The sequence below is a fragment of the Chroicocephalus ridibundus genome, chromosome 11, assembly GCF_963924245.1.
Source record: "Chroicocephalus ridibundus chromosome 11, bChrRid1.1, whole genome shotgun sequence".
NCBI lineage: Eukaryota > Metazoa > Chordata > Aves > Charadriiformes > Laridae > Chroicocephalus > Chroicocephalus ridibundus.
Window position 1 is genome coordinate 15,444,705 of NC_086294.1, and position 72,089 is coordinate 15,516,793.

A 72,089-nucleotide genomic window follows, 5' to 3' on the forward strand; every position below is an offset into this window, starting at 1 on the left:
GCGGCTAGACTGAGCAAACATTTAGTGTGGACAGGAGGAGGGAAAACATCTATTTTCTTGTGCCACTACAAAGGATGACTAATTACCCCAGGAGCAGCTGCAGCGCACTTGAAACTATAGAAGACCAGCTGATTCCTACCAGCTTCCCCAGCCAACTGGCAGCATCCGAGACCTGCCAGGTAAAAACCAGGCTCTGCTTTGTCCAACTCATTAGAGCTCCACTTGGAGAGAAGTGAGCAAGGAACGAGCTTTGCTTCACTGCTTAAAGAGCTACTCAAAAAGAAAAAAGAAAAATACCTGGAAGAAATATTTCAGTCCAAAGTAATATTTACTTGGGTGCTTAAAACTTTGTAAAATGCCCCGAAGGTCACAAGCCATTCATCCTGCTGTGTATTTCTCTTTAAGAAGGTGCTTGTAAGTACTACTGGAACACATGTGTGATGAAGGGTTGCCATGGCAAACAGGTTTTGGCACTATTTAAGACAGAGTTTTATTGCGCAGCAGAATAAATAAGCATGTTAAAGCCACATACAGTAACTTGTTGGCACATACATTAATGCTCCCAAGGGCTGCAATAACTTAAGCACCCTCCCTTTAAACATTTTTCAGCATTTTTTCTTTTTTATTGACTACATGCATTTAGTATTAGGGCTAGGAATGTCCCATTTCCACCCCCTTTTGAAGTGAGTAATTGAGGCAAAAAAGGAGGACTGTCTAATAAATCATAAAGGGGCATTGTGCGCAGACAAGAGGGGCAATTTTCCCTTCCCTGACATACGTGAGGATAAGCCAGCATGAGTCCTGGCTGCGTACTAAATCCCCACTCGCTCCCTCCAGACATAGGAGTAGATCGGCATGTTTATATTTCTGATGGAGCCGGAATAATCAGGAATAGTTTCACACCATTTTCTGCAGTTTCTCTTTCGCTCTTTTGTGCCAAGCCAGTCTTCTACCACTCCGTAGCAGTGAGTAGTTACTTCAGCTTTGGTCGTTTTATGAACCACCTGTTCTTTTCCCAGTTTGGCTCCCAGTTCACACCAGTGAGTCCCGTCAGGTCTGGAAACACTGCCAGCTTCGAGGAAGTGCTGCTGCAGGGAGGCAAGAGGCAAATCTGTGCCTGTGAGAGGGCTCAGGTTTGTGGTGCTCTTAAAGGTGAACATAAATTACACTTTATAATGAAAGCTCTGGTTTAAGAAGAGTTATTAGTGTATTAGGCTGGGCTTTATGAGCTCCGAGGTTTCTGAGCCGTGTGGGAGGTGTGACGCTGGCTCCCTCTTCTGTGGGAAGCAGTAACTTTTCTGATTTGGAGAATTTTGAAGCTGCCAAAAGCCACAAAACCTCCCCCATCCCCTCCCACCTGGGAGACATAATAACACAATTAGTGCAGACGTGACCAGATAACACCCAGCTGCAAGGCGTTATCTCCTCCCCCGGGGAGCGAAGGGTGGCCGAGACATTCAGCTGGAGCTGGCAGGAATTTTGTTAAAAACTGGGCAATTGGCGAGTGCGATGGACCTAATTCTCTTTGTTTATCGGTCAGTAAGGAAATTACTGGGGAAGAGCGACAGAAAGTGCATCTTGCCCTAAAAGATGACTGCAGTCAGTGCTGGCTCCCATTATACTCAGAAGAAAAATCCGTTTCACATATTCCCTGTGGTTTTAGGATGCAAGCTGTAAGGTATTTTACTCTTCGGGCCTCTTTTGCCTTTTACCCCATTGCCAAGACGACCCCACGGCCTCCAGCAAGGCTTGGGGAGATCATCGGAGCCACTTCTCGCTCCTAAACTTTGCTGTACGCTCAGCTATTGCTGAAGTGTGCCCAAGCCTCACGAAACGGCGGGGGGGGGGGGGAAGAGTTGATTATTTTATGAAACATACATTGTAATATCGCATACTGATAGGTTCATTATGAATTACAATTTGCTGAATAAGAGAATTCACGAGGGAGGGATCGTGCACGGAGAGAAAAGAAAGAAAAAAGGAGGGAGGCGGTTTTTATGCCTATAAAGGTGTCTCCTGGGCATAACCGGAGTTGAAGACCTACATTTCGTTCTAGCTGTTTGGATTTGCTTGCAATTAAAGCCTAGTGGAGCTGTCAGGGGCTGTTGACAAATATATTATAACCAACTTAGGTTAAGCGAAAGTTACTTAAAATTAATCCATCCCTGCACAATGCTCCCATTTCACTTCAGAAGAATGTGCCAGGAGGAATAAGTACAATCCTGACCGTGTTCCGAGAACCTCCTCAAGGTGGAAATTTGCAAATAGGGCTACTGTAGTATGTAATGAGAAGCTGCAGGGCTCTCAATTATCCCACATAGTCTGTCTCTTTGCAACTTGACTGACAGCTAATTATGCCGGTGCCATTTTTTTGGCAGTGGAATTTAATCTCCCAGATGGAAAGCAAATCAATCTGCCCATCGCCGCAGCTGAGGCATACTTTGCCTCAACTTTAATTTATTCTCCTAAGCCTAAGAAGGCTAGTCATTTCAAGGTACAAAAATATCAAGTTTCTTCCGTTAACCAGGCTGGTGAAAAAAAGTGTGGAAGAGTTGGGATTTCGTAGGCTACGCTGTGAAATGTTGTCACTCCTCCTTTTGTATTAGGAAACAGCAGCATCATCTCCCCTTGATTCCTGGTGGTGGAATCTGACAAGGAAGAAGCATTTATGAGCGGGTTGCTAGTGATAATGGTTAAACATGAGTTGTGGAGGCATTAAGTAGGATTCTATGGAGGAATGAACTAAATCTCTGAAGAACTCGACACAAAAAGGAATCGGTGGCAATTTTCAAGCGCTTTAGCCAGCGAGCAATAGCCCCGTTCCCATCGGGTTTCACACCAGGGATAGAAATACAATCCTCCTACTTACCTGCACTCTTCAGGCCTATCAATTATGCTGCTCCCTCTGAGTTGCTGTTACGAATTTAGGCATTCCTGTCCTCTGTAAAAGCATCGGAGAGCGGAGTGTGAGTAGTTACCACAGGCTGCAGCCCTTATCGTCAAGTACCCGGGCACCTGCAGCGCCTCTCAATGCTATCTTTCAGGCTGGAAACCCCAATTTTAGCTAGGATCGAAGGGAAGGGAGCCCACAAAAACTTGGTGTTAATGAATGCTGGAAAATCAGAGCCTTATTTTTCTGCAAACTTTTGCCTGTTTGGCTAACGCCGTTTCAGCCTGTGTGTGGTACCTATGTCTTGTGTGTGGTGTTACTTTCCCTTTTGGGGTACTCTCTCTGAATTCTCAACCTCTCAGTTATTGGATGTATGTACTCTGTTTTTTAGACAGTTTACAAATAGAAAGGTTCCTGATTCCCCTTTTTACCAAAAAAAGCATTTCTAAAAGTGCTTTGCTGACACCTAATGAGTCTGATTCCTGCCTTTCTCACACTTCTACGAAACCACAGCCGTTTTACTGACTCTTCCTTCGTACATTTGCAGGCTGAAGGATTACAAGCTCTCCTATCTAGCTATTAGTACCTATCTTTTTATATTTTCATATTATGCTTATAAGGATGTTGATGCTGCTCCTAATGAGCCCTTGGGTGACATTTTATAGTTATGATGAAATCCCGTACATGGAAGCATTTGTTCCTGACAAGTCTCTGGGAGAACCGATGTTCTGAGGTGTCCCACCAGTGCGTTCATTCCCACACTGCGTGTCGTATTTCTGCAGTGGGACAGTTGAGAGGGAGCCTATGCGATGCCCTCTCGATTTGTGGAGAGGAGAGAGAGCATTCAGTGGATGATCAGAGTGCTAATTAATCTAGTCTGTGGGAAGAATGATCAATACCTGGGGAAAAACAGCGCAAGGAGCAACCGAACATGGGCTTGGCAAGTAACATCCTGGGTGTCTCGTCGCTGAGTTTTGAGGTTATGATGCCACTTAAAGGTGCTAGCTGCAGGCAGTTCTTTGAAAATGTACATGTAGCAAATGGAAATCCAACATAATCTGGAAATAACTTGCTAAATGGAGCATTATGAGGCACCCCACCATTCTCACCACGTGTCAGACCTCTCCTTGTAAAGCTCTGTAAACGTTGGCGTGTCCTGATGGCCAGAAAATGGGACCTCTTCCAGTGCAACCTCGCCGGCAGGGCTGCCTCCCCCAGGGGCTGAGTTTCGGAGCACAGTTGTACCAGTGCGGTGTGGGGATGGACACCACCTTCAGGCAGGGACGTGGGGCAGCCAGGGAGGGTCTCGGACTCTTTAGGTGGAGGCGATGGTTTGAACTCAGAACCCGCCGGCAATTAGCACTGTGCGTAAGGTAATGAATTCCGCTAACGGGGAGGGACCAGCTTCAGTACACAGGCAGCTGCATTACTGGTCAGTTTCCAGATGGTTTGAGATTTATTACCCTAAAATTACATTATTATTTAAAATAAACTACTTTTTTTAAATAGGCTCAAGAAATTAGAATAATTATTTGTTCTTAATTATCCTAGAAGTTTAAATGCTGATGATGAAATGTACAGTGGAAGAGCTAAGACCTCTGTGCCAAACGCGAGGACTGCAGTGCCATCCTGCCTATCGCTTGTCTGAAAGCGGGGGACAACAGTGTCCCCAGGCTGCACACGGGGATCAGAATGGGGAAAAGCTGCACCATATTTCTGTATTTCCCTCCTGGGTTGGTCCTTGCTCAGCCACCTTACTTTGACTGATGCCCCAATCTCTGCTGCAGGGTGATGAACCTCTGCCTTTGCCAAAATGCTAAATCCAAACTTCCAAAAAGTTGCTATCCATACAGGAGCTGAAGAAATGCAGCAGGATTTGTGCTTGAATCTTAAATTCCTTGTGGAGCACGGAGGGCTGATTTCAGCGGAATGTAACGTGAGACTGAAAGTCTAACCTGTCCGTCAGCGCATCCACCATCCAGAAGACGCATCCACATTGCTGTGAGCACGTAATCTGCGCTTCTCAAATTGTCTTAGAAAAGTAAAGGTTGTACAAATGTTGTTCATTGCTTCCATTATTCAGGATTTAAAAAAATGGATTTCAGGAAACAAGGATTCAAAAAGGCAGACGAGCTACAGTGTGGTTATGAACTCTTCTTGTTTGGCGGGGGGGGGAATGAGCCTAAACTTGCATTTTTGCCTCCTTCCTCTCCGGGGCACAGTAACGCTTCTGTCACCAGCTAATTGCAGCGACAGCCCAGCCTGGCAATGCCACCAGGAATGTGGCAGGATGATTGTACCCGCTCAACAGATCGAACGGGCTGACAACTCAGATGAGGAAAGCTTTGGGTGATCGGCTGGAAACATCTGAGGGAACTTCTAAAGCTCCAGAATTTGGTGCACCCCAAGGACAGTGTTATAATGAATTTCCTACTGTGGAAAAAGTCAGTTGACTAGAAGGAGAAAAGGAGTGGAGAGCAGGACTTGAAACAGTGAAATGCTTGAAAATGCTGTTGGCCACAAAACGCTTTTAACCCTTGAAAGTATTGAGAGAGTTGAAGAGAGAATGTCTATTTTAACCAGTGTTTGCAGATAAGACGGATGTACCAATAAGAGAACCAGCTGTAAAGGCACTTTCACTGAGATTTTTCCATACGTGGCCTTCCTCAAAATGTGATTAATATTTTATTTTTTGCAAATGGAGCTTGCGCATTTAGCTATAAATCCTAGGGAGAATCCCAAAGTAACATTGTCCTGACCACAGCGCACATACTAGCAGGGATTTCATCTCCTTTTTTTTTCTTGTTATGTGTGTAACCTGATATGGTACTTTTTAGGTTCCTGAATATCTGCCATAATCTCCTCACGCTGTCCCATGTGGCCGAGTTCAAGCTTGTTCTGGGATCTCTGGCTTTCCCGACAGAGCCTGCTGGATTGTGGGACCTTGGCGCGGTGTTCGTCAGGCTGCGGGAGAGGAGGGTGAGCACAGCTGAGCACCGGGGCCATGGCACTCCTCCTCCTGGCAGAGCCACCTGGCTACCGGTGCGGCGGGGACCAGCCGGGTGGTGGCTCAAGGCCACTTGCGGAACAGGCTGGGTCAACGCAACAGACTCAGGGTATTTTCTGAACACACAGAGGGCTTAGGGGCTCTTGAATGAATGCCAGGAAGGAAGAAGATGTTCTGGCGTTTGTACAGGAGAATACAGTGACGCCTCCACGACACCAGCTTCAAAGCTGCAAATGCGTTAACACAGGAGCAAAACACAGTCTGTGGTTGTGAGTTAGAATGAGAAGAGACTTTCTGAAAGCTCTCGGGCTGCGGCCCTGCCTGCCAGGGGAAGCACAGCACAGCCCTTGTTCCAGGCAATGTAAAAAGTCCCTGATAACTGGTTTTGGTGACACTGGGACATGGTGCTGAGAGGTCAGCAGGTGGGAGCTGATCATGGCCCTGTTTTTTGCAAAAGGATCTGAAGCCGAACAAAGCAAAGGGCACATGGAATAAGGGGAGCTGCTCACGGAGCCAGTGGCTGAACATGCAGATGGGACTTGAGGCCAGAAGCAGCAAGTCCATGGGATCGATTTATTAAACGCCCTTGGAGGCTGTACTTTTAACTACTTTGAAAATACCTGCGGGGACACACTTTGGTTCTGTTGCTGACATTAAAACTTTGAGGCTTTAACAAAGTGAGATTTTTGTACAGTATAGTAAATTGCACAGTGCAAGGAGATCCAGAAGCTGTAACTGCACACTCATTTTGATGTGGATGTTCCTTCTGTGTGTAAAAATCCCCTTCTGTGCTGAAAAAATTAGGGCCCTTCTCACAGCAAGTGTCTCCTCAGGTACCTGCTCAGCCCTGCTTCTTCTTATTTCTCAATCCTTTTAGTGACACCTAGTGAAACTTGTGGAAAGCGCAGTTTTGGTTTATAACAATCAATGCAACTGCAGTAACACACACTTCACAATTAAATGCTAAAAAGTACTGCACCTTATTTCATTTATTGCCACCTGAACTGCTGCCTTTGAAGAATGATACCAGATGCATTTTGGACAGTTAAAAATTTTAAGTTTGAGCCCATCGTATGGCCAAACACCTTAAAATTTATTTACTCTTTCCTCCTTTTGTGTATGTGTTTAGAATAAGAGTTATTTAAAATTTTGTCTTCTGCTGTTGTTCCTCTACATAGTCCACTGGAAAGCTGTAAGTACCTGGATGTCTACACAAAAAAAAACCCCGCTCTTGCAGGAGCTTAAACTACACATTTTTAACATTTGCTATTCCTGAGCTTACTGAAAAGTCAGTCAGATTTGGTCCCCTCGCTGCCCTGGATCAATCCAGAGCGGATGTGAAGTGCTCTTTCATTGGCAAATGAAGTTTTCAACAGAGATGGAAAACGTATGCCTGCTATCTAGAAAGTAGGCGAAAGACTTCAAAGGAAGAGCTTCCTCTTTTCGGAGCGAGCATTCACATGCGATCGCTTTTGAACGTGTAACCTCTTCTTTCTCAAAGTACAAAAAAACAAGTGGCTTCCGTAAAGGTTTATGTTGCTATGGATTTCAGCTGTGCAAACGATATGGCAACCAATACAAACCGGGCTCATAAATATTTGGAAAAAAACCCACAAAATGGCTTCAAACAGGCCAATATTAAATGACTGGAACTAGTTCAAAAACTCCTGGGCCTTGCTTGATCTAAAAGGCTTCAACCTCCCAAACTAAACAGCCAATTAAGTCAGATTCTGAACAGGAGGATCTGAAGCACCAACTGGAAAGTCTGAACGCTCACCAGAAAACGCTCTGACGGCGAGTGTCGCCAGGCACGCGCCCAGCCAGCCAGCGCAGGTCCGAGGCCCAGCATCTCCAAAGGCGTTTCCAGGCCACTGGTTCAGATCTGGTGTTTTATCACCCCTCTCATAGCTACCTTTTCCGGATTTAGAAAACAAAGGCTTAAAGGAAAAATTAATTCAAGTACACCAACAGCAACAGTTCAAACATTTTACTAAATCAATTCACACGATTTCAAAATTGTAAATATAATTAAGGACAACAGGGTTTCTGTATTTTTTCTTCCAGATTTATCATTAAGACAATAAACAAACACAAATTAGGTTTATAGCATCTGTTCTTTTAAAAAATGAAAGGAACGCCACTCGATGTATTGATAAAGCACCACAACACAGTTACAAAATAGGGTTGGCCTGTTTCTTTCACAAGTAAAAGACTACGTACTCCTAACGGCTTTCTGCTTCGATCCATACTTCATTAAAATAAAACTATAAAATCTCCTAGATTACACTAAGTTCAGACGATGCCTGGTATACAGTGCATTAACAGCAGTAATGCCAACTATCAGTGCCAACATAAAACATCGTAGAAAGTAAAAACGAAACAAACAAAAAACCCCAAAACAAGAAAAAAAAACAACAAAACCCCCACCTTTATTCCCCTAGATGAGCAAAATTTAAAATAAGGGATGCTCTGCTTCACAAGGAGTTAAGGATTTGGGGAGGACGATGGGCAGAAGAAGGGGCTGGTACTGTCGCTTTCTAGGCTTAGTTGGCATCTAGTTTGGCCATTTCCTGCACGTATATCCCTATACTCTCGCTGTCGAAGAGCACGAAGTACACCGTCTTGATTGAAGAGGACATTGTTGACACAAAATAGCTGGAGATGGCTTTCAGGATCAGCTGAGCGGCCGTTTGCTTTGGGAAGCCATTTCTAGAAGGAGAGACAAAAAACAAGAAAGAAACTCCAGACTCGCTGAACAAGGTTTTGACAGTGTGACCTCGCAGGAAACGCTCAGCCCTCTCTCTACCGCAGCATGGTAAATAAATAAAGCTACAAAGCCAGTGTTTACAGTCGGGATTAGAAGCTACAAACTTGTTTGTTTAGGCAAGACTTAAAAATGTTCAAACAGAGGAAAAACATTCCTAAAATATGAATACGGAGTCCACACACATTAATGGGTTGAACCTTACAATATCTGATGGGTCAATTATTCTCGTTTAACGGTGTTCCCGAAGCGTCTGGGAAAGCATCATATACATTACAGTTGCAGAGCCAAACCTGACCTGAAAGCAAACCAACCGTTAAAGAAAAATAAAAAGGGATAGAGAAGTCCATACAGAAAATGAAGCGTGAAAAGACACAAAGTACAAAATGGTTTTATCACTATTAATGGTTAATAATACAGCACAAAATTAAGGAAGTTACTTGTACAGCCTTGCTGCAGACTGAAGAGAATGAGTTCTAGTAGTTTGGTAGTGAGAAACAGCTCTGGCCATGCCCTCACCGTTTCAGACGTGGTAGCAAAAGTGAAGCAGGGTGAGTGGAGGTGAGCAAGTCCGCTCTCCTGGGTCACGGAGGGTCTTGCCCAGGTGGGGTCAGTCTAACCTTCCCCGGCTTGGGAAGCCACAGCGGCTGTGGCGGGGCCGAGACAGACTTCAGGGACTTGCTGGCTTTTCTAAACCACCTCAGCACTGCTTCCGACACTCCTTACATCCTTTTTAATCACAGGGTGAGTCAATCTAAGTACGGTCCTAAAATAAAATATGTTGAAGGACATCTGCTTGGTATCAACCAGAGAGATCTAAAAACGAGAAGCCTTTCTACTCCTCTAGTAATGCCTAAAGAAGAGACTCCTGGTCCCCTCTTCTGGAGAAGCCACAAACAACAAACCTTGCTGCTTTCTCAGGTGACAAAACTGCATGACTGAATTTCAAAGCTCATTGTCTAGCCCGGGAACCCTTCTTACAAGTTTTTTCACATTTTTATCTAGCAGCCCTTGTCTGAAAATTTTATCCAATCTTAAAACAGGTCAAGCACAAGTAGAATGGTCTGAACCAAGCCATGACCTGAACTGTGAGTTTTATAGGTCATGGCAAACTCCTGAAATTACACGTGGTAACTACTTTGACTGTGGCCAAAGCTCTGCTGGGGCATTACTCCTGAAGCACTGCCACCCCCCCAGACTGAGGTTTCACCCCAGCCAAAGCTCGAGCCCTCCCCGAGCCTCAGAAATCAGGCTGAAGGTGATGGGACATGATTGCTCTGTTACGGGTAGGGCCCTAACAGAATTTGAAAGAGCCCATTGAACGTGACCTGGTCACCTGACATGCACTGACAGATATATGATGGTTAATCCACCTGTTATAAAGTGTGTACTATTAATACTACTAATAATTTACAGATTACACAGATGGCTGAGTTTCGCCGGATTTCCTCAGCAATTCGAAGAAGCTGGGCTACATTCACCTCTGGCACTGACAGGTGCAACATCACGTAGCATTTGCTCACTGAAGCACCAAACCGACAATAAAGCGCTGTTGTACTCTCCCTCTCATTACATGCTGCAAGACACAGAATGAGAAAGGCAACTGCCTGTGTCATGGCCCGCTTCCTGCACATTACCTTACCATAAAAATATACACCAAGAGCAATTCTGTGGTAATGCTGCCTGTAATGTGATATTATACACGCTGCCTGAAGATAATACTTGCAATATTTCAAAAATGATGCCATGACGTAGCTCACGCTGTTTCTTTCTTTTCTAAAAATGCTCAATTTTTTCTTTTATTGAAGAAGAAGAAGAAGAAAAAAAAAAGGAAAAAGCATTGTGAAAAGACCTTGTACTCTTCTGAAGCAAATTAGGTGGTCAAACAGAATCAGCTGTGTGACAAGTTAATCAACTGAGAGCATAGTTTTGACACAGGAGCTACTTCCTACTGTCAGCTTACATAGAGGAAAAGACACAGCCTCAGCATGCCTCCACAGCTGATCACTTGCTAGTTACTTATGAACGCTGCATCCTGACATATATTGAACAGACCTTTGAGGAATTTTGCTCCTGAGCAGGAACTGTCAGGCAGGCCAGCATCAAAATCAGGGTATACGCTGTTTCGGAATTGCTTGCTTTGTGGGGGGGACCCTAAAGTCACACAACTTCCACTTCAGTAGTGTTCCAGCAGGGCGGTCACAACAGGGCAAATGAAAGAGGAACGCCCTGGTCAAAGGGAGACCCACCCAGGGAAGCTGATAACAAGTGAGTTCTTTAGGATCACTGTCCCAAAAAAGAGGAGGGAGACAGAGTAGAACAACCCAATGGCCATGTGTGGGCTGCAAGAAGAAACAGAAACCTCTTGGGTCGATCTACCGGTCTGAGTTAAATTCTTGTGGAAAGGCAGTTTGAGCCTTTAGCCAAGCTAATGTCGATTCGGATCAAAGTCAGAGCCTCAGAATGAAATCCCTCCTCTGAGGATGATTTTATGTTCAATCCCTGACTCTCCTTTCCCTGTTCTCCTGCTGGCCCTACCAGACTGAACTCCAGGCTACCTTTTTACGGCACCCTACTTGTGCTTTCCACAAGTTGGCTGTAGCTGAGCATCTGGCCCACTGAACGCTACAAGTATGCTATTTTATTCCCCCCCCTGATTTATTTGAACTGCCCTCATGTAATCCCATTCCTCAACTATAAAAGAGAATGAAACTGTTTATGTGGGTTTATTGGGTGATGTCTGCTTGACAGATGTCTGTACCAGAACAGCTGCATACATGTGGTGTCTTTGGCATTCGCTGTCTTTAAAAGCTTTACTTTTATTTTTTTTTAATGCTTCTAACTTCATAAAAACAAGTAAAGAGTATTGTCAGAATATATTCTGTTCTCTCCAGAATTAATTTATGTTTGAATATCTCTAATTAAGAGGAAAAAGGGAAAATACACAACCTCATATATTTCTCAAGGCTTGTTGATCCCTCTCCATCTTTTAAAAGCACCACTGGCTTGAGTGAGACTGACGGGCATATGCCAAGTGGCCACAGATCTTGCCTGGCAGTAACCAGATTTCATACCAGAACGTGAATCTCATGGTTATTCAGGGTTTCATCATCTTCCAACACCAATCAACTACTTCACAACAAAGGTCGGGAATGGTCCTTTGCTGGGAGCTGCCCAGAAAAGAAAGGGCTCCGTGGAAGGTACTTTACATAGTCTCGCTTTAGGCACGCACGTGACCAACTCCATAGTCACTCTACAGCCCGTGGAGGAACAGTTTCTCCCAAAGAGCAACTGAGAGCTTCTCTTTGCCTGAGAACCTGACACCTAATTCAACAGGTTAGTACGAACCCTCCACTGTATTTCTCTACTGTTCTACAAAGTAGGCTCATGTTACCTCCTTAAAACGACACCCTGGCAAATTAATCTTATTTGGAGCTTTGTCTGATGCAAGTCGCTTAAATTTATTATCCTTCTTTATTGTCATTCACCCACAAGCTCAAACAGCACTTCCTGCCCTGCCCCACAGAACATGCAGGAATTAATCTGGTGTTGCAACACGGCACAATGGGAAGAATATTCTTGCTGTACATCAGCCAACTTCTTTCATGGCAAACTGAAAAGGGGCAGTTGTTCAGGGTTAAGTACACAACTGTGTAATTCAGCCTGGATTTGGCCCTTGGTCTTCACACTGAGCCATCGCTACATGTTCCAAACCTCCCTCCCCAGCCCAAACCCAAGCACCTCAGATCAGAAGTGAAGTCTGTATTCAGACTCTTAAGAACACAATCCAACTTTCAAAGGCACCAAGCATCCTGTACAAAGCCAAAGGACCTTCACTTTGGACTTTAGCTTTCAAAAACCCTGGCAAAGGCTTTTAAGGCCTTTTTTATTTTTTTTCTGACAGAGTCACATGATGTAAACTGCACGGAATTCAGCTCATGAATTTTGGGTGAAAACTTGAAGTGACTCTGCAAATCCTGAGAACCAAGGCACTTCAGGTTTGCTGCTTCAATGAACACCAAGACGTGTATTCTGGACATCATATCATCATCATCATCTGATATATATTGCAGTAAGTTTAATTAGGCACTAAAACTAGATTCTTCATGCTCTCCTCCACATCCCCAATTTATATGAACAAATTGACAGTCTGAAAAAAGTCTTTATAATATCCTTTATAACATCTTCTTTAAAAGTTCGTTTCATGCTCTTTAACCTATTTGCATGCTTTAAGATTCTGCTGGGGTCACTGCTAGACCTGCCAAAGTTGAACTATTATTCAGGAGAATACCTGCAGGCTCCACGCACAGCTCAGACAAACCTAGAAGAAACATTTCATTCAGGGAACCGATCTAAACGAACAAGAATAAAGTCAGCATTATACCAACGGGGCTGGTACCTGAGAAGGGACTGGAACACAGGAGATGGCACTTAGAAAATGTGACCTATTTGGCATCAAGTACCGGGTCTGTGTAACGGCCTTACCTGCCACTGCCAATTGAAGGAAATGCAATTGATTTCAGCTTCTTTTCGTCAGCCAGAGCCAAGCAGTTCTTCACCGTCTTTTCCAGCAGCTCCTCGCATTTGTCTGAGCCCCAGCCTGGGCTGTTACAGTGGATCACAAATTTTGCAGGCAATCCGTGGCCGGCACTGACAACAGCTAGTGAGAACCGAAAGTGAAACATAATTGCTTTTCTCTCTTTAGGATTAAAAGAGCGCATATGTGATTAAAATAACAAACAATTGATAGACATTCCCTCAGCCCCCGTGAATGTTTTAGGTTACAAATCACATAGCCTTAAAATATAACAACACGATCACAGAGACTTTGCATTTTCCATTTCCAGCTGTGCTTTGCTGTGGTAATTTATAAATCATAGCTATAATCGATCTTATTTTAGGGAGAGCAAGAATTCATGGCTGACATCAAAGAAAACACATTTATACCAGGGATTGTGCAAACTTGTGTAACATGTAAGGAAAAAAGCAGAAATCTGTTAGAACGTAAACCCATTCAAGGGATGGTCTTGCTTTAGTTCAGTTTATTGCAGAGCTACAGTAAATATCAGGATGCCGGGCAGTCGCGCAGAGTTACGACTTGTGTGACCTTCAGCTACTCCTGCTAAACACACGGTTTGTTTCGCCAGCTTCTGATCTCACGGCAGCCCAAACCGGATCAGTTCAGAGCTATTAATGCTCTGCAAATTGGTAAGGAAGGCTGGAAAAGAGGTGAATTATGATTTTTGCTTTATTTCCAGCTTTGTTGAGTAACTGCAAAGAGAACATTTTGCATGATTTCAAGACTTTGGGCCTGGTCTTATTCGGGCTTTTTTGTGTACGGGTCATCCGAGACCACTTAAACAATGCTGGGTTTAGTTTATCTCTTTCATCACATTCTTGACCGATGGTTGGAGGGGGTGCATTTCTAGATTTACAATGTTTGATTTGCGATGTTTATATGCCAACAAGAGAGACCTTGTGTGTACAAAGAAAGGAAAAAGAATTTTATACCATGCTAATCGTATATTATCACCAGGATACTACCACGGACATGTGGGGACTAAGAGGATGCAGCAGATCCTGCCTACAGACTTCCGACAGTCGGGGATTCTCCAGCCAAGAGACCTTCTCTCAGCAGGAGAACACAGTCTGGGGTCACCAATTCCCATCACAGAGCAGCAACAGACTGCGCTCCGCCCGCCAGCAAACAGGGTGAGAGCATCGCTGCCGCTTCAGAACTCACAGCTCTGTGCTTGCAATTAAAGACTTGTAACTTTGCTTTGCTTTTTTAATTTAAAAAAAAAAAAAAAAGAGGGAATAGAAACACCCCAATCACAAGCTAAGGGGAAAAAACCCATCTAGTCAAAATCTCACAAGAGCAAACACTGAACCTTCACAAAGAGTCAGACCCCTCACAGGCACGCTTTGGGACATAATCATACACGGCCACAAAAGTGTAGGTACAAAATGTCAGCTTGTGTCTTCAAAAACAGTAATAAAAATACCAATAATTTAAAATAAAAATAAAAATCAGGTTTGTAAAGGAGCTTAGAAGCCAGAAATCCTCTACTCCATTCTGGAATGTTTATGAGGCATACTGTTATTTAAGTATAGTATAAATAACTCTTGGAGCACAATCATCACATATGGATACTACCCTGTAGCTGCTGCAGGAAAGAGAAAAGACTTTGTCATACGGCATTTCGACCAGGGGTTAATCAGAAAAGTACATTCTGACGGACAATGGAAGCACAAGCATTTATGTTCTTATGGGTTTGCAGATTCTCAACATGTTGAATAGCCTCAGTGTTAAGGCAACATTAATTTGTCATAATGTGCGACTAAAATGTTGGCAGGTTCAGAATACATCATAAATCCAAGAAAAATCTATTAAAAGCAGCTGACATCTCTCTAGTCAGATGTGAAATGTGGATAATATCTTCATCCTGAAAGAATGAAATAACTGTATTGATACACATCACCAATTTTAATATTTCTCAGGGAGTGTTTTCTAGGGTAGTCATTAATCAACTCATTAGGATTCTGTTGAGGACAACTGCTAATTACCAAGAGCAGCTGTCCCTTACTTCACATACAAATGCTTTGAAAGGGGAAGTCAGTTATGCTTTTGCTGTAGAAACAGAAAGAGAGAACCTTGGACACATTCTGGACTAGTTATAATTATATTCCAAATAAGGATCCTGGTTATTCGTAGATCAAAGGGATACCCATGTAACTGAGAAATTTGAAAACTAAATATCTGCATGACTGAGAAATCGATGTGTATCAATTCTTCTCTCGAGTCCTCCAACAAGTCCCTAACAGCCGGTTTCTCCCGGTGTAGCAGCCTCAGATCTGAGGGATGCACTGAGGGCCAAGAAAAAAAATCTATTTGTAAGCAGTTTGGTCTTGGCTGATAAAGAATACCGTACTGAAGTAAGAAAAAAAAAAGTGAGTAATTGATTCTCCACATTTTTGTAAAACAAGAAAACCTTATTAAAATTTTTTAAAAGCAAGGAAAAAAACCCCAACGTTATTAAGAAGTAAACAGTTGTAATTTTTCCTGTCAGAGCTGAAGTCTTGCATCTCCTCTTCAGTTTTATTCAGAATTCGTTTACAAAACTGCGCACACTGTATTTATTTTTATAGCATAAACACAGATGGCAGAATCAGCCTTCTATATGAACAATATGTATCAGCAATTTCACAGATGGTGTAAAATTATATATCGTCATTACCCAACTTTGTTACTCATATAGTAGATTTTTCTCAGATATTACATAAATTTTGATAACTAGGCATCACAAAGTCGTAAGCTTTTATAGTGATGATTCTGGCACTGATTAAACCAAGTACCCAAGCAGATGCTTAACTTCAAGCACGTGCTTAAGTTCAGTGAAAGTCAGCGGCATTTCAGCAAAGCAGATGTTTAATAGAGTTGGACTCAACTGTTCTGAAAAATAAGCATCTAATTAATTGCTTCTCTGAACTGTGCCCTTAACAATCGCCATTCATTGTGTCTGTGCGTAGCTGCAAACAGCCTGCTTTTACTTGTGATATTACACCACTACACCATTTCCCAGGTGCTTTGCTAAAGGTTACTCAAGATGCAAGGTGTGTATTTTAACTTTGGAGAATACAAATACCAGGTAACCCATAGAAGCTGTCTGCAGACAGCACGAACCCAAGCGTCGTTCTAGAAGGAGCTTGAGAGGAAGAGCGCGGTGCCAGCGCCACCGGTGCCCGCGGTGTTTTGTGGGCAGGTTTCCGAAGCGCAGAACCTCACCTCCAGCTATGTCCAACGGCCCGTTCTTTTTGCGAAGCTCAATGACAGCTTCCACAAACTCCTTGCCGCCTTTCTTTTCCAAAGTGCTCCCTGAACAGAGAATGGTTAGTTTACTCCTCTGATCCCAGGTTGCCACAGCAGACATGTGACTCATCATTATTTTTTTATTACATCATTCTAGAGTTTTTGTGCCCAAACATATTTTTGGGGACTGCAAAGTAAGATCTAAACCTTTTGGGACTTCAGAATTATCTAGTCATTAAAAACAACAACAACAACAACGACAAAAAGAAAAAACCAAAAGAGACAACCCTAACAACCCAAAAACCTCACCTCGGTATCCCTTGCCGACATTCTCAGGCGCAGATTTTAAAGTCAAAACATCTGTCATGACATCCCTACCTCCTTCCTTATCATGAGCATCTATTAGTGTGAAACGCTCCAGAAGAATGCGCTAGCTCGAGAGTGGTTGAAGGTTCATAACTCCTTCCCCTAAGATTCATTTCCCCTCTCGCTTACAAATTGTTTTAAAGAGCCATTTGCCACAATAAGAATTTGAAACTCACCTGATCTTGGTCCCTGACCCCAACAGGTGGCACCAGGAATGAAACAGTCTCGTGAGTGCAGCGGGCTGCTTTACTTGGTAACTGCCCAGCTTGTTGAGCCACCTTTAACCAAGAGGAAGAGCCTCAGAAATAAGGAGAATCTCTAAGGAACATATTCCTCCAATGAACTTCTCTAACTACAGCTAAGGAGCTGGACAAAGTCATTCTGGGAGGAGAAGAGCTGTGCGGTGTTTCAGGGCAACCAAAAGGTACGCCGTTTACAAAGGCAGTCCATCACTAAATGGTTTAGATCTTATTTTGCAGCTCTAGTTTTAAATATTAATATAAAACAAAATAAAAAAACAGCCCAAGAAAGCATTTTCCTAACTACATAAGCATCCCACATAATTTTGCACTGTGCACGTTAATTATAAAGGTAGATAAGTAAAAAGCAGTGATATCATAAAGGCTCTGATTTGAGATATTACTTTGAAAACTGATTTCCAAAAATTCAGAACTAAGATCTCTAAACATTTATTTGGTGAAACCCCTTACTTTCACTGATGAAGAAAGAAAAAACGCATTTTCTGATGGAAGTGCACATACTGTATGCTCGAGGAAGCAGAGCCCCCCCTCCAAGGTTCCGTTTAGTAAATAGGGCTACAGCTCTAAGGACAAAGAGGACTGCGAGATGCTTTTGTTCTGACACCATTGCTAAATTTCTTCCAAAATGAAGATTAAAAGTTGAAAACAATGCATTTGTTTATTCATTCAAAAAGTGTCTCTGTTACCCTGCCTCTATTTTGCTATTGGCAGTTTATTGCTTTTGGGGTACAAAAGCTGAGGACAATTAAAAAATGGATGCCTTTTCTTTTGCTTTTTTTTTTCACAACCAATTCACATGGGGTGTTTGCCAAAAGCTGGATTGCGAGGTCAGAGTGTGATCTGATCTTTGTGCTCATTTAAGCTTTTTTTTTATATAAATACTTTGGTCTAAGTTTATTTAGCAAACTCCTCACTAAGAATTTTCCGAAACTCAAAGGTACCTATCCCTGTGCAACCAAGTGGAAGGCACCACCTTATAAATCTCTTGGAAAAGATGGTAGTGGCTTTATTTGTAGCAGCGGTGTGTCTTAGGAGAGCGGGCTGGGGAAGGAGATCCACCCTAGAACGGAGGGGCTTGGAAACGCAGGACCCAGGGTGCCCTTTGCTGCACCCTCCAGCAGATGTGTGTGACACCGGGGGCTTCCCAAATGACTCCCACAGAGAAGGGATGGGGAGGGAAAGAAACAGTCCGCCATTCTAGTTATAGTCTGTATTTCCATATCATTCATATTTGTATATATTCCAGTTATATTCCCCTTGAGGCCGTGAACTTAGATCCTAAACCCCATGACATTCATAATCCTTAATTTCTCGTTTCAAGGGGAAACATAATTAAGCCTTGTGCAGAACCTAGGAACAGAAAAGATCTATTAAGTAGGTCATTTCTTTGCCATTGCAAAGCTGTTGTACATTTAATGGAATTTAGCCTGGTTTGGTTTAATTCAATCCAGAAGGATCAGCTTTTTCCCTTCTACTGGGAATTAATTTATAATTAAAAGCAATGAACAACCCTGTCAGTTTATTTCACCGAGCTCTCTTCTTGCAGATTTGGTACAACAGAGAGCAAAAGTCTTATTTGGTATGAATTGGTGAGGTTTTCTGCATTTACTCCTCAATTACACTCTTCTTCTGATGAATAGTGAGGGTTTATATTGAAATTATATTCCAGAACTATGTTGTAAATTAGCTTCATCTGGGAAAGGACATACTGTATTTAACCATTTTCCACTACATTAGCAAGTTTCTTGATGGAAGTCTTGCTTCACAGCTTCAAGGTTAGTAGCTTATTTGCTCACAGGCATAAATATGTGTCACTCCCATGAGAATAAGATCATTATCGCATGCTTTCCAAGCAGGCATTGCTATCAGTGTTGAAAACAGCGTTAGCAGAAATTTAGGCTGTAAAATTCTCAGGATAAGCCCCCAGTACATTTAAATTGTTAGGGAAAAAACCAACAAAAATTAAAAAAAAAAAAAAAATTTAGATGGGTAAAAGTTAATCATTGGAAGCTAAGCATTTGTGCACTTCTATTCCTTCTTACAGCAGTCAGAGGCACCAGGAACCTACGCTAAGGAACGAGCAGTACAGCTTCGAGAGATGATTTTCTTTGTAGGGTAGCAAAGCGTTTCTTTGTCAAAGGGTAGGAGACAAGCACATTAGCTAAATGGGTCTGACAGACTTTAGAAGCATATTCTTCAGATACAGGGTATTATGTCACTCTTATTTTAATGTCTCTGCAGCACGTTTAGCCAAGGCCCAGCTGTTCCTGCCCAAGAGGCCATCCAGAGCTCCATCAGCCCGCGCGTCCCTCGGGCAGTAGCCCCTTCGGAAAGAGCAGGCGTGGAGGGAGGCCATTCGCACAGCGATGAGGCTTAGGTGAGATGTAGAACACAGGCTGGGATCAGGTGATGTTTTTTTTAAAGCGTCATCACCCTTACCAGTAACTTCTGTATTCAGTCCAAATTCTGATTTGCCTTCTGTAATTACCACGGCAGTTCAGTTAAAGGACTGCTACCCTTTTATGAAATCCTTCAGAACACTGTATGCAGAGTGGCGTATTACTAAGGTAAGAGTTACTCAGGGGACGCTTAACACACTGAATTAAGATGTCTGTCATGTTTGCTACCGTGCCTTCTCTCATCGGTGTACCTTAGGTGACTGACTGCCTGAAAATCATCCACGTACGTACGATTGGCCGTGTACCCGTGGCCGTGTACTTGTGGGCGTGAGGACCGTGGAGCCGGGCTATGAAAGTAATCGGTCCGTAAGGTAAAATATGAAAAAACTAACCAATCTTAAGAGTTCAGAAAATACAGATGGGCTAGATCCAGCGCGTCAGATGTGAACATCTGAAACTTGGCATCGAGATGGGGTACTGGAACTGGTTAGAAATCTAAAGATCAAGACTCAAACCGTATTCAAGACAGGCATTTAACACGTCAAACAAACAATGCGGCAATTCATTTTCCTTGGTCACACGCCTGCATTGAACGTACTGTTCCTGCCCTTCAAATTTTGGCGGTGCATTCTGTTGTTACTTCTGAAAGTCTGATTTGGTGATAAAAATCAGAACCGCCTACTGAGTTTGCAATTATTCATTTCTTTTTGTCATCAGTCAGGACTGCTGGAAGTGAGAAATGAATGCAAATCTGCATAGCTACAACAAGCTTGTGGCTGCTGATTGACCATGCACACACATACAAACTCCGCAGCACTGAACTTTCCATTACCTACTTCACCACCGGTGTAGAAGTCAGAGTTTGTCGGGTGAACGACAGCATCACTGTCGATCGTGGCAATGTCAGCCTGTACAACTTGCAACTACAACAGGTAAACAGATGTATATCAACCACGTTGGACAGAGACCCAGCACAGGCTCTACATTTACACAGGTACCAACGTCCATATTTTCCTACCTTTACATCTCCAAACCTTGCGCCAAAGGAGTATGCTGAGGTGTGTGTGCAGGTGTGTGTAGAGAAAGGGGTGTAGGGAACAGGAGGAGGAATCTTGAGTATGACATGATCAAATAAATGTTAAAATGACAAGTCAGAGCAATCACAAGAGATCATTTCCAAAGTTTTAAAATCAGCTAATACCCCATTTCACTTTGCAGAAACCTAGAACAACCAGTTCCCCACAGAGCATGACACTAAAATACGGAATCTGTTTAAAAAAAAGAAATTCAGGATCATCAAGCCAAACAAAATAACTAGTTTCTCCATTTTGTCAGCATCAATAAGCTGACAGGCACTAATCTTCATACGTATAACGATTCAGCACTTTGTTTCTAAAAATGACAGTCTCCTTCAGAGGAAACCATGTATTTGCAGACAGGTATGTACTGAATTTGCTTTAAAAAACATAAATGATCGTTCTTATATTTTAAAGGTAAGGCATATTTTCTAACTATGCGTTGGAATGGCCGAGACACTTGTAAACTTATACATATTTCTGAGAAACGCTGATTTAAAAATTAGCCAGCTTAGAACTTTTTCTTGTTAAATTACTTGTGTACATTCCCATAGGAAATGCAATAGTAGAAGAATTATGGGTTGTATTCCATTAAGGAAGTTTAAAAAAAAAAAGACAGCAACAGGAGTAATCATCAAAGAAGGGAATGCAGTACATAATGCATGAAAGTTAATTTTTCTTTTACTTTTGCTGAAGAACACACTTCTGTTGAAGAAGGATTTTTTAATTTTTTTTTTCTCAATCTGGACCAAGATAGAAGCTTTAAAAGCGATACACCATCTACAAGAGTATCTACAAGTTCATTGTTGGTACAATATCAGTATTTGTTTTCAGCTGAATGTGAAAGTGACAGGGAGTAATTGAAGCATAACGGAAACAAATTATTTGACTGAATTAAACATGAAATCAAGGTAGGAAAGATTGGGGCATAGTTAATTATTTAATCATTCCTCTTTAGAAATTTTATGCCTACTCTGAGTATCAGAAAAACCCCCGAGATTGCAGTTAGAATGGAGAAACTGCTTATTTTGAAAACAACCTGACAAAAAAGTATTTTAGTCCTCAAAGTATCCAAATAAGAAACCCCCCAAAATAGCTAACAGTCACATATGATCATTATGGAAAAGAATTTAAATGATTTGTTTTAACTGAAATCAACTTGAAGACTAGCAATGGCTGCAAGTATTCAGATTTGGTGAAAAAAGTCTTTCGAATACAGTTCTTCAACAAAACAGAACCTGCAAGATTTGAATTTCTGTTCTTATTAAATGTATGAAGCCCTAGAGAGTAAATTCTGGGTTCCATAATTTCCATGTGACCGTTAGTTGTGTCAACCCATGCCCCATTTACCTAGGTCATCTTTAAGGTCAATGTCAGCATTGGTAGGATTGATAATGGCCTCCACCTCGAAGCCGGCTAAATTACTGATTTCACTGTGAATAAGGTTCAGCTGAAAAGAAAAGCATGAGGTGGGAAATAACAGGACAGCTGGGAAATCACAGAGAAGCTGCAGAAAAGTGAGCTTTGCAACACAGATGGAGATAGCATCACTGCAAACAAATATGCAAAATAAAAGGCAGGTCATAAAGGAGGGTTATTATCCAAAAAAATTTCAAACACAAGACTCAAACATTGTTCGCACTGGGAGGATATGAATGTACCTACTAACAAGCTCTATTCTGGCTTTATGCTGGCCACTATTTGGGATTCTTATTTTGGCGTTAATAGAGCTTATTTGTTTCTCCTCAAAGTACAGATGAAGGACACCCTGATCATTTCTTAAGCATCGATTGCTGGAACATGCCATGACTGTTCAGCACTGAAACTGGATAAAAGATGCCGCTCCTCCTGCTTCAAGCCAGCAAACATGAGCCTATCTTTGAGAAAGCACAGGCTTGTCTCCGACGACTCCTCCATCCTAGCAAGGGGACGTGTTCCTTTCTCTTTCCTTATTAGTGGTCACCACGTTCTGTCTTGCAGGCCCTTCGCTTTTCATCTGCACAGATCTGCTGCCTTTGTGAATGTCAAGTACTGTAAGCTGGCACTATTAGGAGCTTATTGCTTCTAGTTTTTATTTTATTTGCATTACTTCCTTCTGTCATTTATGAAAACAGAGACTTTAGCCCCACCCACTAATGCCCGTTAACTCCTCTCATTTAACACCCCTCTATTTAAAAGATGCTTCTCAATTGCTGCCTGAATCATTACAAAATCAGAAGGATTTCTCATGGGCATACAGTAAGGTGAGGAAGTCAGCGCAGCTATCTAGAGATTAACCTCATGTCCGCACTTCATGCTTTTAAAAGAATAAAAAGAATTAATGACATATGAGGAAGGGCAGATTTCAACTTCTAGCAACACATTTTGAGCAAGACTTATAAACTAGTATATAAATAAAAAGTCAATGAAAAGACCAGCAATAGGAACAAACTGATCCTGCTATGCCAAACCAGTGAGGATGGTTTATTTGGGAAGTGCTTAGAGGTGTAAAGAGACAGCACAACTTGCTTACTGCTGATGGTTTGGGTGTCTCGTCACCGTATGTGACCCACACCACAGAAACAACTCTGTAATTTGAGGCAATTTGATGCGGTTTTCTTTACGGTGAGGGTGACAGAGCACTGGAACAGGCTGCCCAGTGAGGGTGTGGAGTCCCTTTCTCTGGAGATTTTCAAGACTCGCCTGGTGCAGTCCTGAGTAACGTGCTCTAGGCAATCCTGCTCTAGCAGGGGAGTTGGACTAGATGATCTCTAGAGGTCCCTTCCAACTCTGAAATTCTGTGTGATGCAAATGCCAAACTGGGCAAAAGTCAAACCTGCAGACAGGTATGTGAGGAAGCTGATAACCAGGGGGTTGTGACGCTGCTTCATAGCCAGTGTTGGGAAGTCTGATTTCACGTGCATCAAGTGTACTACCGCCAAAACTTAAAATACTTTAAAGTGCAAAAAATTTTCTGGACTCTTTCATGTGGGGAAGCACATTATCGGCATCATAAATTATGCTTATATCTAAAACACACATTGAAAATCATCATTTGCGTAGCTGATTAGGCAATATGGAAAGCAACTGTGAAAGAGAAAGTTCTCATTCATTTATGCAAGCCCTGAAGCCAGCTGCAGTTAAGCCAAAGCCTGCTGGGTTCAACCTATGAAGCATAACGTATACATTCAGGCATGGCATTTAATCTCATCACTAACTCAATTTTGTCTCTTGGTTTTTAATCCACATTCTGTAAACTCTTCAAATCTTCTTGTGTGTGTGAGTTTGTTAATTGGGAATACGACCCAGTTCATGTAACCGATACAAGTGAATGGGTCATTTAAGGAGGCCAACATCCATACATTTAAGTTTTATGAAAAAATTATTTCCATTTCATTCATGTGATTATATGAATTGACCTTCTTTCTCTTTCTAAAGGCTTGCAATTTCATAAAATTTGCATATGTTGCTTGAATAAACTACGTTCCTTCAAAATAGGGTGATTTTGGCTAAAAATGAGTGTAATTCACAGTCCTGTTTTAAGTACAGGTCTGTTCGGGAATTTGCAATAAAATCTAAGAGAGCTTCCTTTCCAAATAGCTTAGAATCCTTTAATACTTCACACGTGGCAAGTTATTCATACTTGAGTTTGAGTCTTGAGTTTGACTACAAGCAACTGCTGTTTAAAAAAAAAAGTCAAATCAAATCAAAACAAAATGTTAAAGAAACTGTATGAATTTTGAAATAAAAAAAAAAAACCAACAACAAAACACATGCACACACCAAAAGACTGTTTTGTGGAGATTTTAGTGTGTTCCTAAGCATGTTTTGTTCATTTTATAGGTGACTCTCTTTGATCCCTAATTCAGCGTTCTACAAGTTTTTGCCCAGATCTATTGTCTGCCGGACCCCGTTGGTTTCAGACCTTTAATCTATCTCTGCACCTCCTCATATATGGGATTTAAATAGCAATTAGCTGGCAATTAAAGTTTCAATTTAACAGCAACAACAAAATGCTTAAAAAGCTGGCCATCACTGATAGCATGTGTTGGCAGTTAAGTATTATTTTGCTAAATTTTGCATTTAGTGTTCAGTGCACTGTTTAGCTATCCAATTGCCAAAAACAATTAAAACAAAGAGTCAGAAGTTTTCCCATGGAATTAAATCCTCCAACAAGTAATTGCTCGATTTTACTATCCAACAGCAGGAAGCATGTATTAGACAGAGGCGATCCCCTAAAGGGCTACTTCAAAAAAATAAACAATTGGCACAACTTGCATATACATGTGCAACAAAGAATGGACATAACTTTAGGTAACATTTAAATTAAATGTTAGTCAGATAAAATGCAGATGGCATTTAGCACATCCATGAGTATTTTCTGAGGCAAGCCTTGCGTTTCTTATTTCAGATAAAATTACCTTTAAAGTCTTGGAACTTTTTCTGGTATGAATTTCATACAGAAAATGGAAGATGCTTGTTGGAGCCCAAACCCTAATGCTTAGGCTTGAGCTCTTACAACTCTGCCTCTACTCCGTAATTGTCTCAGGAAAAACAAACGAGTTAATGTGCAGAATACCACGTTTCCATTTGGACGTCACTTGTAGGATGTGCGATTGTTTACATATTAAACTAGATTTTAATACTTACTTAGTGTAGCACTAATAAACTTCTACAGGTATAACTGAAGGGTTCTTTGCCACTTCCTGACCTCTAAGACTTTCTAGCTGAATGTCAGCAGTTACCTAAAGATTTAATGCAGTAACAGTACTTTTTAAAAACTGAACAATACCCAGGTTCGCAACGTTCTCATTTGTGTTTTCAGTAATTAAATCTGGGGATATTACAAGGCTGAAGAGCCATTTTTCCAAATAAACCCCTTCGCTTTCCCTTCTGCAAACATGGAGCCAACAAAAAGATTTTTCCCATTAAACACTTATGAATGACATGATATTAAGAACAGGATTATTTTCTTTGCATCTAGTGAATTATCTCCTGATCTAGTAGACAGCGGTTTTGCAGACCAGGGAGACATGCTGTAAAGGTGTTCAAGGATGTCACAGGAGGTTTGAAAGATACCAAGTGCTTGGGTTTTTTGGTTTCAGGTTTCTGTGTTTGCACTGTAGTTTATTAAGAACACACAGAACATGAAAGTATACTGAAAATCTGTATGTACAAATTCAAGAAAAATCAAGTAACTGTGATTAATATGAATATTTTTGCTTTTCAAATGGAAAAGCTCAAAATGTTTTAACGTATTAAGCTTTCCTACCATCTGTGTGAAGAGTGTAACTGTATTTCCATTTCACAGATGGGGAAGGCAACAGAGAAAGAACGTGATTTACAGTATCTCAAAATCGGCCAAACCCAGGACTCATGTTCCAGGCCTCCAGCTCAACCACCTTAACACGCTGTCCTCCCTGACAGATTTTTCCTTCCCTCAAAATGCTTTTTAAGGAGCATGAGGCTACGCTGAATAGAAGGGCCTCCTCCAAACGGGCAAACACCTCCTGCCCTCACACGCTTTCAAGAACAGCAACATGCACAAGTCTAAGGAATCAAACTGCAACTGTCCAGAATCGCTATTGAAGAAGATTCTTAGTTCATTAAGTTTATGAATACCATGTGGCACTAATTTAAGACAACTCTAACAAAACAGATATTTTTTTTCTGTTAAGCAGCAGACTTAAACTTAGGTCAATATTTTAAAAATCGATATTATCTTTTTAAACAGCAATTGCATGTAGAAATGGCTAAGCAGAAGCACTTAACCAATTCAAAGTCACTAGAGTTTTTATAGATAACCATTATATTTAATTTGTAAATTTCCAAAATAAGTAGCCAGTATTTGAGACTTCCATGTGTCAATTAAATAATTAACAACTGCCACCGTCAATGAGGTCGCAGTCTGCTAAACCTGCATGTAGCACAGACGTCCTGGCACACCCCCGAGCCTCCTGGCCCAGACAAAACCACCTCCAGTTTAGGAGAGAGGATGCATCCAAATCCCACTGATTCCACGATGGAAAGTTTTATCTTTGCCTTTTTTATCAGGAGAAAATCAAAATTACTTGGTAATTTCAAAATGGCATGTTTTGAAAATAATTTCTGGGGAATGGGCTGAAAATATTTCTAGGAATAAGCCAGCATAATACTTTTGTTTGGTTCATTTTATGCTAAATGAAATCTCTTTGATCACTACAGTGCAAAGGTTTTTTCATTTTAAGCTTTTCACATTTTCAGTCTTAACACAAATGCTTAAAATAATTTAGGTTGGTCTAAATGTGCTATTTTGGAGGTAAACCAGAACAAAGGCATTAATATATTATTTATCAGCTCAAACACGGCAAGAATTTCATTTTTAACTCACACATAATAGGACACAGAAAATTCTTATATTTGTTAGACATACCCTACTTTTCTTAGATTTTTACACTAACCATTTACTGCCTCTAAAAAGTTTCCCACAGGGAATCAAAAGCAGTATATAATCCGTGCTAGGCACAGCTCAACAGCACCTCTGCATTCTCTGCCCCTCAGAAAATAATCCATTCCATTTGGAGTGTTCGTTCACAGGAGACAAAGGGATTTTCATTTTTCGTTTCATTTTTCTTTTAATTATGTTTACTGTGTTACAAATAAAGGCTAACACATCTGGCCCCTCATGTGCAGGGCTAAGCGACAACAAACCAGTACAGGGACGGACATGTCCTACCAGTAATTTTTTCAGGGGGCTGCACTCCAAGTGGGTGAGAAAGCCAGAAAGTCCATTTCCCAGTACAAAGAACTCACTGGAAAGTTCTACAACAGACACTGGCTTTGCTCATCCCAGCTTAAAGCAGTCCTGGAGTTCACGATTCTCTTCCACTGAGCCCAACAGCAAAGCCCCATGGATTTGCTGGGTCAACACAATGCTAGGTCTTATTACAGGTTTCCTACGGTAACTAAAAAGAATTCAAAGTCAGGTCCAGAAGTCTGACATTAATATCTTTCTTCATACAGTAGTTTATAAATTTAGGGTTCTAATCTAGTCACCAAAATGTTTTTAAAAATATGTTCAAAACCACCTCCCTAGTAGTAGTCAAATAACACAAAAGCCTACCAAACCAGCCATCTAGCTCTAGCTGTAAAATTAAATGTGGAAAATCAGAAGTCTTGCAAAACATAACGTTACTCTCATGCATGTTAAACTTAGCAAACAAACTGGGGAAGGATAAATGGAGAATAACCTCAGCATGAAATAAAAATGAGTCAGAGGAGATACATTCCACAATGGACAATGGCTCATCTTTTATGACTTACAACACAATGACCTGATTACTGAATGATAGAAGAAAGATGCAGTTTTACTTAAAAAAATTTTGTATCACGAACTAAAGGCAGGTTTCAAGATAAAAGACCAAATTAATTTAACGAATCGTCTCTTTAAATGGATCCTCTCTTTAAGCAGATCTGTATTTGTGTTAAGCCACCCCAAGTCCCAAAGCATATTCACAGGGAAAGAAGGACTGTTGACTTCTAGCTTTTCATAAATGCATCATTCATCGTTATACAGCATTAACTTTTGTAAATAACAAAGCAGAACAAAACACAAAAATCACTATTATGAACAAATGTCTAAAATAGGTTTTGAAAAAAACCTGTAAATCATTTACATCAACAATAAAGTGGGCTGCCCATTGGAAAAAAACATTTTATTCTTAGAATAATCTCATCTTTGGCAGAAGCTTTGCTGTAACAATTATGCTGTTTATGAATAAGGTGAGACAGATTACAAGCACACAGGCTTTCCTTCTATTGAGTATTTAAATATGTAGCCATATGAAGACTCATTTATGTATTTTTAAAACGTTCTGAAAGTTATTTCAGAGAATTGCTTTGTTCAAAAACTAATATCACACACCTCCTCAAGTGCTCAGTGGGGAAATGTCCATTGTACCTAGACGTTTTGGGGAAAGGGGGGTGGTGGGAGGGGGTATTCCCTAAGCAGCACTGAAAAATACGTATTCATTTATAAAAATGCAGGAGCATACCTTCTGGCCAAGAAACAGACTTTTGGTGGACAGGACTGTGAAACCATCTGCAGGAGTTCCCTCTGTTGTACTGTCAGCACTGGCTGATTTGCTCACTTCTCCCTGCTTCTTCTTCCAAAAATACAGTTAATTAGTTAACTCAAGGCTAAGAGAAAAACAGTTTAATAACACTAAGATATATGACAGGCCATAAATGCTTACCAGGCAATAAAATGCCAGTGCAAACACTGGATTTTCTCCTTTAGACTAACTAAAGTGACTGATTACAGCTGAAGGCATCAATAGGGGAAATGACATCAACGTCTGCATATCTACATGTCTTTTCTTGCCTACGACAGCACACAATTCAGATGACAGTTGTCTTCAATGTTGCAGGAAAACATATAAACAGCCCCAAAGTTTTAACAGCTTTCTAATGGCTTGTGTGGAAAAAGATAATGTATCTATTTATATGTGTGGGCAGACAACCATTTTAAGGCAAAAACTGACTTGTCAGTTGCTTTGAAATCTGGCCATCCTTAGAGGCAGTGGCAGGAGAATAGAGCTACTTTCTACCTGACTAGCAGTAGGAAATGGGTTGAACAATCTTCTCCCCCTTGTTTAACACGATCACCTTCATCTCCAGTAAAACTGTAGGGGGAGAGGGACTTCCTCTCAACCACCATTCCTTTTTTCAACTGTGTCACTGAAGCAAAATGATAGGTTTTAGGAATGAATTGATTTACTGAATAAAAATGAGAACTATGAACATTTTGAACAGGATGCTTCATGAAGCTAGTGAATTGACTGCTGTGGTTACAAACTCAATTGGTGCCAAAAATCATTTCATATTCTCAATAAAATTACTACTTATGATTTAATATAAATAGTTGGTGCCTCCGGCAATGCCTATCCTGAAGCTGAAAAGCACACCTGGAATATTAAGCAAGCCACTGTTCTCTTACTGTCCCTTTCCAAAGTACATAAACTAAATCTGTGGCTGAGCAACTAAAATGACATTGATGCAAGGCTATATTGGTGCTTCTAGAAGCTGTAAACATGCTTTACTTTACACAAATGTTTAGAAAATTAGATTTTCATGGGTCCTATTTCAATTCCCCAGGAGTTTACTGTCAGCCAAATACCAATATAGTAAGCAGACAATACAGTTTATTGTGTGGAAGAAAAACAGAACCCCACAACAGACTTCCTGCTTTTGTAATCAAGTAGGGGGGGGGAAAAATATCCAGATTTAGGGAAATTATTAGTGCACGGTTATTAGAAGCACTGCACTTGAAATGTCAGCTATTAGGTGTTCTAAAAGACAAAACTAAATTCAACAGTTCAACAAACAAAAAAATGAACCAGAAAAAGTGACCAAGTAAACAATAACAGAGACACAGGGGAGGAATACAGAAGCTTTGTTTGACAGGGAAAGCAACTTTTCACATGCACTGTCCATTTCGTGTGAAATTCAGGTACTTTTCTTCCTACTTTCATAACCTATTGCTTGACAGTAGTTGTTTTGCAAAAAAAGATCCTTGGTTACACACACACACATTAGAAAGATTCCCTACTCCTACAAACTGAAACTGAAAAAAGGAATGAGGGCATGCTCTCCTTAGCTTAGAAAGAGACGTTATTCTTAGTTTCCTAACAAGAAAAAAAAATGACATTTTGGTCCTCTTCCCCTCATCTCTCCACTTCATTTTGAGTAAGTTTAGTTGATTACTAGGATTTAAAAAGACGCAAGTCTAAACATGGAATATTCTCATCTGTAACACACGAAAAACAGAGAGGGACATTTGTGGGTCTTTAGCTCAGCCAAAGAAATTCTATGTAGCCACAATACAGTTTCTCTGATGCTGCAAGTCTCAGCTACCTGCTGTAGCAGAACTGCATCCTACTTCAGAAGGAGTATTTCACCCTTTTTGGATTTCATCAAATCAATTAAAGAGGAATCTTATACTAAGCTGGAACACAAAAAACATTTAAAACCCCAACAAACAACAGAAAAATACAACACTTGAAAACATGACTCTGACATGCCAATGGCTGGGGACATTATTACAATGCAAGTGAATTAGGCTGTTGTTTTTCTTCAATATTTTGAATTGCAAAACACTGCCTTAATGTGACTTCACTTTTGAAAAAAATACGCAGATTCCCCGTTTCTTGCAGACAAATATCAATACTTGAACAAAGTCCAAGCAAGCTTACTCTGCCTTGCCCAATGCAGGCACCTGCGCAGCCACCGCAAAGCTGCCCCTACCATTGCTACGTAAGATCTCGTTTGATGTTGGCATCTCCAGCCTGTGCCTACCTAACTAACGACTGTTTCGTACAAAGAACAGAGTTATTTACCGCTTGCCTGCCTGTCCTGCAGATCTGTGCCCCTGCTGAGGGTTTTCAGCCTTCCAGCAGCACTCCTTCAGCATCTGCTTACGCTGCTACTGAAATCCTTATTGTTAAGAACACATGGAACAGAACATCTACCCTACGTGATGCTCCCTACAGCTACTACAAGCAAGTTTGTTTGGTTTTAAAAGAAACAGATTACTCTACCTTGGATTTCCTTGCCCCTTTCTTGCCACCTGTTTTCTTTGATACAGTTTTTTTCTGTGATGGAGACTTTGCCTTCTTTGCTGGAGGTGGAGTGATGATGGCTTCCAGTTTGCCTTTTGATCCCCGCTTCTTTGCCAACAGCTCTGGGTGAATATTGGGTAACACTCCACCACTGGCTATGGTGACCCCTTTCAATAGCTAATAAAATAAAAGTTGCAGATGACAAATTTCAGCATTTACTCACCAATAAATAGAAAACGGCAGTTAACTGCAAACTTTGTACATTGCCTTAACTGTTTTTTGTATGTTTCTCAACACATTATCCTTGAAGAAGAGAGACATGAAAAGTATATGAAATGAAGCTGATCACGTACTAAATTTTAACTATAAAGGGAATATGTATTCTTATTGCATATATGCTTGTTACTGTCAGTATCTCTTGGGCTCACACAAGATCTGTTTTCTGTGAAGCCACGCAATGAAGACTGTTACCCAGCTGCAAGAAAACAGGGCAGCCCCAGCCCTGATGGCTTGGCAGGGCAGCCTGCGTGAGGGATGGCACCCAACGTCCATGGTACAGGACTGCAATGGGTACCACGCTCCAGAGAACCCAATATATGTCCCAATTGCTGAATCTTCTTGAAAGGGCATCTTTTAAAATGGATTTTTTTTTTTCTTAGAAAAAGAAACTTCAACTGGAGGGTAACACTTATACAAATCTCTATACCTGGAAGTCTTCAAAAAAATCTTTAAGTAGTTGAAGAAAAGCAGATCAATATTCAAAAGTGTGCAGTTCATTCAAGCCTTTAAAAGCAGAGGTGAAATATATCATGTTCTGTATTTAAAACCACTTTAACCCATTTTTTATACATCTAACTGGGACTAATTCACTTATTCAGGAGGATACAAATGGTGACATCAAAGTCCCTCAGATACTCCCACCTTCTGATTCGTGTTTACTGCTCCCCAAGCACAACTCAGAGAGGCTCCAAGCTTACGAAGGGATGATGAATGGAAAGTATTATCAAATTTCACACAGACCCAGAAGGAGGTTGGTTTGGGGATATTATTTTTTTTTCCTGCTCCATCATGATACACAGGTTTGGAAAAAGTATCTTTTCAGATGTGTTTTTACAGCACCTCACACCAAGGCACATTAATCCCAGCCAGCGCCTCCGGCTGACACCACAAGACTGTAATAAAAACATCCAAATATTTTTTGGTTAAATTAAAGGCCTCTTGAAATCTGCAAAGGACACAGACTTGCAAGAGTTCCAGAGCTCTTAATTCTGTGGTCACAATGGCAGACTTTAACGGGAACAGGATAGGTCCCACCAAGTCCTAAGCTGCTTAAGGGAGAAAACGAAAACAAACAAAAAAAAGCATCTAAAGGTTTTTTCCATGTCTCTGTAGAGTTTATGACAACGTCCCACTTTAACAGAGGTAGTCGTGATAGTGCGAGCAAATGTCACATTGCAGCTCCACTGCATTTTTACACATTTTAAGAGTCCTGAAATAGATAATTAAGCTGAGCACTATAGTTAGATACACAGGCAGTGTGCTTGTGAATGAATGAGCAGTTTCCTGGTGGGCTGCTCAATAAGCAGAGGTCTTGAGTTACAATTCAGCTATATGGAAAGACAATTTAAAAAGCCCTAAAGGAAATCCTGGCCCTCACACAGTGGAGTTTTTTCTTACCTGATTTAATTCTTCATCATTTGCTACAGCTAACAGGATGTGTCTAGGAGTGACTCGACCCTTCTTGTTGTCCCTTGCTGCATTTCCAGCCAATTCAAGAATTTCCGCTGGGGAAAAAGTAAGCAACTTTTAATTACATTGTGATCATTAAGAAAACTCAATGTGTTATTTAGCATCCCTGCAAAAAGATACCTGAATTATATCATGTTATTCCTAACTGCTGTAGAACACCCTCAACAGACATCTAACCCTAAAATCATCATTTTCTTTTTATATGGCTAATAACTGAAGGGTGAATGCACACTTGAAGTCCTGTAGTCTAACCTATATGTAGTTTTTTGTCCTTTTAAAGCAGTTCCCCTGGATTATTGACTCAGTGTTCTTCTCAAGGCTACTGTGTGTTTATCTCCTAGGATCCCTCTCCTGTCAGGTGATGGAGTACTAGATGTACAAATGGTTTTTTTTCTCAAACCTGTCATAAATGTGAGTTCTGGCTTGTATCACTTTTATTACTAGAAAAGATGCTATTCTCAGGTTCTCATCTTTAACATTATGGAAGCATGTAAGCACACATCCAAGTTCGGACACTAAAAATACAAACTCTGCTGTTACACTGACTTAATGATTTTTTCCTCTTTGAGAAGTTTCTGTCCAGAAAAAGTAATTAATGAATTATGTTTGTTTGCTTCTAGTAAATTATCTCCTTAGAAAAAGTTTCCAGTCCTGACAAAATGCATTTAACAGCTGTGGATATGATGGCTTTTACTGGAATTAGGAAAGATTAACTTGCTCCTTTGCAGGGATCTATGAAGTAAAAGGCTAGAGTGTTACCTGCTGATTTATCTGTCTTCAACTCAACAAGCCTTAGGCAAAGAATGCAATTAATTACAAGAAAGTCTGGGGAACAATTAAAAAAAATGACATAACGTGTTTGTTTATCTGACTTTGCAATTATGTGCTATTGCTGTCTCCACTACACATAACCTTTCACCTCCCTCTGCAAGGACTGTGTTTCACTATTGCTTTCGGTATATTTCCTTTTGCAATCCTGGTAATGTTTGGAGAAAAAGAGAAAAAAAGAAAATGAAAATGCCTTTTTTACATCTATTACATACTATTATATTTAAATTTAACATTAGAATAGGGTATGAGATTGAGTTCACATTTAACAACTGACTATACCATGAAAGCTCTCCCATAGGCGTGCTTTAGAGGCACACACAACTGAATTAAGACATTAATCTCAAAATGAAGACGACTAAAATCAAAGCTCACATGACCATGTACCTTTACCATAACACATAGTAAATCTCAAGTAATACTACACAGCACAGACTATGTCTGAATTTAACATGATTCTTCAATTATTTTTCATGCTAAGTCCCGTAATAACCTAGTTATGACACCTACTGGAAAACTTACAGCTGCTTCCGGATGTTCTACAGTTAAAAGCTTTATCGAGGATTTTGGTAGGCTTTCGCTACTTTTGTGCTCTTCAAAGTGCACAATTAACTTTATTATAGGGCGAGATAGAATATTAAGTCTAAGCCCCCAAAAGTAACTCAACATTTCACACTGACAACAATTGCTTTAATTTATTTTTAAAGAAGGATTAGCAGGGTAAGGTCAACCTGACTATGCTTTCCACACCTCCAAAGAACTCAATTAAGCTGGCATAATCCTTTTCACATACTTCTCAAAAGCCACAGTGCAGACATGCGAGGTTCAGCTTGCATTCAGCGCTGCATACAGCCGCCGGTGGTGACACAAGACCTATATCACCTTCCAACGGAGACGCTGTGCTCCCGGTGACAGCCCGCACGTCCCCACCGACCTCGGTATGATTCTGTGTCACTGGAACAGCCGAGCATCTCCACCTCTCTACATCAGGAATTGTTTTGTTTGTATCTCAGACTTTATTACCGGTTGAAAAGCATGAGAAGCATTTGCCGCAAACAGCAGACAACTTTTTGGTTTCCCTCTGCTTCCCCCACCTCCGCTGCTTTACTGCATCAGGCACCGCTAAACAGTCGGGCCGTGTTATTCTCTGCAAGTGAGCAGCAGAACTATGCGGTTTTTGTAACGAAAGAGTCTAAGAAAGTGTTATGCCTGTAAAGCACAGAGGAATGTTTTATTTGTTCCTCATAAAACTAAAATGTCTGCCTCGTACAGTGGAGAACTGTTCTTGTAAGTGCTAAGCCCTCTTCCTTGGACAGGAAACTCATTTTGAAATTACAGTTTTCTAATGGTCCTTTAGGGAAGTTGAGGTACCCCACTTCCTTTTTGGGAACAGAACGCTCTGCACTGGCATTGAGGACCACAAAAGAGGAGCTTGGGGAGAGGGAGAGAGGAGGAGGAGGGTGGAATTTTTCTTCTGGCCTTCTCCTCAGCTCTCCGATAATAACCAAGCATCGATCATGTGTGTAGAGACCCACAGCAGAGAGCACGGCAAAACCCAGCCACGGGGCACCAGGCTGGGCAAAGGGGCACTCTCCCCTATCAAAAACCAGAAGATTAGGAGGTATTCGAGCTGAAGCCAATCTAGGCAGCAATTTTTAGATTTAGCACTGTCAGAAGACGAACCTAATCCAAACCAAACAGATCAGAGCACGTATAAACGCTAGAAATGAAGACTTTCTGGATCCGGATGGGATCCAGACTACTTGCTTGGATTTCGCTCGCAGCCAGCTTTACTTTCACATCTGTTTTATGCTACTGTAACTCTAAAGATTTAAACGGTGTTTCATCCATGTTTTAAACCAATTTTAAATTAGGTTAAAATCTAGCTCCCTCTGTAAGGGAGCCGACCCAAATTTCCAGAGTAATCACTCCGGATTTAGGTGTGAAGCTGGAAAGAGTAGTAGGTAGGAAAAGGTAATTAAAATTGAGATTGGATCTGAATTCTTAGGAACCCATCTTTGGAACCCCTGCCATTCTACCAGGTCCAAAGGTTTGAGCCATTGAAGAGTCCTGTTTCATTAAAGGTAATCTTCCAACAGTGGGAAAAAAAAAAAAGACATTTTTTTGAAAATAAAAAAAACAAATAGACGTGATTTTGAATCAACTCCTGCAACTGAACAGGGTGAAGAGAGAAAGCTTTGCTTCCATGTATTGAGGCAAAAGAAAGCGTTAAGAGCTTCCATGACATCAGGATTCACTTTATCCAGCCAGAAGACCAAAACAAGAACATTTTACAAAAATGAGGCCTCACAAAAAGGATGTAAGTTGCATAATGTCTATTCCATTCCTTTCATACATTCACTCAAGGCATTTCCTCCCTAGAGAATAATTACACCACCACCACTCAGGCAAAAGGCAGCTCTGAGACACACTTTACAGAAGTACTGAACACCAAAATCTCTATTTGTTTTAAAAAAGAAGAAAATATACAAGCTATTCAATATTATAATCTTTTGATGCTATAATTCTTCAATTACTACATATTGAAATTTTAGGTTAATATGACGAGATACTCTTTATATTTGCACAAATGTCTTTTTCTGTGCTTTTAAATAATTTCAAACAAAAAAAGCAAAACAACATGTATTGCTTTCACTGCAGATATAAAACAAGCCAGCAGAAAAGCTGTGGGAAGTACATAATTAGGAAAGAAAAAATTAAGTAGGAATGCCATGTCAGCATGTACGGACAGCTGTTATGTAGCAAGAAAAGGGACAGATGCCTTAGGAGTCTGACTATAATACAAACACATAAATTTGATTTCAAAGACAGAGTTGTGGTCAATATTTTTCTTCTTTTCAGTCATCTTTAGAGTTGTGGTCAATTTTTTCTTCTTTTCAGTCATCTTTAAAGTAAATGGTTAAAGTCGGAAGAAAAAGTTCTAGAAGTTAAGAAATTTTCTCTTAAAAATTAGCCTAAATGTAGTTCTCATTTATATCAAATGAAAAAAATCCTCTGCGATATTTAGAAGTAGGTGGATGAACATGGGTAGTGAAAGCTGGTCTAAGCCTCTTTTCAACGCTTGAACCAAAATTGAGTTTTCTGCTGAGGTTTTTAAAAGTTCAGTTAAATATTTTTAAAAGAAAAGAAAACAGGTTGCGTATCTTTGTACTTAAGCCTGAGATAAGACCACAGGAAAAGCTGCTCTCAAGGCATTTCCTACTCAAACACAACCAAAAAATGTTAGAAGTCTCCACAGAAACCTCATCCTGAAGCAAGTTTTCAGAGCAAGTTCCTCATCCTTTACTTGCAGAGACCCTGATCTCTTGGACGTCCTACTAAGTTCCCAATTTCATTGTTTGCATTTCCCTGTTTCACAGTGGTACCACTCTGCCTTGAATACCGTTGCTTTGGTATTTCACAACACTTGCAAGTTTTGGAACAAGAACTCAACACAAGGCTAAAATGAAACAAATTGCTCTTAGACCTAAACAAAGCGGGCACAGTAGCAACTGCAGACCTGGATGGAAACAAAAGCAAATGCATTTTTCTCCCACTCCTGGAGAACGCTCTAGTTAATTTATCCTACTTTTCAAACAAAATATTAGTGGTCATTACTGAATAAAACTCCTTTAAAGCCTAAATGACAAGGTCTTTAGCTTATCATGCATTCCGGGCTATAATACTTTCGAAATATAAATACTGAATTCAGTCTGGTCTGAGTTCATCCCCAAAATCTTTTCTTTTTTTTTTTTGGTTTACATTTCAACCTAAAACACTGCTGTTGCATTGAATCCCTTTGTCCACCTTCTCTGCAGGGAGATGAAATCATAGCTTTGAAAATGAAACTCTTAACAACTAACAGGTGATGTGTTGACACAAGGCCAGTTTCCGAGCATGCAAGTTCCAACAGGAACAAGTCAGGGGTTTCTAAAAAAAATCTGAAGCCTCTTCTCAAAAGAAAATTCAGAGCAATATCCAGAAATCAAAGAAAAATGAATGTTGATACAATTCCACTGAGAAAATATGTATTTGCTACAAAGCCAACTACATGACAAGGAGTCTGTTTATTGTAGTTTAAATTAATCATCCTTCCATCAGCATTTTATTGACTTCAGAATCATTCTACATGATTCCGTAAGGTTTTAACCCAATCAACCGAGACCGTTAAGAGTTTCCTGCATTCTTCTCTCTGTGTATTCCACCCAATCCCCCCGGAATCTGCAGTTGTGAGAGTGAAGGTAGAATCATTTAACAACACTTTTCCTCTCATGCATTCCAATAAAACAGTTCTCAGCCTTGGTTCAAAGTAATGGAAATTTGATGCAGTGAAAATCAATTCAAGAAATTTTACTGCTTTGAACAAGCCTTGATGAAACCTCAGCTCTCACCAGGGCAATCATTCTCTTAGGATGTGATAAAACCCCCAAACCCTTCAGTCTTTGGTGTCTGAGCTGTATCAAAACTAGGCCCCTCAAAGAAGAAAGTGTTAACTTTGCCAAGTTATTGTAAGTTTTGCATTTCTGTGAGGCAGATGACAGGCTGATGTTTACATAAAACTCAAGTTCAGGCCACAAAAGCCACTTCCACTTAGAGCCTTCTGATCTAACTCAGGCTTCTTTTCAGCTCTTTTCTAGACTTTAATACCATCCTTTTTTTTTTTTCTGTAAGAGATAAAAAAATTAGGAAGTTAAACAACATTGTAATTTCTCGGTTTACTATTGATCTGTAAAAGGTATGAGAGCTTGCTTTTCAGGGAAACCTGCGAGTTTCATCTCAAATGTTATTTACTACAACAGTCACACCTCGAGTACTAACTTAAAAAGATATAGCCTATTTCTTCTCCGCTGAATTCAAGAATCCTTGTATCAAACCAAGTATCTAACTCAAATTTACCTTTTTGCTTTTTCAGTGAAGCTTCCTCTACCTAGCAGTTTACACTTTGCTGTTACTCCTAACAGTTTACATATGTTTCAGAAACGCGCTCAAACATGATTAATGTAACTGCTGCCAGACTGTACTTGATCAAGTGCAGGGCGTACGCTTTGGTCGGGCTGTTAGAGAGTACAGGAGACTACTCAGGTCTTGAGATTGGTCCTGGCTGTCTTTCACCTTTGCAGGCACACGTTAGGAACTGGCTTTTCCAAATATTAAAGATGTCAAGTGGCTAATACCAATCACCTACTGAAAGTCAGTGAACATTAATAACGTTACTAACGAAAGAAGAAAAGGAGAGGACTTCATACTGTAAATTTGGATTTTACTGGAGTGACTCCCAACCCTGGGCTTGAAAGAGGAAATGGATGTGTATCACAGGTGTGTACGCCCCTGCCCCTACAGAGAGGAGCAAGACACACAAGCCAGTGTCAAAGGCTTTACCCTATCAATGACCAAAGGCGATGCAAACCATACATGCTGCGCTCCCACGTGTACTCATTTCATCGTGATCTGGCAGACGGCGATAATGATTTTATTAGATACTGCCTCTGACAGTGAGGGAAGCAGGACTCAAGGTTTATTACTGAAAATATTAAACTGCTGTTGTCTCCAAGTCATTCCCCCACATCAAGTCTTTTTGTATCAAGATAGCAATGAAAACCATAATAAATACAGGTATCTGTAGTAAAATACAACTGTAATTATTTAGAAGAAAAATATTTACAAGTATTTTATTTCCCCCATTACTTTACAGAAAGAGAATACAGGAGTGGTTATGTAGCACATTCAACATTTTTTCTTGGAAAAATCTATGTCTGGAGAAAAAAAAACGTAAAAAATCTATTACTTTGGGTGTTCTGTGGTAGGTGAACGTATGGACTTTGTTCCATCGCAGCAAAAAAATACATCTAGCCTGACATCCTGTCCTCTGCCAGTGACCAAGAGCACATGCTCAGGAATATTAAAGGAACAGACAAAATGCTGTTTTTCCAGAATATTCCCTCCAATTCCAGCCATGCGCAGCTTAGCGGTTTCACAGCTTAGAAATATGACTGTTACTAGAATGAAGAGTATTTAATTCTACATATAAGGGTATTAAAATATAAAATAATTTAACATTTTCAAGGGAGAAGAAACAATTTGGTGATCATGATGTAAAAAACAAACCAGCCCAGCATTTTGTACATTATCACAATATGACACACGTCACAATGCAAATTCTGACGCATTTTTACTGCTCTGAAATAAGTGTCTATATTGACATATGAGTATGCACTGTTAGGGCTTTTATTGTGAGAAGATGCTTTGGCTTTTATTGTTTTTCATCAAACCTCATCTGTGAGCTTGGAGAATACCTTAGGACCCTAATCAGGTAAGTAATTTTGTATCAACTTTGCTTTTGTAACTCAGAGATCCACTGAAGTTTATGGGACTACAAGATAAGATAGGTTCATACCTAAGAGTTCACAGGGTTGGAGGCAAGGAAGGGCTTATCAGTGAAAGATAACTCTTCATTTGTATACATTTGAAGCAGAGTGATCCATGAATTTTTAAGTTCAGAAAGAAAGTTGGTCATTCAACTGGTAACAATGCAAAGTTTTATATCTAGAGAGGCACTTCTTACAAGTATAGCAGTTTTAAATTGTGACAATCTCACTTATGAGCATGACACAAGAGGAACGTTACAAAGGAGCTTTGCTATGCTGATATTTTCAAAAGGTCTCTGCTTGTGAGGCTATCGCCATAAACAACGCTGCTGTAATTTAGGTCCAGTATTAATCCACTGGATCAGAAGAGGCAGTTTCATGCTTGTTCAAGTAAGGCACGGGTCCTACAAGCCCCTAATTTATTTTAAACCTCTTTTGGGACACGGTCTGTGGCACGACACCATAATAGGGATTAGTGTTTCTAAAGCTGCCTATTTAAACAGAAGAAATGTATCTTGGTAGTGAATGCACATTTCAATGGTATCATGAAGATACTGACAATTAATTCCCTTCTTAAATTTCATTACCGCCTAAGGACCGTTATTTATGGTGGTCTCAGAATGCCTGGAATTTGAATCTGCTTTTAACCTAACACTTTTTTACTGTGGACCTCTGAGCTCCCCTCTGCTTCCAAGCAGAAGTTCAGCAGTACATCTGCTTTGACAAACAGGGCAAATCATAGTTTTCCTCTGTGACCCTGTAAAAATTTTCAGCAGCAAGCAGAACACAAGAGGTGAACAGCAGTTCAAGTTGATCAGCTTGCACATCGGAAAGTGAGCAGCTGAAGTGAGCAGCTAAACTTACTGCATTCAGGAAGGACTTTCATTTTGCAGCCAATCAGTTGCTGGCTTAAGAAAGTTTTCCACATCGAAAATTAATCAAGATGAAAATGCAATGACCTGAGCTCCAGCACATGAACCTCCATTAAGGGATTCTGGTGACATCAGAAGGCCTGAAAACAAAAACTCAGGTAAGCACCAGAATGCCTCAGATGCAATTCTAACTGTGGGATTCAAAAGGTGCTTATTTTACATTTCGACAAAATACATGATCAACAGCACACAATGGGCAATAAAAATCCAGTTGAGAAAAAAAAATCTAATGGAGAAAACAGACATTTAACATTTTCTCCTACCTTACTTCAGTATGTACAGAACATATATAAATCAAAGTCTCATTTCTTCTGTATTCCTGTTCTCCTGCTGTTTTATAAACTTCTCCTTCTCCTCATTTGCTATGACATTTTGGCAATTGAAAATTATTTACAGTGTTGAGAAGACGATGGGGGGCAGGGGGAGCAGAAATCACTTGCAGGCCTGGTTCCTGCTGCCTTTAAATATGCTCAAGAGATTTCTAGTTTTTAAGGGCAAAGGAGTATCTTTTCCAGTTAGTAAGAAAGTTTGGACTATCTTGTAACTTGTGCAAGCTGTGCATCTGAAGGGAACAGACCTGATTACATGTATGGCTGGTCCCGTTCTGACAAATACAAACTACGTAACTTCATCTGAGTGGCTGCAACACCCCAATGAAGGCTGTGGCCATCCTCCTAGTTTAGGGTTTTTTTTGACATAAATTGATACTGATGCACCACTTTGCAGAGAACATGAATGGATTCTGAAGTACATGTTAGGGAAGATAAATAGGCAACAAACAATTGTAAAACAAGTGCCACAATAAGGAAAGAAGACAAAAAGAATTACTAACACTGAACATTTTGCCTGCTTAAAGCGGTTGATAATGCTTAAAATTAGTTCTGCAGCATAAGCAGAAATTAATTCCCTGCAAGATAGGCAGCACTGCATGACCTGCTACTGTAAAGACGGAAAATAAATAAGAACCATACGTTACAGTTCTTCAGCATCCCCACTATTCCTTCAGAGTAAAGAAAGGAAGTAAATCCACTTGCTTCCATATCGGTAAAACTCAAAGGCACTTTTTCTGCACATTCACCCACTAACACACTTGCACCCTATTTCCAGTGGACATTACACATTATTTCCTTACACGAAAAGTATGAAAGAATAAGCAGATGGTATGCTTAAGAAACCAAAATGGGTGTGCTGATGAGAGAGGTTTTTTTTTTGTAATATTACTTGTAAGTAACAAAAACCTTTAATGAATAAGTAAGAGAAGGAGAATACTTGCTGTGCAACCTATTTATATGTCAAGTATATTGAAATGCAAGATAAGGAAAAACACTTCATTAGGAGAAGACAAATTGCACATCTAATAATATAGTAGTTTTATTTTTAAAGTTACATAACAGACAACACAGGGAAGATGTACTCCAGCCAGCCCCTGCAGAAGAAGTTGTCAGAAGCCAAGAGACTGAAACGCAGCACAGCAAAGACACGCTGTTTTTAGTTCTGAAGCAGACAGAGTAATTCCTGTGAGCTAGAACACTGCATGTACCTGCTAGTGAAGCTGTACTGTGTATAAACACGCTAATACAAAAGTACTAGGACAATATAAATGTAGATTGCAGAAGCACTTCATCAGGTAGACTGAAAAAGGGGTTAAATTACAAATAGGCCCATACACTACAAGAAATTGTAGAATGCGTATTTTTAGTTTCTGATGAGCAACCAGACATACATGGTAACGGTGAGTTACCTTCAAAACACAAAGTGAATAAAGTCATAATTACCGATGGACCCAGAACAGAATTTCAAGTCTGAACAGCTGGAAGCATTACGGAAGTTCAAATCTCAAATTGAACCAAACCAAAAATCCCAGATCTGAGCACATTATGGGCTAATTTCATATTTACAGAGTTAAAACTTCAGCAAAGGCCAGCAAAATTTAGCACCTCATCTTCTAAAGGATTAAAGTCAGTGCCATATTCTGCGCACACATGAACTAGTTTTCAAACGTTAGTAGGTTCCTTTCTATTAGGTCACGTCTCTGTCATTTCCCCTCTGAGTCTTTTCTGAAGTTCTTTCCTACAACTGCTTTTGATATTTTACGTTTCTCCACTCCTTCCTGGATGCACAGGATTGCTTTTTTGATTTAGCCAATTTATTAGCATGCCACTTCACATGGGCTCCTTCCTATTATGTCACGTTCCGGCTTTTATTTTGAAATGATTGAAATGCTTTGATTTAGTCTCAGATCATGTGCTGACATGAGCATCTTTAAAAACGCTCCTGGAGAGAAGTCAGGATTTCTCTGGTTTTGTGAAGTAATAACTGCCAAGAGGTAAAAAGAACACAAACCAAAAATCTCCAAGCATCCCATTTCAAGAGAGTGTTTCTGAATTATACTGAAAAAGGATGACCTGAAGTTCAGAAAACATACTGAGCATTAAAGGCTAAAAAATTACACTATATATAGTGTGAAAAACTTAACAGAAAGAGAAGGGGGGGGGGGGGAACCCACCAGACTGAGAGAGTCATAAAACATAAAACTATTTACTAACTCAGTAGGGAAAGAAAAGAGTATTTGTGCTTTTGAAATGCATCTGTCTGTAAGAATGAAAGAACACCCTGAGATACACGATACTAAGACTATCTACCTAGCCTTCAGAGGAGTGAAAAAAAACAAACCAAAACACCAGCTCAAAAATATTTAAAGGGAGAAAAAAAGAAGGTGCTTTTCCCCTTAGCTCTCCTTTCCCCCTTCCTTTTTTCTCTTTTGGCTTTTTTTTTTTTGATGTTAATTTCCTCAGACAGTTTCCCAGGATGCACAGCAGTTAAAGAAACACCTTTATTTCCTCAGCCTATTCTTAGCTGCCTAAACCATCACTGCCTCAGTAAACACTTTAAATCAAACAGTTAACCAATAACATGTGCTGCTCATTAGCAGTGCCTCAAGCTCACCTGTATTGTTCTGTTTCTTTAAAAGGGCAGCATTCAAAGTACCCTTCACCCTAAGAAGCATTTTATTTGAGTTGTTATTGCTGCAAGCAGGAACCTCGCTGAAGGAAATGTTAATTTTTTTTAAGGCCATCTATGCAGTTTAAAAGCATTCTTTTAAAGAAAAGGCACAAATAAAGAAGACTATGAGCAAGTGGAAAAAAAAAAGGATGTTTGATGGCTGAGAAAATTCAATAATGTAATATGAATACCTTACAGAAAACAAGCACTCCATTAACTATTCTTAAAGTTACCAATCTTCGTCTTTAAGGGAGGAAGAAACTTTACAGAAAAAAACAATCAGCCTATTTTTGTTCTTCAATGCCAATATCCCTTATAAGGTGTCTCTTATAATATAAGACAATTATAAAATTGTCTTAACAGTCAGGTCGCTTTGGTTTTAAATACTCCCAGCAAAGTTAAACCGCACGCTTTGCTACTTTGTGCTTAAGTCAAAGAAAGAATGAAGTGCATCTCTTCCTCAGAGACCCAGCACATGCTTATAGCTTAAAGCCTACTGTCCCTTGAAACCCTTCTATTTGCTGCAACCAGAACATTGACATAAGCAAATGCACTGTAAAAAGAAACACTGCTATGAGAAATGAGATCCAATTCAAGCTTTTCCTTAGTCATGCTAATAGAATCTGTCTCCAAACCCTAATCCATCTACCACTTGTGTTTTTTTGCTAGATCCCTAGCCTGCAGGTATCTATTTGTAAGTCAATCTGGCAACATGAATTTGACTGAACTGGTGGTTTATTCTTATCTTTTCCTTTTTTTAAAAAAAATTATTTTATTTTAAGCAAGCCACTATAGTGAAAAGCCCTTAAATTGATGCTATTGCAGTTGGGGTTAATTTTCCATTGGAAGACTACTTCTGTAATGTTGTTTATGGGGTAAACTTGCAGGGCTTTAAGTCTCTCATGAGTGGAGAACTGCTACGTAAAGATCTTTACTTGCATGTTTAGTTGTGTATGTCTTTGGACAAAGCATTTTCTTCCTTTGAATTTTCTTTCCAAACAGAGGAAAAATAATACTTTCATCCTCAAAGAAGGTACTGTGAGGATGAGATAATTATTTAAGGTGTTCTCATTCTGATATGATGAGAGAAACAGAGAAAGGACTACAAATGTAAGCAAAAAAGCTATGTTGATCTGGGGCAGATGGACAGAGTGTGCATTTATATGCAGACTGAACCAAGCAAATTGCAAACGGCATATGCAGTCTCAAAAATAATCTGTAAATTGAACAAAAATGTTTAAACAATGCTGTAAGCAATCTCAGCCCTGTGTAAACACTGAGAAGCGCTCTATTTAAAAGAAATGTATATGCTTAATAGACAATTATAACCCAAACAAAGCCATCAGGCACAAAATTGGAGCAGGCAGGACTGCAACACTGAAGGCCCAGCCCATACACATTGACATCAGCAGGAATCCTTCTGACTGCCTATGTGGAAAAGAGTGTTTACTACAGGTCAAAGCTAATCTAGTGCTGGAACGCACCAAGGCCATCAAAGCCCTGAGGCTGGGGTAGGGATGCCTTGATTTTGGCTTAGATGTGTGATCAGCATACCATTTACTTCAGCTATAACTTTTTTAGTCATCTATACAACAGAGGATCTTTTTCATTTTTTCTTTCTGGGCAAACTCAGCTTGTATTATTATTTTAACTGCTGCTATTTCACATTGTTCAGCAAAACCTACCAGTCAGATATTCCAGTACAGCAGCCATGTACACTGGAGCACCAACACCAATTCTATACTTCGGGTGGCCTTTCTTAATGTAACGTAGCATTCTTCCAACAGGGAATATGACCCCAGCCTTTGCAGAGCGGGAAGTCTTGGTTGACTTCTTCTTTCCACCCCTGCTGGACATTTTGTCTGTATTGGGTCTGGAACAGCACTCTATATATTAGGAAGAAAAAAAAAAAAAAAAGATAAAGGGTTATCAATAAGGACTGATGCTGTAATACCATATAATGAATTTCAAGACAGATCAGTGTTTTGGAGTAGGCAATGAATTAGGGTGCCTAAAACATACAGAAATGATTAATCTGCTTTGGAATTACTTTTCTAAAATTCCTAACAGATTAAACCCACTACCATTAATGGAGCAAAGCGTGATAACTACCTAATGTAAAATAGAGCTTCTGCATTAAAACAGAGGATGCTTTCTGCAAGGAGACAGACATAACCCTCTGCTTTCGGGGAACAACTCTTGATTTGGCATTTGAACAACTGCAGTAGCACCGTTATGCTCATTAATAACGATGTTCCTAACTAGGAAAAACCGCATCCACTAAAGGTTTCATAAAGTGTATTCACCTTCCTTAAAGAACTAGATTTTCAAGCGTGTGTGAATTTACAGAACAAAGGCTTATGCGTGGCAAACTACATCTCCTGTACACTAAATGTTCTATTTTCCGAAAGATCTGAAATGAACCCCTTGAGATTTGAACCCACTGCAAACCAGCTATCTCCACGTCAAAGACTGTGCCACCTTCAATGTGTCCTCTAGGAATCTGATGAACTTCAATCTGCCACCTTTCCTTAACATAACAGTGGTCTAAACACCCAGCAGATATCTGACAACTGTATCTCAGTTTATGTCGGTGAAGAAACCTACTGCTGATACAGCTGTCACACATATTTTTTTCTCTCTTTGATTTCTGCTCAGGCTGTAAATAGAAGCTGACAAATCCAAAGAGGTGGAGGGCTTGCAGACTCTCAAGGTACCTTTGAAGGTTTAGGCAATGCACTGGGTTTTGAAATGAACTCAGAGGAAAGGAGACTGCCCCCATCTCCTCCTCCCTCCCGCATGCCTGAACTCTCAGGAAACCAGCAGTATGCATCAGCAATACACATACCTCTGTGCATCCCAGATCTTTCCTTGCTGCACAAATCCTACCTAATACAAATGCAAATTCACTGGTGCGTTTATATACTCCACAATGAAACCTCCTTAAGCCTGCTTTCCCATCACACCATTTCTCTGCTTCCCTTCCTGTTTTTCTCTCCTTTATTCTGAATTCTCTCCTTGTCCTCAAGAACCTAACTGTATTTGCCATACATCTGAATCCACAATGATTGAGTGAGCTCAGAATTAGGCAAAACAGGTTCACCAGCCTCACTTCTAAGTTTTGCAACTTCTGTTCTGTGCTGACATGTCCCGCAGTCTTTTAAATCTCAGTGAGTCACCGAGATTCAGACTACACAACTATCAAATGAAGACCACTCAGGATAACTAAAGAAACACCAGTATCAAACATTTATTTTCCTTTCCACTTCCACACTCCATTCATCAGAGAGTCCATAAATGCTCCTTAAAGGTAAACAAAGAAATCCCATCTTATTAACTCAGTTGAAAGTCACACTACATTTATGAAACTGATCTCAAAAAACTGACAGGAAACTTTGCAAGGGGGAAGCCATCAAAAGGGCTCTTTCTCCTCTCCTCTGCTGTGAGCTCAGCTCTGTAACAACTATTATTCTGCAAAGAGGAGAACAAAAGCCAATTTTCTTGCCTTGAGAAACTGCCTAACTGGAGCTCACAACTGATTTCAAAAACCTTCCATTAAATTGTGTTTTGTCATGTAGTTAGCTCTGTCTTTGTTAGCAAGAAGGCTGGGTGTGGCTTTGAGTTGGCTATGGACTTTCTGCCAGAAATTATTTTCATCCTTCATAATCCATTTTCATCAATACTACAGATGTTTGATCTCACAAATGTTAAAAAATTCACTGAACCAAATGCTTGGGAAAGCAGGCATGAGAAATACCTGTGCTTCTAGACTCCCCCATAATCCCTTTGTTTTGTAACTGATCAGTGAATGATGCAAAATATAACTTTTCTAGGAAAAACCTACAAGCCTTAAGCAATAAACTTCTATTAATCATTTGGCTTATGAGTTTATGGGATAGTCAGAATAGCTGGAAGAGAATATGGAAATCCTTATTTCCTGATGTTGGGGTTTTTTTTCTTTGGGAGTGTGTCATCTAGCCATCAGCTGCTGTAACATTTGGATCAAAGTATGAGTTAAGTATGTAGCAATACAGAATTACTGCCAAAGAGGCTTTGAAAGAGATGGAGTAAACACAGCTCACCCAACCTAAAAATCCAAGCGGAAGACACACATGGGTGGCTGTGCTGTCGCTGGTAACAGAAAGAAAAAGAGCACTGCCCTTTCATTTTTAGTTCCTAGACAATGACTATTGATAGAGAAGTAAGCGAAGTGGTTCCTTCATACGTCCAAAGAAATGGGTACTGTGTATCGCTGTCTCTGGACACATACGACCTGTCCAAAGCCATGCTGAGTTTGCTGTTAACATAGTATCATTTGTCATGCTAAACTAACCTTCCTCATATAACCCTTGAGCAACTTGCTGTTAGTTTCTAACCTCTTTCACCTGGTGTTCAGAAGATGTTTTCTCCTTTAACATACTATTCTCTGCTTAATACCTCCAAGTCTCCTGTTATCTGCAGCTAACACCTACCCGTATATAAAACGGTGTATTTTTTTCTTTCATAATAAGCTTATTTTATCACTTCCGCAAACTCTAGAGGTTAATTTCCCCCTTTATTTTATACTCCTGGTCACATTTCTCTCACTAATATTTAGGATAACCCCGAACCTATCTTGACAATTAACCTGATCTTCTCACACTATACATTAAAGAGCTTTCTAGCTCTAAGTCTATTTGAGAGGAAAAATTTTGCTTGAACTAGAAGGGTGGGGGGACTTGCATATTGAAAAAAGCAAGAACTTCTGGAACTTACAGCATTAAAGGTGAAACACAGTGATAAAGATGAGGTACGATAAAGATCTTCCTGTCTCAAGGATCCCATTCCTACAACACGTAGTGAATCACTGTATCATTAGATGTCGGGGAAGGAGGGAGGGAAATTCCAAATAAGTTTCAAGTACCACTTTTAATTTTGCCAATCATGTAATTTGGAAGGGGATAAAGAGAGCCTGGCATAGACCTTTTTGGGGCTTAATTATGGATTGAGGATTTGCAGAACCTGTTTGTCCTGCCTTTGAGTGGAGGGATGGCCCAATGAGCTCTCACAGTCTTTTCTCTACTTCTAGTTCTCTATGGCAGAAGACAAGGGGAAGAGAAGAGATTTCGTTTGCAACAGCCACACAAAAAAAAAAAAAAAAAAAAAAAAAAAAGTATTGAAGTGAAATGTGAAGAGTATGGCAACAGATCAAAACCAAGGAAAATCCTGTGCCTTACATGTTCTCAAATGGTTTATCTTTGTAACACCAGAAACTCTGGAATGCTGCCAACGTTAATGAACCAGAGCTGTTTGCTGAGTCACTTCAAGCCAGCGGATGAGGAAGGCAACCAAAGGAACCTTATCACATGTGCCATAGTTCAGACAAGATTTAAGCAGGAAAATTAAAAATAAAAAAAATAAAAAAAAGAAGAAAATCACAGTCAATGACAGTCAATGGACCAGTCCTTTCCTTTCTTTCCCCTCTTCTGCTGTTGCAATAGAATTACTAAGAAACTTTACCAAATACATTTCAAAGTGTTCTAGTATTTGACAATAAAATTATTTCATTTCAATGTGACAGTTCACAAAATTATCCCTGTGATTATCAGGGGATATCACTGAGGAGTCATCTAAGTCCACCTTTGACTTCAAATCAGATTTAATGCAATATTCTTCAGTGGTTCTGCTGTGCTTGGACACAGATTGCCCTAGTTGCAGAATTTAGCACCTGATTCATAGCCTTTTGAAACTCCCTTAAAGACAGTAGCAAGATTCATACTGCTTTCTAAGATATCAAGATTCACAGAAATGTGAATCTGATGGCATATTAACTTGTCTAACAGCAAAGATTCAAGCTACAAGACTCCTCTGCTGTCACATCTTTGCAAGCCGTAAATATATTTTCTAAGAAACAAAATATTTAGGTGTAGTGATGAAATCAGCATAATTAAAATTTTTCTGTTTGAAATCGGCTGTAGGAACTCTGGTCGGCCATATTTTTCTGTGTGAAGATAGATACTCCACTAAACCACACTTTCAAATACCATCTTCCTAAAACGCGCATAGGCATCTGTTTTTCTAAAAGGTTTAACATCACTTAATTTTGAAAGTACAGCCTGCACCTCCTGGTAAAGTGATACCTAATTTCCAAATACCAGTGCTTGATTAACTCAGTCAATTTGACACTTTCATGAAACAGCAGTAATAAAAAAACCCTGCTATCAATAGTTTTCAGGTACTGGTCTTTAATGACTTAACAAATTACTAATGAATGCTACTGCTGTCAGGCAGGGACTGTTCTGATCATGGACTTACATTGGTGTATTAACTACACTCAGGAAACAGATGATTAAATTTAGATCACATCACATCAGTAAGTGTAGTGGAATCCAGGACACTGTTACTACAATAGGATAAGTATTAAGATTCAGTAATTATTTTTTCTCCTCTTTCCAGTACAAAGACTAAGCTGGAAAGTTCTTTTTTTTTGTATCACAAGAGATTAACTGCAATGCTATTTTCTTTCCATTGTTTCAAAAGATAAACAATGTAAGTGCTGCCATTCTCTCTTAAATCTGTCTATGTACTATAATAGTAGCCACTCACCAAACACTTTTTGAAAAGGTGCATTTGAATTTGCTTTGACAACTACCTTGCTCTGTTCTTGGCTAATCGGAAACTAGTCTGGCATACTTATAAAATGCACTGCTTATATAGTCAGTATAAAATGGTCCCTAACAATGCTTGCCTAGCACAACAGTGTCTCAGCCAGTGACTGTGGTTTCTAGGTACAACAGTAATAAAAGAAGAGCTAATCACTCACTTATCGTTTGACCTAATGTGATTTCAAATTTTAGCTTAAATGCTTTATATCAAAGCACACCTTGTGGTCTGAAACAGACTGAGGAGTGAAACCTGTAGTGAAACAGCCGTTCCAGCACTATGTTAATTTCTCATCTGAAAAGGCAGCACCATACATACATTTATTTGTGCTTGGAAAACCGAGAGAACATTCCTCATCTAGGAATGCCCAATAAGTGTACTTTCTGTTGAAGATTAATAAGACTAAAATTCCCATAAAGAATGTGAAAAAGAGGAATAACATTTTCACAAAATCTCTGTGCAAAACAAAATACTGTTGCACAATTGTATTCAACTGGCAAAAGTCCCTCCCACAATGGGTCTGAAACCCCAAAACAAATATCCCCTTAATGCACAAACCTCCACTATGAACAGGACTGGGAGCATGACAAGAGTTTTAGCTGGGCATCCTGCCACCAATAGTCAGGAAAACGTAAATACAATTGTCTTCACTGACCACTGCTGGGAGTACTAGCATGAAATCAAGCCCATTTGTGCATTATAGCTTTTTGTATACTAGGCAGGAAACAGAAAAATTGATACAGGACCTTAAATCACTGGACCATTTATGAATTCAATGTTCAGAAAAACTGTTTTAAAGAACATTTTGCAAACTTCTTTGCCCCTTGACATTTTTGGAAGAATGCAAAAACACAAGAAAGAATTCACATGGATGCTTCCAAGGCAAAATAAACATGTAGAATGAGATTTAGACTGCTGGGGGAAGGGAGTGCAAGAACTCAGCCCACTGAAGCAGCCATGAACAGCATGATTCTAGCATCACTCCAAAAGGAGTGAAGACCCTCTCTTCAGGATGGGTCTGGGTAAAGAAGTACAACCTCTTTATGTGCCTGTAGCCTCTTTCCCTGACAAGTGAGCAGGCAATGCACTCCTTCCACAAACACCGAATGTTTCAGATTTTACCTCTAGGAAGCACTGAGCTGACAAAACCTAATGCTCACTGTACCAGGTCAATATTCCCTCTCCCAAGGGAGGCTGTCTCTGGAGGCTCTTTTTTCCTCTTGTGGCATCAGTTCTAGATTCCTGCTCCTTTATCCCTACTTTACAACCTTGCTGGGGCAGGACTTCCTTTTATACAGAACGGTCAACAGGCTGTGATCCTGGTTACCGGAGTTGTAAAAAAATGCTTTCAAATTTCTTTGAAAGCACAAGATTTTGACCATTCTTCAGGAATATTACTCTATCACCTATCTTATCAAAGCTTATTGCTATATATTGCAGTTTTACCTGGAAAACCAGGCAACTCCTAAGAATAAATTTAAGCATGCTGGTTTCTTTTAAGACTAAGTTTGCAGTGGTGGATTTGTCTTTTTGCTAATGCTGATCTATAAAATAAGCAGTGCTTAAGGACTCTACCTATATTACTATCATTAGGCCAAATTCTAATTTTACTACTAGTTTTTAGATCAATTACGGCTTAATCTACACTGTCAACATTTTGCTTTACTGGCAATCAGAAGAGTATGCCTTACACACAAGAAAGCCAAAGTTACTCTTTAGGAACCCAGAAGGCCTAGATTTCAGTGTTAAAGCTTATGATACATAAAACACAGCAAAATAACCTGTAACTGTTACTAAGTAAGCAACAGCGTAATTCCTTTCTTTCAGAACACTTAAAAAAAACAACCAAACCAAACATGTTGGGTAGTTTTCTAGAGAATGCTTGATACAAATCTTTCATACTCAATTGCATTAAAATACATTTTTCAAAGCAGCAGTAATTGTCTCATTCCCACCTAAATATTTTAATTCTGGGTTGAGCCAAAGAACCCAGGTTTCTGTTTTTATTAATTGCTCACTTGCTCCTTAAGCTCATTTATTTCTTCTGCTCTTAGGAATGGGGGAGGCAGTGGATCTGCAAAGTTCCCTACAGACCTGTTGCTAAGTGACAGCCACACACAGTCCTGGGGAAAAAATGGTCGTTCGTTTGGATGGTCAAGAGATAAATAACAAGCCCCATACAAATACATTTCAACAACCAGTCTCCTTCCAACAACACAAATGAAGCAACTTCAGTTTTCCAACCAGCCTACTTGCATAGGAGCTGGTTCCAAGTGCCGGCTTCAGATGCAAATTAACGGGCCTTCTGCAACTTACTTTTAAAGATTGCAGAGGAAAGAAAAGGATTATAGGAAGATATATGTTACAGAAACAGTTTGCTCCCCTTACTGTCTCCTACATGCACAAACGTGTCAGTCTTTGGTCTACATCCAGGCGCTCCTGTGATATGCCTTGTGCCGAGCCCTAGGAGCCCGCATTCACCTGCGTCTTGCGGCACTTGCAGTCCCCCAGGAGGAACACCCACAGCCAGAGCCAGGCCGTGCAGGTTGCTCGGATCCTGCAGGCAGACATATTGCAGGCTACACAAGAAGTGACAGTTCCGAAAGAATAAGGGGCCCCGTTCCTAGACAAACATTTAATTTTTACCACTCTCAGAAGCCTTTGCTTAGGGTTTTAAAAAGGTCATTTGGCTTCTTTTTAACTAAGTCATTCACGTGTGGCAGGTAACTTTTATGCCACGCTTTCTTCACCCCGAAGTGAAACACACCGAAATACACGTTCTGCTGCTTTTTTTGCGGTCTCTCTACATTATCTTCTCCTGCCCGGTGACCCGCGGTGGGGGAGACGGGCAGGGCTCCGTGCGGGCGAGGGCAGAGCGGGATGAAGAACGGCGGCTCGACACCCCCCGCCCCCCGCCTCGGGACAGCCGGGCCTGCGGGGTGCCCTGGGCTCCTTCCAGCCGCCGTGCCCAGAGCCAGATTCAATAGGGATGAAACCCCGCTGCCACCATTTCGCTGGGAGCGGGGCGCATCTCCCCTCTTCACCCCAGCCGCAACAAGAAGAGGCAAAACCCAGAGCCCGCCCGGGAGGGGGGGCCCCGATTTTACTTCAGGGAACGGCGAGGGGGGGGAGTGGGGGTGCTGGGACCCCCCCTCCTCCCTCACAGCCCACGCCGGGCCGGCTACCATCGCGCCGCAGCGGAGCCCCTCAGCGCCCCCCCGCCTTCCCTTTCCCCCACACGGCGGCAGTGACTTACGGCGCGGCCTCCGTCGGCAATATGTCGGCCGGCGGCGGCCCCGCTGCCGCTGCCTCCGCTCCGCCCGCGGGGCCAACGGCAACGGCTCGACGAGCGAGCGGCGAACTCCCACAATGCCCGGCGCGATCGCGCGTCACATCCCCCCACCCCGCCGCCGGTTGGCTCCGCCCCTCACGGCGCCCGCCTCGCGCTCCCTCACGGAGCTCCCGGCCCCGCTTCGCTGCGAAGCGCGGGGGGGGCTTGTCACTTGCCACAGCGGCCACCCGGTGGTCACTCATGCCGCTGGCGCAGGCCCTGGGTTTCCCCCTCCGGCCCCCGCGGCAGCTGGCCGCCATGCGGGCGGCCCGGCCTGGCTGTTGAAAAGCTCCTTCCCCGCGTGGGGCTGGGCCTTGGCACCGAGTCCGCCACAGCTGCTGCCGGGCCGCCGCTCCCCGCGCCTGGCCAGGCCATTGTGTATGAACGGGCTCGCTCTGCCGCCTTCAGCGGGGAGGACAAAACGGGGGTTTATGCTACGTTCTTTCCCAAATGGAGTTTCTCGTTCAGGGAGGGAAGTGAAGGAGTGACTGGGACATTACCGCCGGCATGAGGCCTTCGTGCTTGCTCGTCTTGCCTTGTGCTGTATAAAAATGGCTTGCTGCCATTTTATAAAGGCCCCAGATGGAGCTTTTGGAGGAGTTTCTGCATGGGAGATGGGGATGTCCTTGAGTGCACCTTGCTGGGTGCCCTGGCCTGCATGCCCAACGGACAAAGGGAGGGTTCTCCTCCTCTCCTGTCTTCTTCCAGTTGCCTTCCCTGCCGGCAGCCAGTGGAAGAGGGTAGCTGCCACAGCTGGCCTTGGCTGCAGGATAGACAAGCCGTGACAGATTGCGTCTGTGTTTACAATGGTGGGACTAGAGGCAGCTGGAGCTCTCAGTGTCATGGAAGACTCCTGGCTTGCTTCCACTTCCAGACCCTTCTGCTGCTCCCGCCCAAATGGAGCATCACCTTTCGTCAGAGCCCAAAGCAGGATGCCAGCCCATAGCCTCTTCCCCAGTGTCCTTTGCTCTTCATTCGCAGCTAGAGCTATGACAGGTGACAGTGGCACAGTGGCGTAATATCATCACAACTACCAACAGTAAGTAGAGGCAAGGGGTTTGCCTCACGCTCTTCTCATCAACCACCCTAGTCTCCAGCACTCCTCATTTTGCTCAGTATTAGCACATATTCACAGTACCTTTGTCACACAAAACAGAAAGCATAAAGGAATACAAAGGTTTAAAGGAAGAAGGAAAATCAGGGAACTGGGGACAGCCCGTATAAAACATCTGGGGCTGGTCTAGGAAACATCCCTTCAAAAAGTGTATCTGAAATCAGGGGCGAGAAGTCGTAGTACGCATAGGGCTGCATGCAATCCGTGTGTCCTATGAAAGCAATGTCCTGTGCGATTCCACCAGCCAAGCTCAGGCATTATAATTGTGGTATTCTCATCTGTATAAATGGTCACTTAGTCTGTTTTTTAACCCAACTAAACACTCTTGTCTCCCACGACATTTCTCATTACTTTTGTGCAGCACAGGGTCAAATGCAGCCTTGGCCTCACTGTGCTCCCCGAGTGCTAATTGTCACCTGAATGCTCTTCAGACATGCAGTTTTGCCTAACAAAGACTCCCCGCTAAGTAAGGTACCCTATAGTCCCTGATTGCCCTTAACCCGAGGGTATGGATACAGTACTTACTGAGCCATCTGCCCTGCTCCTCTTACACAGCTGAGGACGCACTCTGCTTTCCCCGTGTTCCCATCCACACACACCATCTCCCTCCCGCCTCCTCCTCCTCCTCCTCCTCGTTCAGAGCACAGTGGAGCTCGGCTCCCTTTTTCCTTGCTGGTAGTGCTACCCACGCAGTAACCCTTCCCGTGTGCTGTGCCGAATAGAACTGGTCGTCCAATGCTTGGCTCTTCCCACTCAATTTGCTGTCACCCACACTAGTTTTATTTAAAAAAACAAACAAACAAACAACTCCCAAATATTTCTGTTGACATGATGAGCTGCAAAGGCTCACGTGGAATTTAAAGAACCCACAACATTGATGGGGTTGATACAAGGTGAAGGGAGCTGACCTACAAGAGCAGACAGAGTTATCTAGAAAACCAGTGTGCGTCACTTTCTATGCTCTTCTACTGTCGTCATTCATTTTGTCATTTTTTTTACGGGGAGTCTCTGCATTTTGTGCTTTTGAAGAAAGCCTTCAAAACACAATTGGTGAGAATTTCTGGAGTGAGAGCTGCCTGAGTTTGCAGAGGGCCTGAACAATTTCTCCATGAAATAGGATGCTAGCATGGAGACCGCTGTTGATTATTTTACTGTTAATATCACCTGGCTCACCTCCCACCAAAGCACAGATTGATCATGCTGAACATCTACTGTGTCTGCAAAGAGCACCCATTTTGAAAGCACACAGTGTGTCCCAAATGGCTAAAAGGGATCATTGCTTACAAAAGTCTGTGAACCTACACTACATAAACTACCTCACTAAAACAAACCTTGGCTTAGATTTTATTCCCTTTGCCAGTTTAGTGATGTATTTATTTATATAGAGAATGATAAAAAGCACCTTTCCAGAGCTCCACTGTCTTTATGATTAATATAAGCAGTTCATGTTCTTAAGTTCTTGTATTCTTACTTCATATTGACACTCTGACTCTGTAATCAACTTTAGCAACCTCAAGGGACTATTTGCAGAAGATAGTTCTGAGTGATTGAGAATATAAAAACCTAACTTGTTTATGCAGCATAGGTGGCAGAGAGGGAAATATTACTTGGGAGGGGGCAGAGCAGTGTAGGAAGAGTTGTGGCTGATGGTAATCCTCTTAAACTTAGATAAGCGTTTTCTCTTTGGGATAGCTGTCTTAATTCGGAATGCGTTACCTCATTTGTCATTGGTGTTTATTTGTCATTCTGTGTTTATTATATTGGATATTCAGAATGCATGTCCTAGGTTACTTCAGTTTGCTGAAATATCTCTTCAGGATATGGTGTGCCCAGCCAGCAGGTCCCTGCTGTTTTCCTTCCATCTTCACATGGTCAAAAGAAAGTACAGATTCCTCAGGCATGACCTACTTCTCGAAGGGGCTATCTGAACCTCCTTCAGCTGCTTAGTCTCCTCTTTTTGCAGACTACACCACTAATCCATGCTTCAGTTAACTCCTTACAGTCAGGTTCCAATCACATATACGTACCGGTAGTGTGCCTAATGCCATTGACATTCATGCATTCTCCGTCAGATGGGCACAGTGACCTTGTACCAAATCCAGGCAGTGCTCGTCACACTCTTAATGCAACCCACAGACCTAGTGCCCGTGGAGTATTAACTGTGATTTCCAAAGGGCTGACACGGCCTTCCTGCAGATTGCTGTAATCCACCGTGGTTGTTATTATATTGAGCAATTGCCCACTACAGTACTTGAATGTGTGTGGGACACACACAGGCTCTTTCACTTTGCCCTGGTTTCCAGCCGCCGTAAAGATACGGAGTTTTTCCATTATTGAAAATTACCTTATCAACATCAGGAGCTTCTGCAAGTGAGATCAACCACAAACTGGTGCTGGAACCATGGTGTGTTTTGATATCTGTTTTGTGCAGGGTCAGAGCCATTGATCTCAATGATCCTTTTTTATCTTCATCATCTAGACAAACAGAGAACTGCAGTTTGGTTTCCAGCACACTTCAAAAACTGACAGCTGACTTTGTTGGTGAGCTGCTGTTTTACACTCAACCTTTATCTACCACAGCTGAACAGAATTAATTCCATTTTCAGACAGTCACTCTTGGCTTTGACATCCAAGTCATGACAATTGTGAAGGTATTCCCCCTCTTCGGAACATGGAAAACAATTATTTATTTCTGCCTTGACGTTCTCAAGGCACTGTTGACTCTATATTATTGCGAGGCATGTTGTTCTATAGCAGAAGTGCCAACTGGTGCTAATATGTTATGATGAGATCAATACTTTCAGGGCACAAGAAGTGGATGTCTAGGATTCATTTCCCAGGCTGGAAGATAGAGATAAGTTAGTACAGATAATTTACTTCTTTTGTTCCAAATTTTTGAAAAATTTTTGAAAAAATTTTTTTCAAAAAAAAAAAAAAAAGAAATTAGTGCTAACCAACTTCTTCAAATATCCGTGCCGTTTTAGTAATTGCTTTCTCCTAGAAAAATATCAACTATGGAAATTTTTTAGCAATGCTTATGCCCCCTATCAAAAAAATGCTTAATAGCATTGAAAATGTTCTAAATAAAATGTCACCTTTTTTTAAAGGAAAGCAAACTTTTTCCATTTTAAATCTGGAAAATGAGAGACACTATGATAATTGCACTTTTTAACGCAGGTTTTGAAATCATTCATACAGCTAATGGATGCTGTCACTTAAAAAAAATGCCAAAATCTGTAAAATTATAATTAATCTGTAGAGTAGAGATACTATTAACCTCCGATAAAATGCATTTCAAAACCTGCTTCTTCCAAATAAAAGCAAAATGCTGTTTTGAATTATAAAATCAGCAGCCCAACATGACACAGTGACATCAGCAAACGTAAATGCCTGTTTCCAGGAATATGGAAGATGTGTGCTCTAAAATAAGAGTGAAGCACCCTGGAGCCCGCAGAGAAGAGGAACACTTGTCTGCCTCTCGTGGAGGCAGCCTTCTGCTCCCAGCATAACCTGATTCCAGGTTGGACATTAAGCAAAGCAGTTCATTCTCTTCTGGTATTCAAAATGACCTCTTGCATGACTGCATTTTTAATGTCAAGTGGCTGGGGAAAGTTCTGTGTTATTGTGCAAAGAAAGTATTAAATCTAAGAGCTATGATTTATATTATTAAGTCAGAGGATTCAAAATTACATCCCATGATGATCTGCTCAATGGTTCCTGGTAGTTGGTGAAAAGCTTGGTGGAGAGTCATGCAGTAATAACTCATATTTCTTATTTTTAGTTATTAAATCCCATTGCTTCCCCAACATTAATTTTCCATGTAAGCAATAGCTATAGTTGCCAGAGGGATTTTATATAATTGCAGATGGTAGGAGACATAGCTGGTAATTGCAGAAATGCAGAGGGAGATGTCCAGGAGGTGATCTTCTATTAAGATGTGTCTGTTGCTATGGAATACTTTACTAACTGCTGTTCTGCATGAGAGCGCTATGATACATCATTTCAAATAAGAGGTTATTTTTAAAGTGGACCCATTTCTTTGCCTGCAAAAGCAAAATCAGATCACCTCTCTGAGGAATATGATTTTAAAAAGCTCCTGTGCTGGACAACAGACATCATATAGAATATAGTTCATGAAGGAGTCAAGAGAATTAGAGTCCACCATAATACCAGGCAGCAATTAAATCAGGGGATTTCATATCCATCTCATGAGACAAATCCTACTCTATAAATTATACAAAACTTCTCTTGCAGAGATGAAAATCACCGTCTGTCATACCAAACAAAAGCTTACTAGAGACTAGTGTCCTTAGTTTAAACTGGACTTCATGAATTCATTCATATCAGAGAGACCATTGTTTCTTCTGTGTATTTTGAAGTATGTTCTCTGTGCGGAGAGGGGGTACAGAAGGAAGAAATGGTGGTCCTGGATGCTTGTTTATGATGGACACAGAAGTACAAATTGTGCCAGCATGTTCATGTCAAAAGTAGTGCCACGTGACATGGTCACCCTGGGCTTTGCTGAAGGACCCAAAGAGCTCAGTAGTGTGGGGAATGCAGTAGCTGTGTTGTTTCGTAAGGGTGGTTTCTGTCTCCATTTCTCTTTGGGAAATGTTATAAGGATAGGTTAAGAAAACAGTCATGAGTTGTAACTTTAGTAATGCTGGATCAACAAGATTTGCCAAGTCACTGCTGTACTCTATAACAGTCTATCTTTAGGTCTTTGTGGAGTAGAAATCTGAAGAAAAGCAGCATATGAGAGCAATGGAAAAAAATTAATTGAGTAATAGACGTGAATGACAAGTTCTAGTTCATGCTTTGCTCGTCACAAATATCTACATCTTGGAAGAGTCTGCGTGATGACTGAAGCACATGAAGTTTTTCCCATGGCATGGACAGATGAAAAACTTTAAAATAAGGAGGAAACAGAGCAACATCTCCCTCTACGGGAGTCACCTGTATTGCATCCCCAGGCTCTCGGCAGCTGAGATCTCCTGCAGGTCTGACTACCTGTCCTCATCAGCTCCTCCTGCTCATTCCAGCAAGTCTGTGTGGGCACACGGTGAACAGATGCTGAAGATATGAACCATAACTAATTATTTCTAACTGAAGTCTTGGTTTCTTGACAACTACTCAGAAGTTGTGCTTTTAAAGAGTTTACACATGTTAATGAGAAACTCAATGATTATTGATGGGTGTTGTGCTTCTTTTTCCTAACAGACTTTGCAATATGATTGTGCTTACGTGTGCTGCTTTTGATGGGGTAACCAGCGTGCAACTAACTCTATATCACCAGGCAAACAGGTCCATCCTGTGTGCTTTGACAGTCCAACCCTTCTGCATAGTCCCTGGAAGAAGAAGGAACCAGATGGTTTTACCCATTAGAAAGGGAGGAAAAAGTCACTGTGCTGAAGCCAAACAAAAGTCTAGAGATGTGAAACAGACTTTTTTTCTGTCTTCAGATTATGTCACTGGACACAATGGGAATTAGAAGGTGCCTGTAACGTAAAAATACTTTTTTTCTTTTCCCAGAAAAATATTCCTTGTTGCTTTTTTTACATAAAGCCCTACATTTCATTTTGGGATATCTTATTCCCTTCTACTTGCTTCTTGCTAATTCGTCTGGTGACATTTTTGTCCATAAAAAATGGCTTATGGAAAGCATTGAGGTGAATATCGATGAGTAATATTCCAGGATATTTGTTTGGAAGTGCTTAGAGGGTCATTCTGAAGCTCGTGGATCAACCAGGCAAGCAGAATTAGTCTCCAGTGTCAGTTGACATGTCCCACAAATTGAGCTATGGAAAGTAAAGCATTCTCTGGGTGATAGTTGCGGTGAATACTTTCCAAACAATTCATACAATGGGAATACGGTCACATAAACTGTTTATTGCATAATAAATGAATACAAAATATGAATATGAAACAAAATTAAAATTGAAATTTTTCAACATACTATTTTGAGAAGAATATGTTTAGTGTTTGGTGACTTCCTGAGTATACTGATTATTGTGAATAACCCCTATAGCTTGGGAATGTGCCTCTTAAATTAACTTTTGATTTCCCTATATGCTATGCACTGAATTCTCAAAGGTTTCTGTCTCATTAATATAACAACATTTTTCTAAGGTCAGGCTAGTTTTGAGAAAATACGAGATATGTAGTTTTATGCTAAATTACCCTTATCACACATGGAAGCATTTACTATTGCACAGCATTTCTCCTGAACGCACCTCATATTCTTAAGCTGCTCTATAGATTGTTTTTCCACTGAAGTTGCTTTTTAGGTACTAAAATAGAGAAGAGAAAATAAAACCCTAATTTTCTTTCAATATGTGGTTTTGTAAAAACATAGGCATGCAGAAATCCCAACTGCAGGAAATGTCAGCTTTCTGCACCGATCCCATTACCCTCGTTATCATGCATTTGCATTGCGTTCTGTACAATTAGTGAAGTCCACTGCTAAGCAATTACTTCAAATATATCTGTGGAAACTGGATTTGGCAAACAAAGCAACATCTGGTCACTCAAACCAGTACCTCAAGCCTTCTTCATGAAATATATTCCTTTTTTTTTTTTTATTTGTTGCTGCTTCTTACACCCATTTGCATTTCAGAATATTTCTGGGCTGTTGTGTCCGACGTTTTCAAATGTGATTAGTGATTTTGCAAATCAGATCTATTAGCCATGTATCTATTAAACAGACCTATAGAGATCATTAATCACTTTAGAAAGTCTTGCTTAGTGTTTTTCTTAATGGGATGTATCATGAGATCTTTCTTAAGCCCCTTACCACTGAAAGGGGAGCATCCTTAAGCACCTTTACCATCTCTATGTGAAGACATGATGCCATTAAGGAGCTCAGCCAGCAGGTGGAGTTTAAATTGCATTTAAACAGCAGAGCTTTAGATTCTGATTAAGGCTTAGCTGGAACTGTGCTGCTGGAAATGCCTCTTACTGTCAGTTCTGGAAGAGTGTTGGGTCGTTAAAGGTTTCATTGGCTGTCAGATCGTTTACATGTAGGCCACATCGCTAGTGCAAAGGTGGCACATATAGTTTATTAACTCACTTGCATTGACTTTGGAGTAATGTGGAGGAGTGCTAAATAATTGTCACTATGTGTAAATTAATTAAAAAAAAATTCACTTGTCAATTTTATATATACCTGAGCAGACATGAAGGGAGACAGAGCACTCAAATGAACCGAATACCTAATTTAAGTTATTTTATTTATTGCCTTGATGGCAAAAAATAGGATTAGGATAGGATTAGGGTAGGCAATGCTTCACTAGAAGCTGTATTAAGCACTGAAAGAGATGAAAGGGTCAAGAAATATCTGACAAAAATCATAACGCTGCATTGGTAGCAATGGGAGGTAGATGAGAGAAGGGTTTATTGCATCTGTCACTGAGCTTTATTATGAATCTAGTGCTGAACAGCAGCCAAAGCAGAGAAACTAGAGCTGGCCGACCCTTCCGAGCAGGATATGGCTATGGCTGGCATCTGCCTGGGAATGTAGCCAGACTCCAAGGCGTATACCTCCATCTCAGAGATGAGCTGTGTGGTCTGGCACCACTTTATCTTACACTATGAGTTCTGGCTTAAGGTTAAGGGCAAGACCTGATTTATAAATGCTGCTATGATAAGCTGTTCTGTTCTGGAGGCAGTTTCTTCTGTTATCCAGAAACCAAAGTGAGAAGTGTGTAAGACTGTGAAGAAAAACAATGATGGGATTTGCTTTGGCTAATAGAGATGTAAGCAGTACTGGCAGCTAGGGAAGTCCTTATGTCACAGTTTGCAGGGGAAAAAAAGATAAAAATAAAGTTGCACCATGCTGTGGTGATTTGTGGGGTGATATTTTTGCACCTTCGTGACAGGAATGGCTTGCAGAACCTCGCGGAGATACCGTCTATGAAATCTAAAGTCATACTGGACACAAAAGCAGGCAGGAGCATGCAAACAAGAAAGGGAAAACCACCCAGCCGGGCAGATCAGGGCCTGCGAGGTTACCCTGCCTTCCTCCGAGCTATGCAGGAGGAGAAAGGGAATTGGCAGCCATGAAAAGCACATGATGACACAACCGGATCGCTGCAGAGACAATGTGAATTACAGGCAGAGCAGTGGGGAAAAATATACAGGCTGAAATTTCAGTTGTAGAGGCTACAGAAAAACTACTGCTTTAATCTAATCCAGGTCCAGACCTGAACTGGTGCCACTAAAGCTGTGACAAAGGACTCAAAGGAGAGGTGCAAAGCACGACAAAAAGCATGTTCAAAGCAGATGACACAGGCTGCAGAAAAACTGCTGGAAAATGCCCAGGCTTGGAGGCGTTGAAATGTCTTTCAGGTCCTTGCATTTGAAAACACAGTCGTATACCCAAATCAAGCAGGCACCTGCTCAGCAGAATGCCTTACGAGAGAGAAGGAAATAACAGGAGCTATAAAAGGAGCATCTCAGCACCCATAAGGGATGCAGCAGAGAGGGAGCAGATGGACAAACAGCATTAGACCCAAGTAATGTTAAACAAAGCCCTAGCAAGAATTTACTACCTAATACCCTCTGCTCAGTGAATACATTTCACCTGGCAAAAAGGAGAATTTTCTCCATACTAAGCGCCAAGAAAAGGAAAGTTGGCAACTGATGCTGGAGAAGGAGAGCTGCTGTGGCCACCGAGGCTGTCGTAAATAACGCGGGGCAGCATTTCGGGAGGCCGGCCATCCCTGCCTGGGTGGTCTCAGACAGCGAGCCCCGGTTTATTCCTGCCGATTCACTGGCTGCAAAAATTAATGTTATTTTGCTTGCCACCTTAGAAAACCTCAGTAATCTAAAGGCCTGGATGATGTGCTTTCTGCTGTAGCAGAAGATTGTCTTCGCTGATCTAAGGATCTGTTCCAGTGCTGGGTCTAGTGTTTCAGTTTCACATCATCACTCTCTCCCAGCTCGCCAGGAGGCAATGCTGAATCAGCAGCTCACTCCATGAAGACTTCTTAAAGAAAGCTACAAAAAAAGCAAAGAAAATATATGGCGTTCCACTCTTGAAACGATACGCTATAAACTGCCTTTCCAGTCTCCCGGTGCAATGCTTCATGCCTGATGTCAGCATACTTGTGTACTTTGGTGCTTACAGTCCCAACATTATTATACCTGCCAGTATTGAAAGGAGTTGCGGATATAAAGGAAGAAAAATGTACAAAAGATGAAGGCTGCAACTACTGGCAAGCTATAAACCTCCCGAAACTATAAATGGGAAATTCTGCCAAGATCAAGCTATTTCTTTTTTTTAATTAAATAAACTTTCCCCATATTATTTTTTCCTTCAGCTTCTAAACAAAAGCTAGCTGCCAAGGTATGAGATATGAGGTCAATGGGATGCACCTGAAACCAGATGGGATCCCACCAGTAATGCGATGCTTGGATTCCCACATATTAACTGCAATGTTTCCAGCACGCTGATTTTTATTTCAGACATCAAAAGAAATGAACAGGCATTAAAAAAAGAGAAGAGGGAAGGAATTAAAAGTCAAGGATGGTGGTTTGCTGTATAAGATAAAAGAAGGGATGGTGAGTTAACACTGATTTTACCTTTTGAGTTGCCTCTGAACTGCTGTCAATCAGTTCTGCCATGAACTCCAGTTTTACTTGGGTTGGCTGTATATTCTGTGGGATCTGGTCCTTCACTGCCAGCATACCAGCCTCTGGGAGAGAATTTACTATGGAATAGTGCAAAACTGGCTCTATTGTAATGTTTTTCAGTGAAAGTCAGACTAAATTTGGGGATTTTACATTTGTCAGGGTTGAGGAGTTCTTGGACAGTGACCTCAAGACTGTCACAGAGACTTCTAGAAGAGGCTAGTGGCTTTTTATATGTGCACCGAAAAAATGGCAAATTGCACTGAGGCTGGGGAGGGCAAGCCTTCACTTCATTAATCAGTAAATTACAACAGATGGTTTTAAAATTACTTCATCGGCAGTGAGTTTTTGTTTTCTGCAGAGATCCATGCCATCACCTCAATTCAAAGACAAAGCAGACAGTGGGTGTTTTATTATTATTGCATCTTTGCCCACTTCTACCAGTCAGAGGGGATGAGGAGGGAGGAATGTAAAATGGGGAACTGGCCGTGGGAGAGGATTATAGAAAACCATCACCTTTGGTTTATAGGAAACTTGTGGGTTTTTTGTTAAAGGGCCTCTGTTTCTGTGCAGGAGCTCCTGCTTCTGTATCATGTAGCTTTAAGTGTGCAGGAGACCTATGGTAGCTCGCCACCAAGGGATATTGCCTTTTTTTAGGTTATTCTCTGCAACGTATGGTCATGAAAAGTTCACCTCCTGCTGCAAAGAGCAGTGTTTGTTACTGTCACTGCTGTGTGTGTGTGTGGTGGTCCTTTGCAGATGGCTGTGCCGTAGTTGCTGCGATACAACTGCAGCTCTGCTTTGCAATGCTCCTTCCTTTAAATGCGGGAAATAATGGCCACGAAAATCCGTTGTTCAAAAGGCAAGGGGAATCCCCCAGTTTTGCTGTTCGAGTGGGTTAACTACTGAAGTTAAAAAGAGGCAGTTGGGATCAGTTTGCAATGTGTAAGAATTGCCATTGACTGTTCAGAAGAGGGGATTATAGCGTGAGAAGCAAACGGTTATAACATTACAGCTGGAATGAGCAGATTTAAGCTATTGAGGCTGCAAGAGGATTTATCAGAAGAGAGTTTGCTGATTTTACTAAATAAAGACCTCCGTCAGATATACATCTTGAAGATACATATTTTCTCATTAAGCAGTACCTGCAGTGTATTGCATGAGGTGTTTATTATTTTGCTTTATATTGTTATTTGTCAGGGCTCTGGATTGTGTAAAAGATGCTCAAGTACCACATTCTCCTTGGCTCCTGGACTCCCATTATGCAGACAGCATTAGCTGGGCTATATCTATTCCTCCAGAAGTCATACAGGAGACATGTTACTATATTAAAAGACTTAAATGTACAACCCCAATGACTGTGTTTTGGTTATCAGACAAGCTAACAGCTATAAAATCAGAGTTAATGTAATTAAACAAAATTTCAGTGTTATAATAATATAGAAACTTGCAGGGAATGTAGCAGTATGTGAAGACAACCCCTGCACAGGGCAGTGATGTAGTGTGATCATGTTTAGGACTTAGTCTGTACTTTCAAGAAGAGATAAATCCTGAATGTAGCTGCAGAGCTGCCAGGGAAATGGGAATGAAGAGGTGCTGGAACGGTTTCCGCAGGGTCTGGCAATAAATAGTAAGAGGGTTAGAGAAATTATGAATAAGTCCAATATTTTACTGCAAGTTTAAGGGGGCAGGAGGGGGAGAGTAGTGTGACAGAAGGTCATGTCCCATGCACAGCCAGCACGACGGGAGGTCTCTGATTTGCTCAAGAGCTTAAAACAGTTGAGTCCCATTCAGGTCTTTTTTTTTTTTTTGCTGCGTAAGCACCAAATCCAGAGAGGCTTCACTGTGGGAGGTTTCAAGTTTCATCCATTTCATAGTCTGGTTGATGCCCATATATGAAAATTATTAGGAATATGAGCTGATGCTGTCCACATCCAGCTGGTGAGTAACAGAGGTGGGATTTTTATTTCTGGGAAGTATCAGCCTTTCCTCATGAGCCAACTCAATTCCAGCCTGTGCACCTAATGTTTTCATCAGACGTTCAGATACAAGACGGAGCTGGTGCCTTTGGCATCCCGGAGATACTCTTGATGGTTTTAGGCAGCCACTAGCAGGATAATGTATGTGCAGCAAAGATTTTTGTAGAGGTATCAGGAAAATACAGAGAGAAACCGATTTGTTAAAGAAGCAGATTTAATCCAAGTTTTCTCTTTGTAAACCTCTCAGCAGCACTGTCATTCAGAATGGTAATCTAAAGCAAGTCTTTCTCTGATGCCAGGAGGGAAACCAAACAGCATTTTCCTAATGAGAGAGTCAGCTCCTTTGTGAATCCGTGAAGACATGTTGCAGTTCTACCCTTCGGGAAGCAATGGTTTCAAGACACAGCCTTTTTTTTTTTTCACTGCGGGTTGACAGCCTTGCCACACATTATTGTGTTTTTCCAATTTGGACTCAGGAAGACTAAAGTAAACCAAAATAAATCTGGAGAACAAGGACATTGTTTTTCTTTTTTTTTTTTTTGTTTTTGGCTCATTTCTTCCTAGAGGCATTTATTACGTTCTATAGAAAAAGCAAGTTGAAGCAGAGAGCCAGCATTGCTACAACTTCAAACAATTAAAGGCCTTTTTGTGGCAAGCCTGTGCCGCTGTGCCGAGCACTCATACGCGGTGGTTAGCTGCCTCTGAATGGCATTTGAGCATTAGCAGAAGAGTTACTTTTTGATATATTTCTTCAGATCAAATTTGACTCCCCAAAGAGACTATTAAAAAACTTAAACCCAAAACATGCCAAGGTTTACAATAAATAATGGAAACAACTGAAAAGCAATGCACAACAACATGAAGGTTTCCTCTACATGTCTGTAAATTAATGCTCCCGAATCCCAACGACCAACCAGATGTACTGTCCAAAAGGTGGATCTCCACAGTTTGACTCCAAATTTTGCACACATCAAAGTCTAAAGCTGTTGTACAAATGGCAATAAAACCAACTTACTTTGTTTGGTGTGGTCGCGTTTTCAGGCTGACAGCAAAGACAATAAACAGTGAAGAGTAAAGAACAAGTTTTAAACTGTCTTTGATTAATCTAAACTGCCTTCAAAAATAGAAGCAAGCAACTACGCTAACTGGAAATATATGGCACCGAGTTGTCCTTTGGGGTGAACAGGCACAGCTTCACCGAAATGATGCTGCTGACACCTTTGACACCAGAAGACAACGTGCTCATGGTATTTTACCCCGGTGACACTGTGAAGGTCGCCACCAGCCACGTTAAAGAGATGTTCAATGCTTTATGTGGTGCAGACTGCACCTACTCCTGCCTCCCCTTCCCATGCATGACCTACAAATTCTGCAGATTTGTTCCCTGTTCGGTCACGTCTTTGAGCCCATCGCCGTGGTACGGAGGCACCGGCAGTGCTGTACATCAGCTAGTAGGCATCGGTTCCGTGAGAAGAAAATTACAGCTGTGATTTTTATTATCGCTTTACCACAACCTCTTTTCCTATGATTCATATTGCCTGAAGAGATTAGTTTTCTTTACCATTTAACCTTTCTCAATATTGCTGCCTGAACCAAATTTATGTCTAGGATAAAGCTATGTCCTCTTTTTATTGAATCCAGGTACTTTTCATAATGAAACTAAGGTCATGTGATCTTTGATTATGGTACTTTGAATTCTTTATTGAAAATGTATATTACATATTTTTATGACATTAATTAAATGTCTCAAAATAAATGACAATATAAAAAATAATTAATGTCTCTGTTTGGCTCATTATCTCTTTGCATTTGATTTGTGTTCAGAGAGCGGGAAACTCATCTGACCCATATAGATTTAGACTTGGGAGCACTGCCTCATGGCAAAATTTAGGACTGAAGAGAGAGGGCTCATTTCATGAGTATGGTACTGTATTTTTTTTATTTGCTTGCAAGTTCCCTGGGTAAATTGCATTCTCATCTATACAGGATGTTATTCCACCTTCATCACCAGAGAGTATCTGAGTGCCTTCCAGCTAAGCATTATGTGATCCAGCTAACATCTGCCATGCTCATTCTCTCTTTCATCCTTACCCAAGCGTGTGCATGTTTTGTTGTTGGTTTTAGATCTACATGCTGCCATGTGTCAGTGTTACAGAAAGTCATATGTGCATCAAACACTCTTCTAAATAACTTGCATATTGATCCTGCAAGACCCCTCTGGTTTATGGCCTGAGATTCAGAAAACTGAAATAGGGGTATGAAGCTATTATAATCTTGCAAGACAGAAATAATTATAAAATCCATCAGGATTTCATTATCTTTATGTATATTTTTATATTATTCCAGCATCTTGGAGATCTTTAACCATGAATTAGACCATTTGTACTAGAAGCTGTACAGTCTGTACTTCCAAATCATTTACAATCTAATTATAAGACAACAGATCTTGTCTTTTGATACATTAAACCACCCTATTATAGAAGAAGGATGCAATTGCCTATTACATCTCATAGAGGAGTTTTGAATGTCAGCAGAACTAGATTTCTGTTAAGTCTTACAAGTAATTCCTACGTGGGTAATATTAGCATTGTTTTTATTATTGTTCATAATAGTAATAGCCTGTACAAACAGATAGAACTATGCCCAAAAGGGGTTTAAAAACTCTTTCTTTAGCACAGAAGGGAGTTCAGGTCCTGTTCAGACTCGAGTCCAAGCCCTGCTTAGGGCTTCATGAGAGAAACCATCTGACGAGGTACTTGCAGTGGAGTATGGATGCTCTTGAAAGACAAGTCCAGTGTTAGAGGACGATTGACATTTATTGACTTCCTGCACCATCTAGTGGGGATTAAAATTAATTGCTATCATTTTATGAAGACTAAACTGTTCAGGATGCCTGTGGCTTCCTCTCCTGGGTGCTGAGGAGAGCACCGGAGGACTCAGTTCTCATCATCTTTTGCACAACGGGACAAGGCTTCATTGGGACCATTAGTGCCACCCAAGACAGCATTATAACTCTTAGTGAAGCACATTGCTGCCAGCAACACATAGGACTCAATCCACTTGAATTTAGGCCAAGAGGACCATTGGGGAGGACAGACCTGAAGGAGCATTTCTGGTGTGTCATTGAGCTCTGGGTATATGCAGGACCTTGGAGTCAGGCAGGGCTCCTGGCCATGGGAAGCAGAGAGTGCAATGAAGACCTAGAGAAAATAGTTACAGACTATTCTGGTAGACTTATGTTGTGGTTGGGGCATTGGGATGAATTTCAAGAGATCTGAGTGTGATTCTTCCTCTCTCCCATGACCTGGTTGGAGTTACAGCTCTGAGGCCATCCTGAGTACTAGGACTTAGGAGAAACACTTTTCATCAAATGTTAAGTTTTTGAGGTAGCCCAGCAAACCACAGAGGAAGAGCCAAGATCTGATCCTGTAGGTGGAAGCAAAAATCACTGCTGTAACCTTAATATAAGGCATTTCCTTGAACACAATTTGCGTAATTATCAGCGAACAGGATGACATTAGGTGATTACACTCCTGATTTTCTGTTCAGGAAACAGCAGCCAGTTTTTTTCTGTTGCTGGGCAACAGAGATATGCTTTGAAATTTGGTTAAAGTAGTGAGTGATAAACATTTTTAAATAGACATGATACCACTATAGAGGCAATCCTAATTGCTATAAACAGCCAGGAAGCTGGAAAATCCCTCCTGCAGAATATAGTTTATGAATTAAAAAATCGCCCAGGCTAACTGAAAAGGAGGAATATATGAAAAGCTTGAAGAAGGGGAGAAAGAGCAATAATTATTTTCGTATGATTGTCTTTGTTATTCCTGGTGCAGTTGTTGTTCAGTCAGCCCTTCCCTTCTTATAGTCTGTTTGTTGGACATGGTCATCCATGTATACATGTATCATTATAGCAATAATGAAAAGCACACTCTGCCTGGGAAATTGGCATGTCATAGGCTGGAAATTGGTCTGTGGAAACTGTTCTTCACTGCAGATGTTCTCCCCTTCAAGACCAAGGCCTGTCTTCACCTGTCATTTTGGGAGGTTTTGGTCCAAGTAATGGGGACCGGATGGATTTGAATTGCTGCCCTTATAGTTTGGCAGGTTTCGCTTGAACAAGATTCTGAGGAGTTAGGTGACCCATGAGGAGTTGGGCCCTACAGAGGTGTCTGCTCGAGATCTTCCTCCTCCTTCAGAAGGTCCCAGCGTTACATAGGAGATCTAAAGGTGACGTTGACTCTGGGAGCCTTTCCCAGCTGGGGTCAGCTTTGTAGCATGACAGAAATCAGAAAGGATAAATACCTGAATGTGGTGTCTGCTTTGTTTTCTCCTTGTGAGTGCAGGATTCCAGTTTTCCAACATGAATTTCACACTGGCAGAACATCACTCAGTTGTTGCCGTAACATCCCATGCTGTTTCCTAGTTTGCGATGGCAGAGTTTCCTATGCCTTTGCTGTAGGTTTTTTTTTTTCCCTTTTTCCTTTTGGTTTGACACTGCCTGTCACTGCAGGCTCTGACACCTGCTTTGTTGCTGTGGCTCAGGGTTTGGAAAGATCTCAATTGCCTTGCACTGATCTTAATGTGAGAGGCAACTGGTGGGTAAAGTTTGTTACTGAACCTCTGAAAATAGAATTTCCAGCTGTCATGCTGTTGCTCTGCAAACACAGACAATATGACTGTTTTAAAATAGTATTTTCTTAAAAAAATCCCACACTGCAATGTGTCAGACCAAATTTCTTCCTGAAAGATGCTACTGCATTCACATTGGTAACCACAACATTTTTCAGCTCAAAATAATTATAAAGCTGAACAAGACAGCTCTATTTCTCTCCTCGCTCAGAAAGCAAACAGAAGTGGGCTGTTATGTTCCTCGGTGGTTGGGATGCTGGAGCTGTTGTGGAAAGGCCTCTGTCATGGGTCCTGCCAATAAAAGCTAATACCTTCGCTGGGGAGGTTGCACTGGTTTGGTAGTGACAGCTGTCCATTAACACAACCTCTGAGGCTGTTGTCCGCTGCCTAGTGAGGACAGCCAGCTTCCTGGTCCTAATAGTCTTCAAGCATATTAGGAAGCTGCCTAGAAAAGCATCTTCTTAGGAGAAAGAATCTAGTGTTCAATGACATTTTTGAATATTCATATTTAGATTTACTGAGAAGAAAAAAGGAATGTCGTCAATTTTGCATGAATCTTCTATTGAATTGACTTTTTTTTTCCCTCTTCATCTTCTTTTGGGGTAAATTTTGCCAAAACATCCTTTAATTGTGTGTGTTGCTTTGACAGATCTGGCAGAATTGCAAACAGAAATGACTGCAGTTGCCATGCTGAACATGTGAAAATGGAAACTCAATGAATATCCCTCTTAAAAA

The 72,089-nt window shown here is 40.9% G+C and overlaps 1 protein-coding gene across 6 annotated transcripts; it reads right to left on the reverse strand.

Moving 5' to 3' along the window:
* Positions 1–7,869: 7,869 nt before the first annotated feature.
* LOC134521777 (core histone macro-H2A.1) lies at positions 7,870–54,054 on the reverse strand. Of its 6 annotated transcripts, none has more exons than XM_063348690.1 (9): positions 53,925–54,054; positions 45,712–45,912; positions 32,827–32,933; positions 31,129–31,326; positions 28,585–28,692; positions 20,329–20,419; positions 16,448–16,537; positions 13,147–13,321; positions 7,870–8,606 (listed from the first exon to the last, which is right to left on the reverse strand). In XM_063348690.1, the coding sequence occupies exons 2-9, from the start codon at positions 45,881–45,883 to the stop codon at positions 8,441–8,443; spliced, it is 1,107 nt and encodes a 368-aa protein (XP_063204760.1). In that variant the 5' UTR covers positions 45,884–45,912; positions 53,925–54,054; the 3' UTR covers positions 7,870–8,440. The 6 variants fall into 6 exon arrangements, with proteins under 6 accessions (XP_063204760.1, XP_063204757.1, XP_063204759.1 ...); XM_063348687.1 differs by lacking the exon at positions 20,329–20,419 and adding an exon at positions 21,923–22,022; XM_063348689.1 differs by having other exon boundaries at positions 28,585–28,695.
* Positions 54,055–72,089: the final 18,035 nt, after the last annotated feature.

Coding starts and splice junctions, on each gene's coding strand:
- LOC134521777 (XM_063348686.1), bottom strand. CDS start 45,883: ATGTCCAGCAGGGGTGGAAAGAAGAAGTCAACCAAGACTTCCCGCTCT. Junction 22,023..28,584: donor GTCTGTTTCTTGGCCAGAAG/GTATGCTCCTGC, acceptor TTTTCTTTTCAG/CTGAACCTTATTCACAGTGA. Junction 8,607..13,146: donor CCTTCAATTGGCAGTGGCAG/GTAAGGCCGTTA, acceptor CTCTCCTTCTAG/AAATGGCTTCCCAAAGCAAA.